The 72,089-nt window shown below is 38.3% G+C and overlaps 1 pseudogene; it reads left to right on the forward strand.

Annotated features, from left to right (window-relative positions):
* Window positions 1–9,154: 9,154 nt before the first annotated feature.
* LOC129517977 (pantothenate kinase 1-like) lies at window positions 9,155–42,823 on the forward strand (annotated as a pseudogene).
* The last annotated feature ends 29,266 nt before the right edge of the window (window positions 42,824–72,089 follow it).

Here is a 72,089-nt window from a genome sequence, read left to right on the forward strand (position 1 = left end):
AGAGGTCTGTTTTCCCTACTGAGAATGACATTTTCCATGGGTTTTTCAAATATGGCTTATATGATATTGCGGTATGTTCCCTCTATCCCTACGCTGCGGACAGTTTTCATCAAGAAAGGATTCTGTACTTTGCAAAAAATGCTTTTTCTATATCAATTGAGAGGATCATATGGTTCTTGTCCTTTCTTTTAGTAAAGTGATGTATCATATTAATTGAGTTGTGAATGTTGAACTACCCTTGCCGCCCAGGAATAAATCCCATATGGTCATGGTGATTAATCCTTTTAATATACTGTTGGAACCTATTGGCTATTATCTTAGTGAGAATTTTGGTGTTCAAGTTCATCAGGGATACTTGTGTGTAATTTTCCTTTTTGGTAGGGTCTTTGTCTAGTTTTGGTCAAGGTAATGCTGGCCTCATAGGGTGAGTTTGGAAGTTTTCCTTCCATTTCTATTTTTTGAAACAGCTTCAGATGAAAAGGTAATAGTTCTTCTTAAATATTTTGTAGAATTCGAGGGAGGGGCAAGATGGCGGAAGAGCAGGGTCCCCAAATCGCCTGTCCCCACCAAGTTACCTAGATAACCTTCAAACCATCCTGAAAATCTACGAATTCAGCCTGAGATGTAAAGAGAGACCAGCTGGAATGCTACAGTGAGAAGAGTTCGCGCTTCTATCAAGGTAGGAAGACGGGGAAAAAGAAATAAAGGAACAAAAGGCCTCCGAGGGGGAGGGGCCCCGCGAGGAGCCGGGCTGAGGCCGGGGCGAGTGTCCCCAGGACAGGAGAGCCCCGTCCCGGAGGAGCAGGAGCTGCACCAACCTTCCCGGGGGAAAGGGGCCCGCAGGGAGTTGGAGCAGGACCCAGGAGAGCGGGGATGCCCTCGGGCTCCCGGGGACACTAACAGACACCTGCGAGCGCAGGAGAGTGCACCGAGCTCCGTAAGGGCTGCAGCGCGCACGGCGGGGCCGAAGCAGCTGAGGGGCTCGGGAGCGGCTCCGGGGAGGGAGCTGCAGGGCGGGAGCGCGAATCCAACAGCGCAGGCCCCGGAGCACAGGGCGCCGGGACACAGCCCAGGATCCGGCCTCCCCCGGGACAGGCAGAGGCCGGGAGGGCCCAGGACAGCAAGGACGCTCCTGCCCCGAGCTGAGCACATCAGCGGCCCCGCCCCGGAGCCTCCAGGCCCTGCGGACGGAGAGCCGAGAGCCCCGAGCCCCGTAGTTCCTGCGGGGGCTGAATCCAGGCTTCCAGAGTTGCCACAGCAACTGCGGCTGTTCCTCCCTGGGTCCCACGGGGTAAACAACCCCCGCTGAGCCCTGCAGCAGGCAGGGGCAGAGCAGCTCCCCCAAGTGCTGACACCTGAAAATCAGCACAGCAGGCCCCTCCCCCAGAAGACCAGCTGGACGGACCAGTGATACTCCCCCGTGTTCCAATACAACTTGTTTTGGCCACTCTGCACTGAGCAAAATGACTAGAAGGAAAACCTCACTTCAAAAGAAAGAATCAGAAACAGCCCTCTTTCCCACAGAGTTACAAAATCTGGATTACACTTCAATGTCAGAAAGCCAATTCAGAAGCACCATTATACAGCTACTGGTGGCTCTAGAAAAAAGCATTAAGGCCTCACGAGACTTCATGACTGCAGAATTTAGATCCAATCAGGCAGAAATTAAAAATCAATTGAATGAGATGCAATCCAAACTAGAAGTCCTAACGACGAGGGTTAACGAGGTGGAAGAACGAGTGAGTGACATAGAAGACAAGTTAATGGCAAAGAGGGAAACTGAGGAAAAAAGAGATAAACAATTAAAGAACCATGAAGACAGATTAAGGGAAATGAACGACACTCTAAGGAAGAAAAACCTACGTTTAATTGGGGTTCCCGAGGGCGCCGAAAGGGACAGAGGGCCAGAATATGTATTTGAACAAATCCTAGCTGAAAACTTTCCCAATCTGGGAAGGGAAACAGGCATTCAGATCCAGGAAATAGAGAGATTCCCCCCCTAAAATCAATAAAAACCGTTCAACACCTCGACATCTAATAGTGAAGCTTGCAAATTCCAAAGATAAAGAGAAGATCCTTAAAGCAGCAAGAGACAAGAAGTCCCTGACTTTCATGGGGAGGAATATTAGGGTAACAGCAGACCTCTCCACAGAGACCTGGCAGGCCAGAAAGGGCTGGCAGGATATATTCAGGGTCCTAAATGAGAAGAACATGCAACCAAGAATACTTTATCCAGCAAGGCTCTCATTCAAAATGGAAGGAGAGATAAAGAGCTTCCAAGACAGGCAGGAACTGAAAGAATATGTGACCTCCAAACCAGCCCTGCAAGAAATTTTAAGGGGGACTCTTAAAACTCCCCTTTAAGAAGAAGTTCAAGTAACTCTGAACGTGAATGGGCTTAATGACCCCATCAAAAGGCGCAGAGTTTCAGACTGGATAAAAAAACAAGACCCATCTATTTGCTGTCTACAAGAGACTCATTTTAGACAGAAGGACACCTACAACCTGAAAATAAAAGGTTGGAGAACCATTTACCATTCAAATGGTTCTCAAAATATACCCTAAAAACTACAGAACACTTCTGAAAGAAATTGAGGAAGACACAAAGAGATGGAAAAATATTCCATGCTCATGGATTGGCAGAATTAATATTGTGAAAATGTCAATGTTACCCAGGGCAATTTACACGTATAATGCAATCCCTATCAAAATACCATGGACTTTCTTCAGAGACTTAGAACAAATTATTTTAAGATTTGTGTGGAATCAGAAAAGACCCCAAACAGCCAGGGGAATTTTAAAAAAAGAAAACCATATCTGGGGGCATCACAATGCCAGATTTCAGGTTATACCTCAAAGCTGTGTTCATCAAGACAGTGTGGTACTGGCACAAAAACAGACACATAGATCAATGGAACAGAACAGAGAACCCAGAAGTGGACCCTGAACTTTATGCTCAACTAATATACGATAAAGGAGGAAAGATGATCCACTGGAAACAAGGTTAGCTTTTGTATTTGAGTTCTTTCCAATTTTTGGATGGATGCTTGTATTGCGATGTATTTCCCCCTCAGGACTGCTTTTGCTGTATCCCAAAGATTTGGAACAGTTGTGTTCATTCTCATTAGTTTCCATTAATCTTTTTAATTCTTCCCTAATTTCCTGGTTGACCCTTTCATCTTTTAGCAGGATGGTCCTTAACCTCCACGTCGTTGAAATCCTTCCAAACTTCTTCTGATTTAGTTCTAGTTTCAAAGCATTACCATCTGAAAATATGCAGGGGACAATCCCAGTCTTTTGGTACTGGTTAAGACCTGCTTTGTGACCCAGTATGTGGTCTATTCTGGAGAAAGTTCCATGTGTACTTGAGAAGAATGTGTATTCAGTTGCGTTTGGATGCAAGTTTCTGTAAATATCTGTGAAATCCATCTGGTCCAGTGTATCATTTAAAGCTCTTGTTTCTTTGGAGATGTTGTGCTTAGAAGACCTGTCGATTGTAGAAAGTGCTACATTGAAGTCACCAAGTATAAGTGTATTATTATCTTAGTATGTCTTAACTTTGGTTGTTAATTGATAAATTTGGCAGCTCCCACATTAGGGGCATAAATATTTATGATTGTTAGGTCCTCTTGGTGGATAGATCCTTTAAGGATGATATAGTGTCCCTCTTCATCTCTTACTACAGTCTTTAGGATAAACTTTAATTTATCTGATATGAGGATGGCTACTCCTGAGTTCTTTTGAGGACCATTTGAATGGTACATGGTTGTCAAAACTTTTATTTTCAGGCTGGAGTGGTCCTTACATCTAAAATGAGTCTCTTGTAGACGGCAAGTAGATGGGTCTTGCTTTTTTATCCCGTCTGAAACCTTATGTCTTTTGATGGGATCATTAAGCCCATTCACATTCAGAGTTACTATTGAAAGATATGAATTTAGTGTCATCATGATACCTATTCAGTCTCTGTTTTTGTGGATTATTTCCTTGGACTTCCTCTTTATTTTACAGTCTCCCTTAATATTTCTTGGAGAACTGGTTTGGTGGTCACAAATTCTTTCATTTTCTGCCTATCTTGGATGCTCTTTATCTCTCCTTCTCTTCTGAATGAAAGCCTTGCTGGATAAACTATTCTTGGCTGCAGGTTCTTCTCATTTAAGACCCTCAATATATCCTGCCAGCCCTTTTTAGCTTGCCACATCTCTGTGGAGAGGTCCACTGGTAACCTAATACTTCTCCCCATAAAGGTTAGAGATCTCTTTTCTCTTGCTGCTTTAAGGATCTTCTCTTTATCTTTGGAATTTGCAAGTTTCACTATTAAATGTCGAGGTGTTGAATGGTTTTTATTGATTTTTAGTGTGGGGATCTCTCTATCTCCTGGATCTGAATGTCTGTTTCCCTCCCCAAGTTAGGGAAGTTCTCAGCTATGATTTGTTCAAATACATATTCTGGACCTCTGTCCCTTTCAGCGCCCTCGGGAACCCCAATTAAATGTAGATTTTTTTCCTTCTGAGGCTGTCATTTATTTCCCTTAACCTATCCTCATGATCTTTTAATTGGTTTTCTCTTTTTTTCTCAGTTTCCTTCCTTGTGATCAACTTGTCTTCTATGTCACTATTTCTTCTACCTCCTTACCCCTTGTCGTGAGGACCTCCAGTTTGGATTGCATCTCATTTAATTGATTTTTAATTTCTGCCTGATTAGATCTAAATTCTGCAGACATGAAGTCTCTTGAATCCTTTATGCTTTTTTTCTAGAGCCTCCCTTAGATTTATAACTGTGTTTCTGAATTGGCTTTCTGACTTTGAATTATAATCCAAATTTTGTAACTCTGTGGGAGAGAGGACTGTTTCTGATTCTTTCTTTTGTGGTATTTCCTTCTTGTCATTTTGCTCAGTGTAGAGTGGCTAAAAACAAGTTGTACTTGAAAAAGGAGAAAAAGAGAAAAAAGGGGGGGGACAAACAGAAAAGAAAAATAATGAGGTGTATCCTCTGATTCTATATACTGTTAAGTCCCTATACTTCCACTGGAACTTTCCAGTGCTGCCTTGTCAATAACTTGCTTTTCCCCTGTTCTTCCAGCTGGTCTTCTGGGGAAGAGGCCTGTTGTGCTGATTCTCAGGTGTGTGTACCTGTGGTAGCTGCCCGGCCCCCTGCCAGGTGCAGTGCTCAGTGGGAGCTGTTTATCCTGTGAGGCCCCTCCTCCCTGGCGGCCCTGCTCAGTCCCAGGTACAGGGTGACACCAGTAGAAACAACAACATTGGCGGGGGCAGCTCTCCAGCTCTGGAGTCAGCTCCCGCAGTAACTATTGCAGCTCCCAGTCCTCAGGGGCCTGGATCCTCCAGAGCCCAGGGGTGCCAATCTGCACTGTTCAGGGCCGCCCAGCAGCAGGAGCATCCTTGCTGCCCTGTGTCCTCCCAGCCTCCACCTGTCCCAGTAGGTAGTGCCAGATCTTGGGCTGTGTCCCCTGCGCCTTGGGCGATGCTGGAATCGTGCTCCTGGGGCTGCACAGCCCCCTCAGCGTGGAGCTGCCACCTGAGCTGCCTCCTGGGCTGCTCCTGGGGCCCCACCGGTGCACTCCACCCCCTTAGGGAGTTCGGCTGCTCTCCCCTGGGGCGTGCTTCCTCTGTTAGTGCCCCTGGAGCCTGAGGGCATCCCCGCTCCTCCTGGGATCCTGCTGGAGTTCTCTGAGAGCACCTTTTCATCTGGGAAGATTGGTAAAGTTCCTGCTTCTCTTCTCCGGGACTGGGCTTTCCTGTCCTGGGGGCCTCGCGGCCTGGCCTTAGCCCGGCTCCTCCCGGTGGCCCCTCCCCTTTGGATGCTTTTTTATTTCTTTATTTTATTTTCCGTTTTCCTACCTTCATAGAAGCATGAAGTCTTCTCACTGTGGCATTCCAGCTGTTCCCTATTTAAATCTCAGGCTGCATTCGTAGGTTTTCAGGATGATTTGAAAGTTATCTAGGTAAGTTGGTGGGAACAGGTGACTTGGGGACCCTACTCTTCCGCCATCTTGCCTCATTCAAGAAATGTAATTTAAATTAAAATCTCCTGGGGCACCTGGATGGCTCAATAGTTGCACATGTGCCTTCAGCTCAGGTGGTGATACCAGGTCCTGGGATCGAGTCTCCTTAGGGAGCCTGCTTCTCTCTCTGCCTATGTCTCTGCCTCTCTTTCTGTGTCTCTCATGAATAAATAAATAACATCTTAAAAAATAATATTTCATAGTTAGATTTTCATTTGACATCACAGAAGTATATTTTAAAATGATTTTTTGTATATTTTATTGGAGCTCGATTTGCCAACATATAGAATAATACCCAGTGCTCATTCCATCAAGTGCTCCCCTCAGTGCCTGTCACCCAGTAATCCCATCCCCTCACCCACCTCCTCTCCCACTACCCCTTGTTCGTTTCCCAGAGTTAGGAGTCTCTCATGTTCTGTCACCCTCTATGATTTTTCCCACTCCTTTTCTCTCCTTTCCCCTATAATTCCTTTCACTATGTTTCATATTCCCCATATGAGTGAAACCATATAATGTTTGTCCATCTCTGATTGACCTACTTTGCTCAGCATAATACCCTCCAGTTCCATCCATGTTGAAGCCATTGGTGGGTATTCGTCATTTCTAATGTCTGAGTAAAATGATATTAAATCAATATTCTGTACCACTATTTGTTTAGCAAGCATTTAGCACTGACTCATTCTCACCAGGGGTTCTATCTCTCAATCATCATAAATGTTCATTATCCCATTGTATAAGGTGAGTTTTTGCATAATAATTATGTTTAGTGTTCTCTTTCTTCCTCCTCCTTTTTAAGTCTATTACTTTTGTTACATGTGACTTTTAGTTTTGCATAAAGCAAACCGTTAGAGTAAAGTTTCATAATGTGCAAAGAGAACTCCCTCTTCTATTTTTTTAAAGATTTTATTTATTTATTCATGAGAGACAGAGAGAGATGGAGACATAGACAGAGGTAGAAGCAGGTTCCCCTCTGGAAGCCTGATGTGGGACTCAATCCCAAGACTCCAGGATCACAACCTGAGACAAAGGTAAATACTCAATCACTGAGCTGCCCAGGTGCCCGACTTCCAATTTTTTTTAATAAAAATATTGTAATGTTGTTTATTGGCTTGTTTCTTTTAGAATTATTCTTGGGCTGCCTAGACTTCCTATCAACTTTTAAAAAGTTAGATAAATGTGGAGTCTATAGTGACCTCTTCTATCCCAATACAGTTTAATTTAACTCCAAGGGACAAAGAAATGGTTTGTCAGTAATAAATAAGAAAAAAAACTACAAGGAAAACTCAAATTAAAACAACCAGGAAGAAATAGCTAGATATGCATTTGCTCTGTAGGAGGCCAAGGTGTAAGAACTGTTGGGGAAATAGCCCAAAACATCTAGAGGCACTATGAAAAGAAAGAGAAAACAATGGCTGCCCTAAAAATAGCTTAGGATATGATATGCTAATTTTGAAATTAATTGTTGTATGTCTAGCCTTTAAGGCACTATACTAGGATAATTTTAAGCCATTGGTCACAGAGCCTGCCCTAAGGGAATGTGAAGTCTACTTGAAAAGCTAGAGCAAAAATACAAATAACCACAGTCTAAGGCAGAATATAAGAATAAAAAGAGAAGGACAAATGAAATGTATTGGGGTTCAAAGATGAAAGACATAAATTCAAATTAAAGAAATCAGGAAAGAATCCCTGAATGAAATAGCTCCTGGGTTGAACTTCAAGTAATGAGTAAGATCTTGACAGGCAGATACAAATACAAAGGGAGGGTATTCCAGTCAGAAAGCATGAGCAAAGGTGTTCCTTAAGGGCACAATAGAGAGATACTCAGATCAGCTAGAGGGAGGGGAAAGAGGCAAAAGGAGGGAAAGAATGTGTATATTTTGCAGAACAAGCAGCTCACATTAAGGAGATGTATGGCTGGGTGTTCCACTGGATACCCCCAACATAAATCAGTTTGACCCAGATTGGAGCTGAAGACCTGAGCAGAAGCCCCCTGAGTTACACTAAAGTTACATTTAGCTCATTATAATCCTAAAATCTCCTACTATGGCACAGTTTTCCATCATTTTTTTTTCTGAACATACAATGTATGCATTAGCATGCTGACATGCTAGGCATGCTGAGTTTAACTGAAGTACCTAAGTAATAGAAAATGTATAAGTTTCTTACTGTATTAAGCTCCTTGCACCTGTCTCCCTAAGCACACTGAATTACAGATTCATGGACTAACCCAAAGAGAAGACTGTGTTTTGAGAGCTCTCTCCCTCTCTCCTTACTTGTAGCAAGTAATACAAATTCTTTGCTTTCAACGCTTTTTTTTGGGTTGTGTTCAATTTAATGCACCTCAATTGGCAAGTCACTCGGTTCAGTTACAAAGGCATGCAGGTGATATTGTTCAAATAATAAAATGTTCAGATCACATTCCAGTTTTATCTAAATGTGGAGTATTGACTGGAGAGAAAAGGTAGGTTGAGACTATGTTGTTTGAGACTATCTTGGTCAAAATAAAATTATATTTTATTTGATAGTCAATAATAAACCATTAATCTTTTAAAGGATGGAAGTGATGCAATGGAGTCGTACTTTGGGAAGATTAGTCTAGAATAACTTTCAGTCTAAGTCACTGTTTCTCTGTCCATATGATTTGCTAATCAACAGTGGACTGCAACTACATGGATAATATATTCACTTTGCAGGGATAGGAGCAGTTGTTCATTGGTTCATGACACTACTGCTATCAGATAATTTGAATAAAACACAGACGTCAATATTTTCTTTCTAAAAATGTTTACATTTAAATTATTTTATTCAATATATAGTATATCATTAATCTCAGATGTAGTGTTCAATAATTTATCAGCTGCATATAACACTCTTATATAACACTGAGTGCTCATCAAATCACATGCCCTTCTTGATGCTTATCACCCAGTTACCCCATTACTCACCCACCTCCACTCCAGCAACCCTCTATTTGTTTCCTATACTTAAGAATCTCTCATGATTTTTCTTCCTCACTGATGACTTCCCATTCAGTTTTCCTCCCTTCCCCTATGATTCCCCATGCTGTTTCCTATATTCTGCTTAAGTGAAACCATATGATACTTGTCTTCCTCTGACTGATTTATTCCACTCAACATGATACCCTCCAGTTCCATCCACATCAATGCAAATGGTAAGTATTTATCGTATTTATCATTTCTGATGGCTGATTTATATATATATATATATATATATATATATATATATATCTGCCATATCTTCTTCATCTATTTATCTGTCGATGGACAACTTGGCTCTTTCCACAGTTTGGCTATTGTGGACATTGTTGCTATGAACATGGGGGTGTAGGTGCCCCTTTGGATCACTACATTTGTGTCTTCGGGGTAAATACCTAGTAGTGCAATTGCTGAGTCATAAAGTAGCTCTACTTTTAACATCTTGAGGGAACCTCCATACTGTTTTTCAGAGTAGCTATACCAGCTTGCATTCCTATCAACAGTGTTGAGAGTTCCCCTTCCTCCACATCCTTGCCAACATTCATTGTTTCCTGTGTTGTTAACTTTAGACACTCTGAATGGTGTAAGGGGGCATCTCATTGTGGTCTTGATTTGTATTTCCTTTTTTAAATAATAAATTTATTTTTTATTGGTGTTCAATTTGCCAACATACAGAATAACCCCCAGTGCTCATCCCGTCAAGTGCCCCCCTCAGTGCCTGTCCTAATGCCAAGTCATGTGGAGCTTTTTTTAATGTGTCTGCTATACATGTCTTCTTTGGAGAAATGTCTGTTCCTGACTACTGCCCATTTCTTGACTGGATTGCTTGTTTTTAGGTGTTGAGCTTCATAAGTTCAGCACAGATCTTGGATACTAGGTCTTTATCTGATATGTCATTTGCTAATATCTTCTCCCATTACATCGGTTGCCTTTTAGTTTTGTTGACTGCTTCCTTTGCTATGCAGAAGCTTTTCATTCTGATGAAGTCCCAATAGTTCATTTTTGCTTCTGTTTCCCTTGCCATTGGAGACCTCACAAGAAGTTGCTATGGCCAAGGTTGAAGAGGTCGCTGCCTGTTCTGGAGGATTTTGATGGATTTTTGTCTCACAGTTAGGTCTTTCATCCATTTTGGAGTTTATCTTTGAATATGATGTAACAAAATGGACAAGTTTCACTCTTCTACATGTAGCTGTCCAATTTTCCCAGCACCATTCATTGAGGAAACCATCCTCTTTCCACTGGACATTCTTTTCTTTCCTGCTTTGTCAGTTGAACACAGAATTTAGGGTCTATTTCTAGGTTCTCTATTCTGTTCCATTTATCTACATGTCTGTTTTTGTGACAGTACCATACTCTCTATGTTATATAGCTTGAAGTCAGACACTGGTGAGCCCAGCTTTGATTTTATTCTTCAACATTACTCTAGCGATTCAGGGTTTTATCTGGTTTCATAAAATTTTAGGATTATTTGTTTGAGCTTTGTGACAAATATTGATGGTATTTTGACAGGGATTGAATTGAATGTGTAGATTACTCTGGCTAGCATAGCCATTTTCACAATATTCATCCTTCCAATCCATAAGCATTGAATGTTTTTCCATTTTGTTGTGTCTTCCTCAATTTCTTTCATGAGTGTTCTGTAGTTTTAAGAGTGCAGATCCTTTACCTCATTTGTTCGGTTTATTGCTATGTATCTTATGCTTTTTGGTACAATCATAAATGGGAATGACCCTTTAATTTATCTTTCTTCAGTCTCCTTGTTAGTGTATAGAAATGCAACATAATCTGTGCATTGATTTTATATCTTGTCATGTTGCTGAAATCCTGTTTGATTTCTAGCAATTTTGTGGGGGAGTCTTTTGGGTTTCCTACATAAAGTTTGTCATCTACAAAGAGTGAAGTTTGACTTTTTTCAATTGAATGCCTTTTATTTCTTCTTGTCTGACTTCTAAGGCTAGGCCTTCTAGTACTATGTTGAACAACAGTGGTGAGAATAGACATCTCTTTCAATTTCCTGATCTTAGGGAAAAAGCTCTTAGTTTTTGCCCATTGACAATGACATTCACTGTGGGCTTTTAATAGATGGCTTATATGATATTGAGGTATATTCCCTCAATCTTTACACTGTGGAGAGTTTTAATCAAGAAAGGATGCCGTATGGGGGTATCACAATGCAATATTTCAGGTTATACTACAAAACTGTGGTCATAAAGACAGTGTGGTACTGGCACAAAAACAGACACATAGACCAATGGAACAGAATAGAGAACCCAGAAGTGGACCCTGAACTTTATGGTCAACTAATACTCGACAATGGAGGAAAGACTATCCACTGGAAAAAAGACAGTCTCTTCAATAAATGGTGCTGGGAAAATTGGACATCCACATGCAGAAGAATGAAACTAGACCACTCTCTTGCACCATACACAAAGATAAACTCAAAATGGATGAAAGATCTAAATGTGAGGCAAGATTCCATCAAAATCCTAGAGGAGAACACAGGCAACACCCTTTTTGAACTCAGCCACAGTAACTTCTTGCAAGATACATCCAGGAAGGCAAGAGAAACAAAAGCAAAAATGAACTATTGGGACTTCATCAAGGTAAGAAGCTTTTGCACAGCAAAAGACACCGTCAACAAAACTAAAAGACAACCTACAGAATGGGAGAAGATATTTGCAAATGATGTATCTGATAAAGGGCTAGTATCCAAGATCTATAAAGTACTTCTTAAACTCAACACCAAAGAAACAAACAATCCAATCATGAAATGGGCAAAAGACATGAAGAGAAATCTCACAGAGGAAGCACAGACATGGCCAACATGCACATGAGAAAATGCTCTGCATCACTTGCCATTAGGTAAATACAAATCAAAACCACAATGAGATACCACCTCACACCAGTGAGAATGAGGAAAATTAACAAGGCAGGAAACCACAAATGTTGGAGAGGATGCGGAGATAAGGGAACCCTCTTGCACTGTTGGTGGGAATGTGACCTGGTGCAGCCACTCTGGAAAACTGTGTGAAGGTTCCTCAAAGAGTTCAAAATAGAGCTGCCCTACAACCCAGCAATTGCACTGCTTGGGATTTACCTCAAAGATACAGATTCAATAAAACGCCGGGACACCTGCACCCCGATGTTTCTAGCAGCAATGTCCACAATAGCCAAACTGTGGAAGGAGCCTCTGTGTCCATTGAAAGATGAATGGAGGGATCCCTGGGTGGCGCAGCGGTTTGGCGCCTGCCTTTGGCCCAGGGCGCGATCCTGGAGACCCGGGATCGAATCCCACGTCGGGCTCCCGGTGCATAGAGCCTGCTTCTCCCTCTGCCTGTGTCTCTGCCTCTCTCTCTCTCTCTCTCTCTCTCTCTGTGTGACTATCATAAATAAATAAAAAAAAGAAAGATGAATGGATAAAGAGGATGTGGTCTATGTATACAATGGAATATTACTCAGCCATTAGAAACGACAAATATCCACCATTTGCTTCGACGTGGATGGAACTGGAGTGTATTATGTTGAGTGAAATTAGTCAATCGGAGAAGGACAAACATTATATGGTCTCATTCATTTGGGGAATATAAAAAATAGTGAAAGGGAATGAAGGGAAAGGGAGAAAAAATGAGTGGGAAATATCAGAAAGGGAGACAGAACATGAGAGACTCCTAACTCTGGGGAACGAACTAGGGGTGGTAGAAAGGGAGGTGGTCGGGGGGTGGGGGTGACTGGGTGTTGGGCACTGAGGGGAGCACTTGATGGGATGAGCACTGGGTGTTATTCTATATGTTGGCAATTTGAGCACCAATAAAAAATAAATTTATTAAAAAAAGAAAGGATGCCGTATTTTGTCAAATGTTTTTCTTCATCAATTAAGACAATCATATGGTTCTTGTCCTTTTATTAATGTGATGTATCACATTGATTTGTGAATGTTGAATCACCCCTGCAACTGAGGAATAAATCCCACTTGGTCGTGGTGAGCAATCCTTTTAATGTACTATTGGATCCCATTGGCTAGTATTTGGTGACAATTTTGGCATTCGTGTTCATCAGGGATATTGGTCTATAATTCTACTTTTTGGTGGGATCTTTATCTGGTTTGGGGGTCAAGGTAAGGCTGGCCTCATAAAATGAGTTTGGAATTTTTCCTTCTATTTCTATTTTTGAAACAGCTTCAGAATAGTTATTAGTTCTTTTTTAAATGTTTAGTAGAATTCCCCCTGGTAAGTCATCTAGCCCCAGATTCTTGTTTCTTGGGAGATTTTTTATTACTGTTTCAATTTCCTTTCTGGTTATGGGCCTATTCAGGTTTTCTATTTCTTCCTGCTTCAGTTATGGTAGTTTATAAGTTCCCAGTAATGCGTCTTTCTTCCCAATTGCCTAATTTTTTGACATATAATTGCTCATAATATGTTCTTAAAATTGTATTTCTTTTGTGTTGGTCATGATCTCTCCTCTTTCATTAATGATTTTATTAATATGAGTCATTTTTCCTTTCTTTTTGGTAAGTCTGGCTAGGGTTTTATTGATCTTATTGTTTCTCAAAGAAGCAGTTTCTAGTTTCATTGATCTATTTTAGTGTTCTTTAGATTTCTATTTCATTGAGTTCTCTTCTAATCTTTATTTCTCTTCTCCTGGTTGGTTTAGGCTTTACTTGCTATTCTTCCTCTAGCTCTGTTAGTGTTATGTAAGCTCGTGCATTTGAGACTTTTCTAATTTTTTGAGAAAGGCTTATATTGCTATCTACCTCCCTCTTAGGACTGCCTTTGCTGTATCCCAAATATTTTGAACAGTTGTGTTTTCATTTTCATTTGTTTCCATGAATTTTTAAAAATTCTTTTTAATTTTCTGTTTGACCATTCATTATATAGTAGGATGCTCTTTATCCTCCAAGTGCTTGAGTTCCTTTCAAATTTTCTATTATGATTGAGTTTAAGTTTCAAGCATTGTGACCTGAAAATGTACAGGGATTAATCCCCATTCTTTGGTATCAGTTGAGACCTGATTATCGACCCAGCATGCAATCTATTATGTAAAATGTTCTCTGTGCAGTTAAGAATAATGTGTATTCTGTTGCTTTAGTGTGGAATGCTCTGTATATATCTGTGAATTCCTTCTGGTTCAGTGTGTCATTCAAAACTCAGTTTCCTTGTTGATCTTCTGTTTAGATGACTCTCCCATTGTTGTGATTGCAGTTTTAAGGTCACCCACTAAATATTTTATTATTATCAATGCGTTTATTGGGTAATTATTTGGTTTACATAATTGGATGCTCCCAAGTTAGGAGCATAAATATTTATAATTATTAGATCTTCTTGTTGTATAGATGTTTTAAGTGTGGTATTGTATTCCTCTTCATCCCTTACTACACTCTTTGGTTTAACATCTAACTTGTCTGATATGGGGATTTCTACTCTTGCTTTCTTTTGAGGTCCACTTGCATGGTAAATTTTTCTCCACCCCTTCATTTTCAATCGGGAAGTGTCTTTATGTCTAAAAGGAGTCTCTTGTAGACAGCATATAAGTTGGTCTTCCTTTTTTATCCAATCTGATACCCTGTGTGTTTTGATTGGAGCACTTAGCTCATTTACATTCAGAGTACCTACTGAAAGATATGGATTTAGTGCCATTGTATTACCTGCAAAGTCTCTGTTCCTGTAGACTATCTCTATTTCTTTATGTTCTGTGTCCTTTTGGGGCTCTCTTTTTGCTTACAGGTTCTCCTTAATATTTCTTTTTTTAAAGGTTTTATTTATTTAAGAGACAGAGCATGAGAGAGAGAGAGAGAGAGAGAGAGAGAGAGAGAGCAGGAAGGAATTGTGGAGGAAAAAGCAGACTCCCCACTGAGCAGGGAGCCTGATGCGGGGCTCGATCAGGTCTCCTGCCAGTCTAATATTTCTACCATTGTAGGTTAAGAACCTATTGTCTCAAGCTGCTTTCAGGTTCTTCTTTTTATCTCTAAATTTTGCAAGCTTCACTATTATATGTCAGGGTCTTGATCTATTTTTACTGATTTTAGGAGGGATCCTCTCAACCTCTTGGGCTTGAATGCCTAGTTCCTTCCCCAGATTAGGGAAGTCCTCAGCTATGATTTGCTCAAATATACCTTCTGTCCTTCCCTTTCTTCTTCCTCAGGGACCCCAAGAATTCTAATATTGTTTCATTTTATGGCATCACTGATTTTTCAAAGCCTCCCCTGATGGTCTATTAGTTGTTTTTCTCAGCTTTCTTCCTTCTCATCAACTTATCTTCTATGTCACATACTCTCTCTTCTGCCCTCTTTACCCTAGTAGTTAGAGCATCCAGTTTGGACTGCACCTCAGTTAGAGCATTTTTAATTTTTGCCTGAATAGATTTTATTTATGCACTAAGAGATTCTCCAGTGCCTTTTATGCTTTTTTCAGGCCCAGCTAATAACTTTATAATTATTATCCCAAATTCCAGTTCTAATATCTTACTTATATTCATATTGATTAAGTCTGTGGCAGAGAGTATTACCTCTGTTTTTTTTTCTTTTGTTTTGAATTTCTTCTCCTAGTCGTTTTGCCCAGAGAATAATGGATGAAAAAGTGAACAAAATAAAAAAATTTAACCACTACTCTAGCAGAATAAACACTAGACAAATCTGAAGAATTAAAAAAACAAACAAAAAAGGAGCAGAAGGGAGAGAGAATATAATCTCACAGGTGGACAAAACAAGGTGATTCCCTTGGTCCTGGATGTATTTTGGTTTGCTGGAAGACACTAAATCCCAAAATTGTAAAGCAGGCAAAACCTATATACATTTTAAAAGCCCTAAATACAGTGAAAGGAAGCCAAAAATGAAGATCTATCTATAAAATATAAATGTCAAAAAATGAAAGTTAAAAAAAGACTCAAAAACAAAAAGTTAGTAAACTAAGAAACTAGTTGAAAAGGGAAAAAATGAAAAGGAAATAAAAAATTTTAAACTGAAAAATAAATCATGAGAAAGAAATATCAAATTCTTTATATTATTTTCCCCTAGCCCTGAAGTTTTGCAGTTCTGCGTGCCCCATAAACTTGCTTTTCACTTATTGTTTCAGCTGCTTTTCTGGGAGAGGGGCCTGCTGTGCTGATTCTCAGGTGTCTTTGCCTGGGTCAAGTTTCACCACCCCTTGCCAGAGGTCCAGGCTCACTGTGAGCTGCTACTGGTTGCTGTATATGGCTTTTGTTCCCTAAAGGCTTTCTGCACTTCTTTAGAGGATGAAAATAAAAATGGCGTGCCCAGATCTCCAGCCCTAGAGGTGGAAAATCACTGTCCTCTCTCTTAATAAACCCTCAGGGATAAGCGGTCTTCACTTTTGTGTTTGTCAAACTCTGCAGACTCCTATGGTGGGCGCTGCACATTTCCTCCCAGGGGAAGGGCAAGGGTCCTACATTTCTGTGCTTTGCAGGGCCTCTGCACCAAGAGCAATTGCTAGGTCATGCATGCCCCTGCACTTCCTCTCCTAGGGGAAGGCAGAGGACCACCAGTTTTCTGTCCTTTGCAGGGAACAGTTGCGTAGTAGTGCACACTCCTGTGCTGCCCCTCTGGGGGGGAATTAAGAGGTCCCAGTTTTCTGTTCTTTGCAGTGCCCCCCCCAAGAAAGCTGTTACTGAATCATGCTGTGTTTCACAATTTATGGTGAACCGAGTGGAAAGCCCCCCTCCCAGACTCGCTGATCCTCACTGCTTTACCTGTTCCAATGCTTGCTTGGGAACTCCGCTTGCTCAGGATTCCCCATTCTTTCTGTGACCCCAAGAATCCTGAAACCATACCCTTCCACCTAGGATTCTGCCCCACTTCACTATCTGAGCATCTTTCAGGCAGGGACATCTCTCATCTCTCATTGGAGCAGATTTCTAAAGGTTCTGATGCTTTGCTTCAGGGCTATATCACTTTCCCACAGGCAGCTTATGGAGGCTCCCTCCCCTGACATTTATCTTCCAATATATCACCTCAGATTAACCTCTCTGCACTTCCTACCTTGCAAAAAGTGGTTGTTTTTTTATTAGAATTCCAACCATTCTTTTCTTACATCTCATGTTGAATTGCCAGGTGTTCAGAATGATTTGATAGTTATCTATCTAAATTCAGGGGCGCAGATGATACGTGGCCCCCTGCTCTTTCACCATCTTGCCTCCCTCCTAGGCAGTGTTATCAGACTTCAGGATTTTCTGTCCTACTCTCCCACTGAAGAGAGTAACAAACGCATCTCTAAAGTTTCACTGGGAAGAGACAGGTTAGAAAGAAGTGCTTTAAAAGATACAGGTGAGCCAATTAGCTGACCCCAGGTCTATGAGAGAGTCCCCAACGCTGGAAAAGTGAATTTTTCTGGTTCCCAGATAGCTGGGAAACATGCTTTTTAAGCCCTGAGAGTCACTGGGGGAAGAAATGGAACCTCAGGTGACTTCCATCTAGAGATCAAATATGCTAGACCTTCTGTCCAACCTCAAACCCTGTGCCCAGGCCAGTCAAAAAAGTGGGAACACCACCCCTACCCAATGGAAAATGAAGGTTTGTCTAATAAGCACATCAGCAGGGACCTTTGTAAACCAAGTCACTGAGGGAGTTTTTCAAATTTTGGATTGAATAAAACCTCACTAACACCCACAGCACTGGGGAATTAGAAGAGAGACCCAATAATGAATGATACTAAATCATTTATAGGATCTCCATAAAACAGCCTTCAGGTCAGATTTAATTTGGTTTAGAAAATAATGGGTTATTTTGTATACCCAGGGTTTGTGAGCGAGTGAAATTAATATCTGAAACACTAGCTAGAAAGAGTCTTTGGCTTTGATCTAGAAAACCTGAGTTTTAACAGGTGTTATTAAACTCCTTAAGAAGTACTTTGTTATATGGCTATGATAGTAAGTTACACTGATATTTGCATGCTTCACAGAGTATATTGAGCCCACTTTGTATAACAGCAGGATTTCATAATTCCATTCTCATAATGACAGATATCTATAACAAATATCTTTCTCTTTTTATTGAAGTATAAATGACATACAATATTACATTAGTTTCAAGTGTACAACATAGAAATTCAACAGTTGTATAGATTGTGGAATGACCTAGCTCTCTGACAGAAGAAATAGAGGATTATACCTAGTTGATCAGTTTTATTTTGCTGAATACAACAGAAGAAACTCTACAAAATTATCCTTGACTCATCCCACATAGGAAAAAAAAAGTATATTTCCAGTGAATTTGCACATATCCCCACTCCTTGTATACTTGCATTCACTGACCACCACTAAGGGAAACATACACACACACACACTACAGACACACACTCATTTTAGAGGATTCTCATCTCTTATACTTGATTTACTGGGAGAAACTGCTTCCTTATCATTTAGGCATTAGCAAGAAGCCAATCATTAGCTTAGCTCTGCAGCACCCCTAGGTTCCTTGGTTAATGAAAATAATTATCAAGTCTGTAACTAGGGGCAAAAATTGAAAAGCCTTGGATCAACAATTTTAGCACAGTTTAAAAACTACTTTCCAGTGCCAAATAAATAGATTAGCCTAAGAACCATCTACAGGTCTTCAGTATTCTCTTATGTATAGAAAATAATACCTTGCTTATATAGAGAATAAACTCTCTTTTTACATTTCTCTCTCTTCTCCCTCTATATGCCTTTTTAAAATATCTCCCTTTTTATCTCCCTATGTATTCTACCAAAGCTCCAAGTCCCAAATGAAAACTCCTGTACGAGATTATATATTCATCACAGCCAGTGCTCTCCATAGCCTAATACAATAAAATCAAGGCAAAAATATCACTTGTCTCTTTGCACATAATAAAATGATGCCATCTGTGAGACAAAGTAATGTGGGGTAATGAGTCATCTCCAGCTTCTATAAAATAGCCTAGTCAGCCTGGGCCTGCAGAGAAAATGATGAAGAGAGGAAAATCAGAGAATTTGTACACTAGTGATTCATTTCTTAATTTGTACAAATGTGAAGTTCTTTTAAGTTGATATGAGCATATCAACTGACAAACCTATTTGCACGTATGCACTTTTATTATACCTGCGAAGTACACCTTCATTTTTTATGATATAGTTTGCCTGAGGCCATCAGAGCAGCAGGGCCAGGAATACATTAGAAAAATTAGAAGAAATATCATCAGGCACCTTCAGCCTACAGGTAAACAACAGCTCACTAAGAAGAATTTGAGTTCTATGGGAGCCTATCTTTTCCTTTTCCTTGACCAATTTTAAACTGGCAGGGAATTGAGGCCTCCCCCATGAAGATCAAGACAGTGTTGAAGACCATGTCACTATCTGACTCAGAGTTATCTTTTAGCATTCTTATTGTACTATAATCATCTACTGAGTTATCCACATTTATTGTGGCAAGACAACCAGAAACATATTTACCTTTCTAAATTCTTTTCACAGTCTTGCTTCTGTAATATTCCTATCTCATTCTGGGGTGTAACTTAAATATACCAGATATATGCAGAAATATTTTAGCCTCTGGAAAGAGTTTTAGCAGAATCAGTGTCAGTTGTAAAACTGAAAAGCAAAGGACTTAGAAAGAAGTAAACTGCTTATTAAACGCAATTAGCTGCCTCATCCCCCTAAAAAGATAATAACGGTGGAAATTTTTTGAACACATCACCACAGTCACAATCAAGTTTGGATTTAGCAGCATTACTATCTGCCCAATATATTCACTGAAGCTGCATGGGATTTATTTTGAATTTTAAAGCTTTGCTCCCAAATCAATAGAGTCAATGCAAAGTTTGATTATTTCCTAAATTAGATCTTTTAAAAAGTCACTTTGATTTACACACCTCTAACTGAACTTCAAATGCATATTTTGAAATTGACTATAGAGTTTAAAAGAATGGAATTAGAACATAATTAAAGTGGTCTTGTGGTTCTGCACTATTGATGAAAAATCTTGGTTCAGAATATATTTTTAACCTATACTAAATTACAGCTGGATTAATTTAGTCATCCAGCTAGCACTTACTGACCTCATACTATATGCCAAACACTGGGATAGAGATATAGGGCTGGGTCAAATGAGTTTCTGCTCTCCAGGAGCTCACATTCTACTTGGGGAGATAGATGTATAAGTGGCTAATTTCACTCACATCCATTACCTGTTATAAATTAGGTAAGACTTGAATTTTCTAGGAACCCAAATGAATAATCAGCCTTTTGAGAATCATACCACTGGGACCTGTAGCAGCAACCAGCTGGTGTCTGTAGGTATAGTAGAAAACATATGGAACACATAAAAGAACACACACCATGGTATTCTCTTATAGTATCCTGTTCTTTTTCCTTGGAACACTTAGGTCAACAAATAGCTATGCATATGATTATTACATTAATGCCCGTCTCTCTGACTAAACTATGACAATCTCAAAGGGAAAGACTTGTCTGTTTTTGCTTATCATCTCCAGAGCCTATTACAGTGCTGATATACAATAGATGGTCAGTTATTATTTGGTGAATAATGAATACATGAATACATGTTTTCAAGCTGCCAGAAGAGATTTATTATAAGAACTTTCACACAATATTAGTACCTACAACCTGGCCTTTTGAGAAGCTACTTCTAAGTTTTTCATTCAAATAGTTCACCCATCCCAATATCATCAGCCATTCTCTGAATTAAGTAGATAAAAGTAACCTAAGCACTACCACATATATATCTTTACCAAAAATGTTATACAACATGTATCATAAGCATACTATACCATGTCACTACATGCAACACAGCTTATCTTTTGAACACAACATATGTTAGCACAATACACATATCCTACCCACAGCTTATTCCATAAGTACATGAATACATCCTTACTCAGTCTATCCCCATGTTCTTCTTTCTTTCCTTAGTTCTTTTCACTCCCAGTTTATGATAGTCAGTGAAAGTGTCATAGGAATGTTACATTTGTTTTGGTCTTGGATTAACTGGACTCCGCTAAAATCAAAACTTAGATAATTTGATATCTTCATCTGAAGAACTTCGACCTTTAAAGGCATCTAATTTATGGCAGGAGAGGTCTCTCCCTGGAAAACTACAGCACAGTAAAATCATTCCACTCTAAATAATATATCTAAGACTTTCATGGGATAGTCTTTTTTTAATTTAAATTCAATTAATTAACATACAATGTATTATTATTTCAGAGGTAGAGGTCAGTGATTTATCAGTCTTATATAACACCCAATGCTCATCACATTGTATGCCCTCCTTAATGTCCATCACCCAGTTATCCCACACCCCCATCCCCCTCCCCACTAGCAACCTTCAGTTTGTTTCCTATGATTAAGAATCTCTTATAGTTTGTCTCCCTCTCTGATTTTGTCTTGTTTTATTTTTCCCTCTCTTCCTCTATGATCTCTGTTTTGTTTCTTAAATTCCACATATGAATGAGATCATATAATAATTGTCTTTCTCTGGTTGACTTATTTTGCTTAGCATTATATCCTCTAGTTCCATCCACATCATTGCAAATGTTTTGTGAGATATTCTTAAAACTGAAGCAGTCACTGAAATGCAAATACATGTGTCACTCGCTTTATAAGGAAATGTATTAAAATGGGCCATTGTTTCTTAGGGAGAATATAGGACAACAATCAAAGTTTGGTACAGCTATTTTTTTAATTATTTATTTTTGAGAGAGAGAGAGAGAAAGCAGGGGGAGGGGCAGAGGAGGAAGGGGAAGAGCCTTAAGCAGACTCTTTGCTGAGTGTGGAGCCTAAAGTGAGGCTCAATCTCACAACCCTGAGATCACGACCTGAGCTGAAAACAGGCACCCCTGGTACAGATATTTTTTTAATGGATTTCAGTGAAGTAATTCAATGCCTATACCTGCCATGCAGTTGAACTAAACTAATCTGAACATAGCTCCTGAAAAAGCCACATACAGCGCAATTTGGGGGGCTTTTTTTCACATTACCCTCTCTCATCTTCCTGTGTTAAGACCCTGTGCAAGTATGACTTCAACCACTAAACCCTGTCTAATCGCTTGGACTTCAGTTAATATTCCCTTCTCTGAACTCCTTTAACTGCCATTGCTTACTTTACTTATTTAGTACTTAATGTGTGCAATATTGTTTTATTTAACATTTTATGCATGTAGGAAGGCCAGGATCCAAGAGAATAAAAAGATTATACAGGATAAATTTCTGAGGAGACTAGAGATGAATTTATCTTGGAGAAATTTTGGGGATGGGCAAGATGTAATATGCTAATTATCTTTAGCTACTCTAGGCATTCCTATATAGGGAGTAAACAGAATGATTCTATAGGGCTCCAAATGATAGAGCCAGGGCCAATGGTTAAACACTATTGAGAGATTACTTTCAACTAAATTTTATTCATTTATTTATGTTTCAAAGATTTATTTTAGAGAGAGAGAGAGAAAGAGAGAGCACATGTGAATAAGTCGGGGAGGGGCAGAGGAAACTGGAGAGAGGATCTCAAGCAGACTCCCAGCTGAATGCAGAGCCCCAGGCAGGACTCAATCCCAGGACTCTGAGATCATGACCTGAGCCTAAATCAAGAGTCAGATGCTCAACCAACTGAGCCACCCAGGTGCCTCTCAACTAAATTTTTAAAAAGAACTTTCTAGTAATCAGTATGAATTCAACACAGAGGGAGCTGCTGCCTCAGGAAATGAAGTTCTCATTATTGGAAATAATAAGAGACAGTGTGACTATTTTATGGAGTGTAAGAGGACTTAAGGATCAAGTTAAATTAACTTTAAGGACTTTTATGAGCTGTACACTTGTGTTCCCTGAAAATTCATATATTTAATCTCTAACACAAATGTAATGGTATTAAGTAGGTGGGGCCTTTGAGAAATAGAGTTAAATTAGATTAGGTCAGGAGGGTGGGAGGCTTGTGATGGGATAAATGCCCTTAGAAGAAGAAGACAAAGAGATGTCTCCATAAGCACATACCTTGGAAAGGCCACGTGTGTACCCAGTTAAAAAAGGGCTATCTACAAGCCAAGAAGCAGGTCCTCGCCAGATACAAAATCTGCTAGCGCCTTGATCTTGGTGCAAAAGAATAAATGTCCGTTGTTTAAGTCACCCAATCTATGTTATTTTGTTAAAGGAACCTGAGCAAACTAAGAAAGGGAAGTTTTGCACCCAGAGATTCTGTGATTTATGGTGTATTTTGTATTCCCAATAAGACTACAAGTTCCTCAAAGGCCTAAACTCTCATATGAGTATATACCCTTGGTATCTATCTCTGTATCTTAAAGATAATAGGTACTCGCTATTTAATCAAGATAGTCCATAAGATCTACACTGGAATAAAACTGTTAATGTTTGAGATATTTTTTTTTGAAAAAAGTAACTACATTAACTATATGATTAAAATCCATGCACTCTGAATATTTCACAACATGAGGTATCATGCATTACTATTAATAACAGTATATTAACAATAGTGTTCACAATTAGCAATAAGGCAATAGCAATTACATTTGTATTGATAATACTGGTTATATTTACAATTGTGATTATTAAACCTTGATAAGTTTATATAGATACATTATAATAATCATACATTAAATGATAACTTTATGTCAGTAAATCTATAAGAAATAAAATGAGACTGAGTGAAATATATGTGTGACTATGGAAGATTAAAAAAGTGACTTAGAGTTTTCAAGAAAATAGGACCAGTATAAGAGGTTTTAACAGAACCTAAGAGGAATAAGTTTAAAAACAGTTAAGAAAAATATGTCCAACTAGTCATTCTTGACCTAATGAACACCCAACTGATGAGATTTCAGAACCATCTACTGAGGGTGAGATGTCAAAACATCAATATAGAAATCAGACATTCAACTTTTACTAAGAAAAAAGTACAATTTTAACTTAGAAAGACTTCAACACATAAAAGGTATCTGTAAACTAACCCTGTATCATATAAGATATACCCGGGGAGAGGGGGCAAGATGGTTGAAGAGTAGGGTCCCCAAGTCACCTGTCCCCACCAACTTACCTAGATAACTTTCAAATCATTCTGAAAACCTACGAATTCGATCTCAGATTTAAAGAGAGAACAGCTGGAATGCTACAGTGAGAAGAGTTTGTGCTTCTTTCAAGGTAGGAAGATGGAAAAAAAATAAAGAAATAAAAAAGCATCCAAGGGGGAGTGGCCCCCCCAAGGAGCCGGGCTAAGGCCACAAGGCGAGTGCCCCCAGGACAGGAAAGCCCAGTGCCAGAGAAGTGGGAGTTTTACCAATCTTCCCTGACAGAAAGGCGCTCTGGGGAGCTCAGGCAGGATCCCCGGAGAGGCAGTGAAGTCCTCATGCTCCCAGGGGCACTAACAGGGAGTGTGTCTCGGGGAGAGTGCATCACACACCGTGGGCCGAGCTCCATAAAGGGGTGGAGCGCACGCACAGCAGGGACCCGGGAGCAGCTCAGGCAGCAGCTACGCACAGAGCGCACAGAGCGGGCTGCAGGGCCCAGGAGCGGCAATTCCAGCAGTGCAGACCCGGAGCCAAGGTTGCGGGGGGACACAGCCCAAGATCTGGCAATCCCCCCGAGACAGGCAGAGACCGGGAGGACACAGGACAACAGGAATGCTCCTGCCGCTGGGCGGCCCTGAGCTGTGCAAATAGGTGTACCCTACCCCAGAGCATCCAAGCCCCTGCAGGCTGGAGCTGCGGGAGTTACTGCAGGAGCTGACTCAAGGATTGGAGAGCTGGCCACCACCATCCTTGTTCCCTCTCCTGGTGTCGCCTTGTACCTGGGACTGAGCAGGGGCATCACAGGATAAACAGCTAACACTGAGCCTTGCACCTGACAGTAGGCGGGGCAGCTCCTCTAGGTGCACACACCTGAGAATCAGCACAGCAGGAGCCTCCACCAGAAGATCAGCTGGAAGGACAGGGGAAAAGCAAGTTATTGACCAAGCAGCACTGGAAATATCCAGGGGAAGTCGAAGGATTTACAGTATATAGAATCAGAGGATACTCCCAATTGTTTTTTGTTTTCTGTTTGTTTCCCCCCACACACACTTTGTTTTTCTCTTTTTCTCCTTTTTCCAGTATAACTTGTTTTTGCCCACTCTGCACTGAGCAAAATGAATAAATCACCACAAAAGAAAGAATCAGAAACAGTATACTCTCCTACTCTCCTACAGATTTACAAAATTTGGATTATAATTCAATGTCAGAAAGTCAATTCAGATCACAATTATAAAGAAACTGATGGCTCTAGAAAAAAAGCATAAATGATTCAAGATACTCCATGACTGCAGAATTTAGATCTAATCAGGGCAAAATTAAAAATCAATTAATGAGATGCAATCCAAACTGGAGGTGCTAATGACGAAGGTTAACGAAGCAGAAGAACAAGTGAGTAACATAGAAGACAAGTTGATGGCAAAGAGGGAAAGAGAGGAAAAAAGAAAAAACAATTAAAAGATCATGAGGAACACTCGTAAAACAATCAATGTGATGCATCATATCAGCAAGAGAAAACCAAGAACCATAGGATCCTCTCATTAGATGCAGAGAAAGCATTTGACAAAATACAGCATCCATTCCTGATCAAAACTCTTCAGAGTGTAGGGATAGAGGGAACTTTCCTCGACATCTTAAAAGCCATCTACGAAAAGCCCACAGCAAATATCATTCTCAATGGGGAAGCACTGGGAGCCTTTCCCCTAAGATCAGGAACAAGACAGGGATGTCCACTCTCACCACTGCTATTAAACATAGTACTAGATGTCCTACCCTCAGCAATCAGACAACAAAAAGACATTAAAGGCATTCAAATTGACAAAGAAGAAGTCAAAGTCTCCCTCTTCGCTGATGACATGATACTCTACATAGAAAACCCAAAAGCGGGGATCCCTGGGTGGCGCAGCGGTTTAGCGCCTGCCTTTGGCCCAGGGCGCGATCCTGGAGACCCGGGGTCGAATCCCACGTCAGGCTCCCGGTGCATGGAGCCTGCTTCTCCCTCTGCCTGTGTCTCTGCCTCTCTCTCTCTATGTGTGTGTGTGACTATCATAAATAAATAAAAAAATTAAAAAAAAAAGAAAACCCAAAAGCCTCCACCCCAAGATTGCTAGAACTCATACAGCAATTTGGTAGCATGGCAGGATATAAAATCAATGCCCAGAAATCAATGGCATTTCTATACACTAACAATGAGACTAAAGAAAGAGAAATTAAGGAGTCAATCCCATTTACAATTGCACCCAAAATCATAAGATACCTAGGAATAAACCTAACCAAAGAGGTAAAGGATCTATACCCTAAAAACTATAGAACACTTCTGAAAGAAATTGAGGAAGACACAAAGAGATGGAAAAATATTCCATGCCCATGGATTGGCAGAATTAATATTGTGAAAATGTCAATGTTACCCAGGGCAATTTACACGTTTAATGCAATCCCTATCAAAATACCATGGACCTTCTTCAGAGAGTTAGAACAAATTATTTTAAGATTTGTGTGGAATCAGAAAAGACCCCGAATAGTCAGAGGAATATTAAAAAATAAAACCATATCTGGGGGCATCACAATGCCAGATTTCAGGTGGTACTACAAAGCTGTGATGATCAAGACAGTGTGGTACTGGCACAAAAACAGACACATAGATCAATGGAACAGAATAGAGAACCCAGGAGTGGACCCTGAACTTTATGGTCAACTACTATTCAATAAAGGAGGAAAGACTATCCATTGGAAGAAAGACAGTCTCTTCAATAAATGGTGCTGGGAAAATTGGACATCCACATGCAGAAGAATGAAACTAGACCACTCTCTTGCACCATACACAAAGATAAACTCAAAATGGATGAAAGATCTAAATGTGAGACAAGATTCCATCAAAATCCTAGAGGACAACATAGGCAACACCCTTTTTGAACTCGGCCACAGTAACTTCTTGCAAGATACATCCACGAAGGCAAAAGAAACAATAGCAAAAATGAACTATTGGGACTTCATCAAGATAAGAAGCTTTTGCACAGCAAAGGATACAGTCAACAAAACTAAAAGACAACCTACAGAATGGGAGAAGATATTTGCAAATGACCTATCAGATAAAGGGCTAGTTTCCAAGATCCTTAAAGAACTTCTTAAACTCAACACCAAAGAAACAAACAATCCAATCATGAAATGGGCAAAAAACATGAAGAGAAATCTCACAGAGGAAGACATAGACATGGCCAACATGCACATGAGAAAATGCTCTGCATCACTTGCCATCAGGGAAATACGATTCAAAACCACAATGAGATACCACCTCCCACCAGTGAGAATGGAGAAAATTAGCAAGGCAGGAAACCACAAATGTTGGATGCGGAGAAAAGGGAACCCGCTTACACTGTTGGTGGGAATGTAAACTGGTGCAGCCACTCTGGAAAACTGTGTGGAGGTTCCTCAAAGAGTTAAAAAGAGACCTGCCCTAAGACCCAGCAATTGCACTGTTGGAGATTTACCCCAAAGATACAGATGCAATGAAACGCCGGGACACCTGCACCCCGATGTTTATAGCAGCCATGTCCACAATAGCCAGACTGTGGAAGGAGCCTCGGTGTCGATCAAAAGATGAATGGAGAAAGAAGATGTGGTTTATGTATACAATGGAATATTACTCAGCCATTAGAAACGACAAAAACCCACCATTTGCTTCAAGGTGGATGGAACTGGAGGGTATTATGCTGAGTGAAGTAAGTCAATCGGAGAAGGACAAACATTATATGTTCTCATTCATTTGGGGAATATAAATAATAGTGAAAGGGAATATAAGGGAAGGGAGAAGAAATGTGTGGGAAATATCAGAAAGGGAGACAGAACATAAAGACTCCTAACTCTGGGAAACGAACTAGGGGTGGTGGAAGGGGAGGAGGGTGGGGTGTGGGGGTGAATGGATGACGGGCACTGAGGGGGGGCAGTTGATGGGATGAGCACTGGGTGTTATTCTGTATGTTCTTAAATTGAACACCAATAAAAAATAAATTTATTAAAAAATAAAAAATAAAAAGAATAAATCATAAGAAGAAGTTTGGAAGGATTTCAACCAGGTGGAGGTTAAGGACCATCTTGCTAAAAGATGAAAGGGTCAACCAGGAAATTAGAGAAGAATCAAAAAGATTCATGGAAAGTAATGAGAATGAAGATGCAACCGTTCAAAATCTTTGGTATACAGCAAAAGCAGTCCCGAGGGGGAAATACAACCCAATACAAGCATCCATCCAAAAACTGGAAAGAACTCAAATACAAAAGCTAACCTTGCACCTAAAGGAGCTAGAGAAAAAAGAGCAAATATATCCTACACCCAGCAGAAGAAGAGAGTTAATAAAGATTCGAGCAGAACTCAATGAAATAGAGACCAGAAGAACTGTGGAATAGATCAACAAAACCGGGAGTTGGTTCTTTGAAAGAATTAATAAGATAGATAAACCATTAGCCAGCCTTATTAAAAAGAATAGAGAAATGACTCAAATTAATAAAATCACGACTGAAAAAAAAATAAAAAATAAATAAAATCACGACTGAGAAAGGAGAGATCATGACTAACACCAAGGACACAAAGGATTTTAAAAATATTGTATGAGCAGCTATATGCCAATAAATTAGGCAATCTAGAGGAAACGGGTGCATTTCTGGAAAGCCACAAACTACCAAAACTGGAACTGGAAGAAATAGAAAACTGAACAGGCCAATAACCAGGGAGGAAATTGAAGCAGTCGTCAAAAACCTCCCAAGACACAAAAGTCCAGGGCCATATCACTTCCCTGGGAAATTCTATCAAATGTTTAATGAAGAAACCATACCTATTCTACTAAAGCTGTTTGGAAAGATAGAAAGAGATGGAATACTTCCAAACTCTTTCTATGAGGCCAGCATCACCGTAATTCCAAAACCAGACAAAGACCCCACCAAAAAGGAGAATTATAGACCAATATAATGAACATGGATGCAAAAATTCTCAACAAGATACTAGCCAATAGGATCCAACAACACATTAAGAAAATTATTCACCATGACCAAGTGGGATTTATCTCCAGGATGCAAGGCTGGTTCAACACTCGTAAAGCAATCAACGTGATAGATCATATCCACAAGAGAAAATACAAGAACTATATGATCCTCTCCATAGATGCAGAAAAAACATTTGACAAAATACAGCATCCGTTCTTAATTAAAACTCTTCAGAGCGTAGGGATAGAGGGAACATTCCTCAGCATCTTAAAAGCCATCTACGAAAAGCCCACAGCAAATATCATTCTCAATGTGGAGACACTGGGAGCCTTTCCCCTAAGATCAGGAACAAGACAGGGATGTCCACTCTCACCACTGCTATTCAACATAGTACTAGAAGTCCTAGCCTCAGCAATCAGGCAACAAAAAGAAATAAAAGGCATTCAAAGTGGCAAAGAAGTCAAACTCTCCCTCTTTGCAGATGACCTGAATCTTTACATAGAAAACCCAAAAGACTCCACCCCAAGATTACTAGAACTCATACAGCAATTTGGCAGTGTGGCAGGATACAAAATCAATGCCCAGAAGTCAGTGGCATTTCTCTATACTAACAATGAGACTGAAGAAAGAGAAATTAAGGAGTCAATCCCATTTACAATTGCATCCAAAACCAAAAGACACCTAGGAATAAACCTAACCAAAGAGATAAAGGATCTATACCCTAAAAACTATAGAACACTTCTGAAAGAGATTAAAGAAGACACAAAGAGATGGAAAAATTTTCCATGCCCATGGATTGGCAGAATTAATATTGTGAAAATGTCGATGTCACCCAGGGCAATTTACACATTTAATGCAATCCCTATCAAAATACCATGGACTTTCTTCAGAGAGTTAGAACAAATTATTTTAAGATTTGTGTGGAATCAGAAAAGACCCTGAATAGCCAGGGGAATATTAAAAAAGAAAACCATAGCTGGGGGCATCACAATGCCAGATTTCAGGTTGTACTACAAAGCTGTGGTCATCAAGATAGTGTGATACTGGCAAAAAAACAGACACATAGATCAATGGAACAGAATAGAGAATCCAGAAGTAGACCCTGAACTTTATGGTCCACTAATATTTGACAAAGGAGCAAAGACTATCCACTCGAAAAAAGATAGTCTCTTCAATAAATGGTGCTGGGAAAATTGCACATCCACATGCAGAAGAATGAAACTAGACCATTCTCTTACACCATACACAAATATAAACTCAAAATGGATGAAAGATCTAAATGTGAGACAAGACTCCATCAAAATCCTAGAGGAGAACACAGGCAACACCCTTCTTGAACTTGGCCACAGCAACTTCTTGCAAGATACATCCATGAAGGAAAGAGAAGAAGGACAAACATTATATGGTCTCATTTATTTGGGGAATATAAAAAATAGTGAAAGGGAATAGGGGGAAAGGAGACAAAATGAGTTGGAAATATCAGAAAGGGAGACAAAACATGAAAGTCTCCTAACTCTGTGAAACGAACTAGGGGTGGTGGAAGGGGAGGTGGGCGGGGGTGGGGGTGACTGGGTGACGGGCACTGAGGGGGGCACTTGATGGGATGAGCACTTGATGTTGTTCTATATGTTGGCAAATTGAACACCAATAAAAAATAAAAAAGAAAGAAAGAAAGAAAAATAATTATGCAAAATTAGAATAGACTTATGGAGTCAATGACTTCATCACATGCATTAAAATTTACATTATAGGAATGCCACAAGAAGTGAGAGAAAAAGGAGGCAGAAAATGTATTTGAAGAAATAATAGCTGAAAACTTTCCTAATCTGGGGAAGAAAACAGATATCTAGATCCAGGAGGCACAGAGAGAATCCCCAAGCAAAATCAGCAAAAGTAGATCCACACCAAGACATGTAATTTAAATGGGGGTGCCTGGGTGGCTCAGTCAGTTGAGTAATTGACTCTTGGTTTTGGCTCAGGTCATGATCTCAGGGTCATGAGATGAAGACCTGCATTGGGCTTCATGCTTAAAATAGAGTCTGCTTGAGATTCTCTCCCTCTCTCTCCTCCCATCCCCATACTAGTGCTCAATCTCTCTAAAATAAAATAAGTAAATAAAATCATTAACAATAAAATAATAAAATAAAATAAATGTCAAAGGAGTGATAAAAAAAATTTACAAAGCAGCAAGACAAGAAGACAGTGACATACAAGGGGACTCTCATAAATCTATTAGTAGATTTTTCATCAGAAACTTGGAAAACCAGAAATATGTGGCATGATATAATTAACATGCTGAGTGGGAAAAATCTGTAGCCAAGATTTTTCTATCTAGCAAGGCTATCGTTCAGAATAGAAGGAGAGATAAAGAGCTTCCCAGATAAGCAAAAACTAAAGGAGTTTATAACCACTAAACTAGTCCTGCAAGAGATATGAAAGGGGACTCTTTGAGTGAAAAGAAGAGACCAGAGTGACAGTATGAACGTAAAACAGAAAAACAGTAAAAATAAATACTTCTATTAAAAAATCAGTCAAGGAAATCACAAAATAAAAGGATAAAAAATATCTCCTCGAATATCTGCCAAATTGAAGCAGGAAGAAATAGAAAATTTGAATGAACCAAATACCAGCAAGGAGATTGAATCAGTAATCAAAAAACTTCCAATGAACAAAAGTCCAGGACTAGATGCCTTCACAGTTGAATTCTACCAACCATTTATTTTTTTAAGTGAAGTGGAATTTTTTATTGCTTTTTTTGTATACTTTTTTATTGGAGTTCGATATGCTAACATATAGCATAACACCCAGTGCTCATCCCATCAAGTGCCCCCCTCAGTACCCATCACTCAGTCAACCCATCCCCCCGCTCACCTCCCCTTCCACTACCCCTTGTTTGTTTCCCAGAGTTAGGTGTGTCTCATGTTCTGTCACCCTCACTGATATTTCCCACCCATTTTCTCTCCTTTCCCCTTTAATCCCTTTCACTATTTTTTATATTACCTGAATGAATGAGACCATATAATGTCTGTCCTTCTCCGATTGACTTACTTCACTCAGCATAAACCTTACAGTTTTATCCATGTCGAAGCAAATGGTGGGTACTTGTCGTTTCTAATGGCTGAGTAATGTTCCATTGTATATATATATACAACATCTTCTTTCCAAACATTTAAAGAAGAGTTAATACCTATTCTCAAACTATTCCAAAAAATTAAAATGGAAGGAAAACTTCCAAATTCATTCCGCAAGGATAGCATTACCCTGATACCAAAATCTGATAAAGATACCAGAAAAAGAGAGAGAGCTAAAGGCCAATATCTTTGATGGACCTACATGCCAAAATCCTCAAAAAATACTAGCAAACAGAAACCAAAAATATATTTTAAAAAATCATTCACCACAGTCAAGTAGGCTTTATTCCCAGTATCTAAGTGTGGTGGAATAGTCGCAATTCGATTGATGTGTTACATCACATCAATAAGAGTAAGGATAAAAACCTTATGAGCATTTCAATAGACACAGGAAAAGCATTTGACAAAGTACAACATCCATTCATCATAAAAGCCCTCAACAAAGTAGGTTTAGAGGAAACACCACAACATAATAAAGGCCATAGGAAAACACACAGCAAACATTATACCTAATGGGGAAAAACTGACAGCTTTCCCCTAAAATCAGGAATAAGGCAAGGATGTCCGCTCTCAACACTTTTAGTCAACATAGTACTGGAAGTCCTAGCCGCAGCAATTAAACAACAAAAAGCAATAAAAGGTATCCAAATTGGTAAGGAAGAAGTAAAACATTCACTATTTACAGATGACAAAATACTCTATATGGAAAACCCTAAAGATTTCACACACACACAAACCTGCTAAAAGTAATACACAAATTCAGCAAAGTCACAAGATAAAAAAAATCAATGTGCAGAAATATGTTGCATTTCTATACACTAATGAACAAGCAGAAAGAGAAATTAAGAAAACAGTCCCATTTAAAATTGCACCAAAAAGAATAAAATATCTAAGAATAAACTGAACCAAATAGATTAAAAATATGTACTCTGAAAGCTATAACACTGATGAAAGCAACTGAACATGACACAAAGTAATGGAAAGACACTCCATGCTCATAGATTGGAAGAACAAATATTGTTAAAACTTCTGTAATACCCAAAGCATTCTAAAGATTTAATTCAATTCTTATCAAGATACCAACAGCATTTTTCACAGAACTGGAACAAAGAATCCTAAAATGTATATGGAAACACAAAAGGTCCCAAATTGCCATAGCAAATTTAAAAGGAAAACCAAAGCTGGAGTTATCACTGTTCTAGACTTCAATTGATATTACTCAGATGTAGTAATCAAAACAGTATGGTACTGGCACAAAAATAGACATATAGATCAATAGAATAGAATAGAGAACACAGAAATTAACCCAAAATTATATGGTCAATCATCTGGCAATGTAGGAAAGAATATCCACTGGGGGATAAAACAGTCTCTTCAACAAACAATATTGGGAAAACTGGATAATTACATTCAAAAGAATGAAACTGGACCACCTTCTTTCACTATACCCCAAAATAAATTCCAAATAGATTAAAGACTTAAATGAAAGATCTGAAGCCATAAAAATCTTAGCAGATAGCACAGGCAGTAACTTCTTTGACATCAGCTGTAGCAATATTTTTCTAGATATGTCTCCTGAGGCATGGGAAATAAAAGCAAAAATAAACTATTGGGATTCCATTAAAATAAAAAGCTTCTGCACAGTAAATGATCAACAAAACTAAAAAGCAGCCTACTGCTTTTTATGGAATGGAAAAGATATTTGCAAATGACATATCCAATAAAAGATTAGTATCCAAAACTTATAAAGAACTTATACAACTCAACACCCAAAAAACAAATACTCTAATTAAAAATAGGCAGAAGACATGAAGGGACATTTCTCCAAAGAAAACATCCAGATGGCCAACAATTGAAAAGATTCTCAACATCACTCATCAACAGGAAAATGTAAATAAAAACTATAATGAGGTATCATTTCATACTTGTCAGAATGGCTGAAATCAAATACACAAGAAACAATAAATGCTGGTGAGGATGTGAAGAAAAAGAAAACCACGTGCTCTGCTTGTAGGAATGCAAACTGGTGTTGCCACTATGGAAAATTGTGTGGAGGTTCCTCAATATTAAAAAATAGCACTGCCCTATTATCCAGTAATCATACTACTGAGTATTTACCTAAAAATTACAGAAACATTAATTCAAAGGGATACATGCAACCCTATGCTTATAGCAGGGTTATATACAATAACCAAGTAGTGAAGCACCCCCAAATGTCCATCCATAGATAATGGATATATATATATATATAATTTTGCTGTAAAAAAGAATAAAATCTTATCATTTGCAATGACATTGATGGAGCTAGAGAATATAATGCTATGTGAAATAAGTCAGATAAAGACAAATATGATTTCTTCCATACATAGCATTTAAGAAACAAAAAGAAAATGAGCAAAGGAAAAAGGAACAAATCAAGAAACATACTCTGAACTATAGAAAGCAAACTGATGGTTACCAGAGGGGAGGTGGGTAGGGGAATGGGTGAAATTGGTGATGGGGATTAAGGAATGCACCTGTTGTGATGAGCACTGGGTAATGTACAGATTATTAAATCACTATACTATATACCTAAAACTAATATAATACTGTGTGTTAGCTATGCTGGAATTTAAAATAAAAAAATAGGGGCACCTGGGTGGCACAGTCAGTTAAGCATCCAATTCTTGGTCTCAGCTCAGGTAGTGATGTCAGGGTCATGAAATTGAATCCCATGTCAGGGTTTGAGCTCAGCCAAGAGTCTGTTTAAGATTCTCTCTCCCTCCCTCTCCCACTGCTTCTCCCCTATCTCTAAAATAAATAAATCTTTAATTTTTTAAAAATAATAAAATGGTTAAGATGGTAAATTTTATGTTATTTTTTACAATAAAAAATTGTAAAAATGCACTCATGGGATGTAAAAATATCATCTCCAGGGCATTAGGTATTTCTGTGGATGATGGGACATGCATGAGATGAGAGAGAAGTAAAACTGTATTTATTATAAATAAATCTGCATCAAATATCAAAAATATATTTGGTATTTTTCAAACATGGATGGAGAGAACATAGGTGTTTGCTATAGTCTTTACTTTTATATTTGAAATACTTCATGATTTTGGAATCTTTTTTTTAAATCTCAAGATTTATAAAATGTATTATCTGAGATTTCACAAATAACGAAGGCAAAAAAGGGATCTGAATCCAGGTCTACTTAATTCTAAATATCTTAAGAGAAACCCCTGTTCTAAACTCTTGGTTACACAAATTTAGATTTAAATGGCTGAGAGCATGTAAAATGGTAGCCTGATATCTCTTATCTTCTCATCTAGTGGAATCAGCCCTTTCCATAGTGCCTCTGACCTAAATGGTTGATATCTAGCTAAATAAATTGTATTAGTTGTATTTCTTAAGTATTTCCAAAGTAATTTGTTTCTAGTTCCCACTTACATACATTATATCACTTTTATCCTTGCTCATTAGCTATCATTAATGAAACCCTAATTGCCTAGAAGTTTCCCCCTATATTCTTCATTCCTTAAGTCTATCCTTGGAAATCTCAAACTTAATTGAAAATCTACACAGAATAGTCATGCTAGAAAATAATGTTGGTATAAGGACATGTGAAAGCCATTTTCTATCTTCTGTGCATTATGTAAGAAAGTGCCAACAAACATAGCCACTGGGTGCAATAGAGGACACAACAAACTTTTGTTCCAATGGTCCAATGGTCAGAATTGTTCAGTAGTCCTTATCCAAGGGGATTTTTTTTGTCATATGTAAATGATATGTATGTGTAATAAAAAGGAAGAGAGTCACTATAAGCAACATACATTCTGCTGGGCACATGACCAACTAACTCAAATGTTAGTTAACTTCTCTGGCCCTCAATTTTCTTGTCTCTAAAATCAGTTGTTCAAATATCCACTAAGGTCTCCCACCATTTATGAAACTTTATGGCTTTTTTGACTATGGATGAATATTTTAAATAAGCCAGCTATTCCAGGGACGCCAGGGTGGCTCAGTGGTTGTCTACTTTGGTTCAGGGCGTGATCCCAATCCCACATCAGGCTTCCTGCATGGAGCCTGCTTCTCCCTCTGCCTGTGTCTCTGGCTCTCTCTCTGTGTTTCTCAAGAATAAATAAATAAAATATTTTTTTAAAAAAACCAGCTATTCCAATTTATCCTTTGTATACCTATTTTGAAATTCTTGAACAAAATATTGTGAACTTCAGAAAACATTGGAAACATTTAATATAAGACATTAGTTTAAGTTTCCATGGATTAAATGGCATAAAGAAATCCTATTTCATACAGTTTTAGCAAGTCCCAAATTTTATCTAGAGATTGTCTGCAAATAAATACTTTCTTCAAAATATTTAAAAAGGTTGTAGAATAGCTCACACTTCAGAGAGAGCTTTGATTTCAGTCAATGGTGGTCACTTAAGCGCTGATTTTAGGGGTGCCTCATTCTTAGATTTTATTCCTTATTACTTACCATTGGCCACACTACTAAGGTTTTTAAAGATTTGATATAGTAGTGCGGCCAATGAACAAGGGGTAGTGAAAAGGGAGGTCGGCGGGGGGATGGGGTGACTGAGGGGGGGCACTTGATGGGATAAGCACTGGGTGTTATGTTATATGTTGGCAAATCAAACTCCAAAAAAAATATACAAAAAATAAAAAATAAATAAAAATAAAAAGACATTTTCACTCAGAATTTTATCTATATATTTTGTTCTGTTAATAAAATCAATATATTATATATCTTGGTAATAAAAAACACATTAAGATCATTAACTACACAGTTTAATCTTGGCTTAATTATTTTACTAAGTACTTGATAAATTATTTTTATACACAAAAATATTCAATTCTTCAAAGTAATTTCTGTTTCATGAAAATTTATTCACTCAGTGAATAAAGGATGAATTATACATTAAGTGATGTTATGACAACTAGTCATAACAACTTTGTCTATGAAAAAATTAGATCCCTCCTTCAGTGATGTGACAAGGAATGTTTAGCAACACATTCTCTAAAACATGGAGATTTGGAGCCTAATTTTGATTACTTGCCAATTTCTGTAGTATAAATACTCCCACCATGGGGTAAACCATGATGTTAAGGAATGGAAAATTGGGAAGAGATGCACCCAGTCATCTTTGGCAAACTGATTTCAGCATAACACTGATACCCAACAGGACACACAAATATTAATACCAGATAGAGTGTAGATCTAAATGTGAAAAATAAAACTTTAAAACTTATAGAAAAAATAGATAAGGCTATATGACAAGGGGATACAAAAGAAATGCATAGCAATACCAAAATAAGTAGAAACTTCTTCCACATTATTTTTTTAAAAGATTTTATTTATTTATTCAGGAGTGACAGAGAGAGAGGCAGACACAGGCAGAGGGAGAAGCAGGCTCCATGGGACTCGATCCCCAGTCTCTAGGATCACGCCCTGGGCCAAAGGTGGCATTAAACCGCTGAGCCACCCGGGCTGAGCCAGCTGGACTGCCCCTTCTTCCACATTATTAAGGCACATTGATAATAGTGAAAATATACTTGTGTTTTCTAACTCTCAGTGTTCAATATTATTTTAGATCACCAAGAGAAAACCCTAGCACTTAAAATTGTATAAAGGGGGAGGCAAGGAAGCAGCGTTTTTAGTCGCGCGGCCCGGGATCAGGGGGAGGCAGGCTGTGGGGGCCCCGGCTGGGGGTCCGCGGGGATCCCCGGTTCCGTGCCAGGAGCCCGCATGCTCCCGGCGGCGGGCGCGGCGAGGCGGGCGCGCGGAGCAGAAAGCGGAGGAGCCCGTGGGAGAAGGGGAGGAGCGCCGGGCTCGCGATTCCCCGGCGCCGGCTCTGCGGCTGCTGAATCAGAAACCGCAGGGAGGATCCGGGGAAGTAAAGACGCCCGAGAACGACCTCCAGAGAGGCCGCCTGAGCCGGGGCCCGCGCGCCGCCGCACCAGCCCCCCGCTTGGGTGACCCGCGCGGGCGGTCGGAGCACTCAGCCACGCACGCCCTGGGGGCCCCCGCCGACACCCGCGCTGCAGCCATGAACGCGCTGCTGCACAACGGCTTCCACCCGCCGCCAGTCCAGCCCCCGCGCCTCCCGCTCTTGCCAGAGCTCCAGCCGCAGCCACTGCCCCCTCAGCACGACTTCCCGGCCAAGAAATGCCGGCTGCGGAGGAGAAGGAGGAAACACAGGCTGCCATTCCCATGGTTCAGCATGGATATCGGCGGAACGCTGATTAAATTGGTCTACTTCGAACCGAAGGATATTACAGCTGAAGAGGAACAAGAGGAGGTGGAGAACCTGAAGAGCATCATGAAGTATTTCACTTCTAATATGGCTTATGGGAAAACCGGGATCCGAGACGTCCATCTAGAACTGAAGAATTTGACCGGGTGTGGGCGCAAAGGGAACCTGCACTTCATCCGCTTCCCCAGCTGTGCCACGCACAGGTTTATTCAGATGGGCAGCGAGAACTTCTCCAGCCTTCGCACCACCCTCTGCGCCACCGGAGGCGGGGCTTTCAGGTTGAAAAGGACTTCAGAATGATTGCTGACCTGCAGCTCCATAAACTGGATGAACTGGACTGTCTGATTCAGGGCCTGTTTTATGTTGACTCCGTCGGCTTCAACGGCAAGCCGGAATGTTACTATTTTGAAAATCCTACAAATCCTGAATTGTGTAAAAAAAATATATATATATGCCTTATTGCCTTGATAACCCATACCCTATTTCGCCGGCGAACATGGGCTCAGGTGTCAGCATTCTAGCAGTATACTCCAAGGACAACTATAAAAGAGTTACAGGGACCAGGTAAACATGGTTTCTGCTGGGAGAACCTTTCTGTACTTAAACCCAGGCCTCTATATTGAATACCAGTTTATAAAAAGATTATTTGTGTTGAGCACATTTTTAAAAGAAATAGCTTAAAAAGGATTTATTGCATGATATGTTAACATAGCAAGAGGATAATTTATATGAAGATTCATAAAACATAGTCCTTAGCCTGCTGAAAACTGGTCAGGTTGAGGGAAGAAGGCCACACCCACCAAAAACAAAAAGCAGTATGTGTTAAGTGCCAAATGAATGGCAGGAACCGTAGGATCCACAAGAAAGGGTGCTTGGGATGGTCAGAGAGGGCTTCAGAAGAAGCCTTCTTTTAGAATTTCCTTGGTGCCTAGCACAGGATGAATTGCTTAAAAGCATGTCATTCCAACCAGTAAACCAAACTGGGTTTACCAAAAAAAAAAAAAGTTTTTTACCCTCGGTTAAATGTCCCACCTGAAAACTGGAATAGTTGGCATGCCTCATAAGGAATTTCGGAGTACCACAGACAGGTTTAAAACAGCCCTCCAAGAGGGGGAGAGTACCTGGTAGTTAGTGCATTCGCGCCCTAAGGGCAGAGGCGCTCAGCTTCCTGTTAGTAGGGATCAGACAGGAGAAGAGGATCCAGGATCAGAAATCTTTGAGACGTCCTTGTATAAATGAAATTTTTTAAAGTTTTTCTTACTTGCAAGTGAATGATTTGGTATGAAGTGTTTCTCCCACTTAGGAGACCCCAGAACCTGTTTTTAGAGAAATGACTTAAGGAACTAGTGCCATGTGGAATGTGCTTTGGAACATGATGTTGAAACCATCGGGGTTTTTTGTTTGTTTGTTTGTTTGTTTTTGCTTTTTAAAAGATTTTATTTATTCATGAGAGACCCACAGAGAGGGGCAGAGACATAGGCAGGGGGTGATGTAGGCTCCCGGCGGGGAACCCAATGTGGGACTCTATTTGGGGACCCCAGGATCACGCCCTGAGCCGAAGGCAGACGCTCAACTGCTGAGCCACCCAGGCGTCCCAGAAAACATTGGTTTTTAAAGATGAAGATATCATGTCACTCCTCTGGGCCTCCACATCTTTGTTTGTGCCATGAAGGGAGTCGTTTCTTAGATAGTGTCTGTGGACATTTCCAGCCCTGAAATTCTGCTGCACTCCTCCCTCATCCATTAGGAGAAACTGCACTGTTTTGCTACTGTATATCCATGATCTGTAAGGGGTCTGCATCAGTGACTCACCACTCGGGAAGGGAAGATTTAGCCCGCCCCACCCCCGGGGGGGAATTTTGGCAATTTTTGGCCTTCCCTATTGGAGGTGGGTGCTACTGGCATTTAGTACTTCGAGGTCATGGGTACTGATAAATATCTGCAATGCACAAATAACAGCAAACAACAAAAAAAAAGTATTGAGCCTCAGAAGTCAATATAGTACTTCTATTGATGCACAAGTGTGTGCACACACACACCCTCACTGAATCCTGCTTATGTTCAGAATATAGGAAGTTAATTACCCCAGGTATACCTTTTCTCATTGAGCATACAGAACTAAGCTTTCTTGCACACAGAAAAATCACAACTGCCCCAGGGCTTCACTAGGACTGTCAGGAGCATCAAAGATAAATGAATATTTCAACCAAGCTTGTTTTACCTTAGATGGCGATCTCATGAGAGTACAATTTTGAAGTAACTCCAGACTTCCCCCCAGAAGGAGTCATTGAATTGATAGAGCTAGGCCCAAGGTAACAACAAGTTAAACACTATCCTCAATGAGAGGTATTTATCATTTCATTGATTAACACTTAGAGAAATCATGAATCACAATCACATTTTGTATTTTCTCATACTTGGAAGTTCCATGAATCTGGATCATCTTTAACAGCAGCTAATGAACTCACTGTGGTGTTTGGCTTCTATTACATGTGTAATCATGCTCATCATATATTCCAGCTATTTGGTAAATGCCCATTAATGACCAATGTTTTGCAATCCTCAACAAATCCTGTCTGGATGTCCAAGTTACCCTGCAAGTGCTTTTCAACTAGTAATTTTGGAAATGTGCTACAGCGGACTGAAGGTTAATAGAGAGCTCTTTCGGGGGCTGCCACAGGCAGGGGAAGGGAAGGAAATGTCCATTCTGTGGGCTGCAGCTCCTCTCAGTCCAACCAGAGTTGTTCTGTCACAGGCTTCGTTTGATCTAAGTTACAAAACCACTAATATGAACCGTTAACGGGGAGCAGCGAACATCAGTGTGTGGAACACACTTTGGGAATCACTGATCAGAGCAAATGGCTTCAGCTTTACATTTATTACTGCTATTGTGACCTGATAGGTATAACTCCAGGGTTTTTGTTATATTATGCCCTATTCTCTCCTCCAACATTTTTATTTTTAGGAAGACATATCATTCCAGAAGATCAGTTTTCTTTCAAACATCTGATTTTAAATGGTTTGTTTTGTGTTATGTGTGATTTTATTGCATCCCAGATTAGGGAGCAACACTTTTTTTTTCTATTGACAGTACTCTAATTTTATTGTAGCAGCCAGAGAAAAAAAGAGAACTTTACAGCCAACACTGTTGCAGTGTGCAGATTATTAAAAGAGAAATGTAAAGAATTTTGAAACTTTGGTTGAAAGAAGTAGTACACCTCGTCTCATTGTTATGGAATCTAGTTTAAGAGCACAAGCACCTGTCAGTAATTGAAGGTTTCTTCTACTTTTCCCTAAAATCCCTCACTGCAAGGTTGTTGGGATTTTCAAAAAATAATGATGCTATTCAACAGCTGTCTCTAAGCTGTATGTTTTTGTCTCCGATATGCTGAGGGTCTTACTGTGTCTGCTGAAACAAACAGAGATATCTGATTATGAGCAAGAGAACCACATTGGTTAAACACTGGTTAGCAGGTTGAGGATATGAATAAAATGCTCTTCTGTGACTGTGATTAAATAAATAAACAAACAAACAACTAACTAAAATTGTATAAAGACATGAATAAATGAAGCAGATGTATTTACTTTTTTAGTGCACAGCTTTAGCTTCACACTTAAACAGGTAGATACAGGCTAGTGTTTAGAAGATAATCTTCAAAACCAAAGAAAAACACCTCATTATAGAAGCCTTATTCTTGCTGGATATCATTAAATACATATTTATTTCCTCAAGCTCACTTCTTATTACATTGTCAAGAACTGCAATTCATACCCATCCTACAATCAGCAATATAGTTCTTAAATTTCAAATAGGAGGAAACTCATTGAATGAATGAATTGCAAAAACAAGACAAAAACAATTTTTGTAAAATTAACAGAATGAGAACGCTAATAATAATTATTTCAACAATTAGCAAATTTTATTTATTTAAAAAGAAGTGTTACTTGCTAAATAAATTTTAGTGACTTTAATAACTAAAGCAAAGGATGAGATGTATTAATAATCAATTATGAATATTGATTACAACAAAAACACATAACCAAGGTAACTGATAATAATCCTTATGAACAAAATAATTGGATTCCAAACTTCCTCAAAAGAGCTCCTTTTTTTGCTTAAATTACTATAACCAATTATACATTATTTAATTATACAACTATTATCATACATAAAACTTCATGGTAAGTTAGTAGTATTGAAAGTAAGTATTGAAAGAATGAAGGAAAGAATTGGGGTTGCTGTAAGAGGGAATGGAAAATTATAAATCAGGCCAAAATGTTAAATGTATTTTCTTTTTTTGGCTCTTTTTGATTCTCCTCTCACAGGTATATAAAGCAGAGCCATAAGTGGAAGATAACAGTATCCATTTTCTTCATTCTTGATCAGAGAAGAAAACCATTGAAATTGAAGCAACAATCTGCAAGTTCACCAGCTAGGGCCCTTTTTTGCCTTCCTTTTGCAGTCATACATTAAATGGACATCAGAAATCCAGAGTCAATATAAAGTTCGCTACCATGGGTCACAAACCTGTATGTGCATAAATATCTGGGGTATTTGATCAAAATATAGGTCCCTGGGCCTCACACAAGTGATGTTAATTTAGTATATAGCATCCAGAAATCTGTATTTCAGTACATGACTCCCTCCAAAATTACTATTCGGATTCAACCCATCTGTAGATAGACTAGCATTTGGAAACCACTTATAAAGCTTCCTGGGAAATATTGTGTGTTTTGGGTAGGGGAGTGAGGGCAGTATGTGTTCATATATTCATGTCAGGAAGTGGGAAAAGAATATACGGCAGGTATCCTTTGTTTTCTTGTGTGGTTTGGTACTTTGTTTTTTTATATGATAGATATCCTTTTTTTTTGTATGGCATATATCCTTTGTTTCCTTGTTGTAATTAGTTTTATGGGCCAAAGAATAAAATCAAAATAAATATGCTTTGATGCTTATAATATTCCATCTAACATTGTCCAAGTGAATGCCTTGTGCATTCTATTCATTCAACCATCTAATTAGTCCAAAGTATTATCTATTTTATCTTTTAAAAAATATTTTATTATTTATTTATTTATTTATTTATTTATTTATTTATTTATGAGAGATACACAGAGAGAGGCAGAGACACTGGTAGAGAGAGAAGCAGACTCCATGCAGGGAGCCCAGTGTGGGACTCGATCCTGGGACTCCAGGATCATGCCCTGGGCTGAAGGCAGTGCTTAACCCCTGAGCCACCCAGGCCTCACCTATTTTATCTTTTAAATTAACTCTTAAATCTGTCCATTTTTCTGAATTTCCACTCCCAATATCTTAGTACAGGCCATTCTCAACCCCTGTCTGGACTCCTGTAAGTACCTCTTAACTGCTCTCCCTTCCCCCAGGCTTTTTTCCCACTAATACATTCTCCATGCTCCTGCCACAGCACAAATTCCCTATTTTTTACAAGGTCCTTAAGAGCTGGTCCAATGTACCTCTCCAACATCTTTTCTTCTCTGTTATCTTCTCTTATTCTCCACCCATACTAAGATTCCTTTAATTCTTTTAGTGTTACAGTTTTCCCATGAATACCCTCCTGAATTCAGATCTTTATATGTTTATTCGCCTGGTGAATTCTACTTATCCTTCATGTAAATTTTTCAAGTATGTACTAACATATGCATATTTTGTATTTTAAAACTTCTTGTCGAAAGTTTTAGCTTTTAACACTTTTATGTAGATGAGTAGTTAATAAATAAATAGTTCAGAGAAAAAGGAGACTATTCAGAAACAGCAAGCTTATTGCTAATGTCTATTCATGTCCCAAATCCTCCTATAGGCCTAGTCCCAATAATAATTAAGTTAGATAAAAAATATTATTCTGAATAACTTCTCATCTTGCATCCTTCTCGTCTTGTATAACAAACTTATGTCAAAAACACATCTTGAGGGGTGCATGGATGGCACAGTTGGTTGAGCATCCAACTCTTGTTTTCAGCTCAGGTCATGATCTCAGGTCCATGCTCAGCATGGAGTCTGCTTGAGATTCTCTCTCTCCCTCTCCCTCTGCCTTTCCCACTCTTGTCTCTCTCTCTCAAATAAATAAATAAAATCTTAAAAAGAAACCACATCTTGAAAGACCAAATTTTCTTCCTGCAGACCACTTCATGTTGGTTGATCTACAAAATATCTTCTCTATCATATAGAGTTCTACACAAAGAAGTAAATGCTCAACTCTATGGTACTTTCTTAACTCTCAAGAATAATTTTTTGTGAGCAGAAAAAAAGTATGCTGTATTAGCAAGTGATTTTTTTCCCTTACTACACATCTATCTTAGTTTGAAATTCACTAACCCATCTGTTTAAGTAGAGAATTTCAAAATAGCCTATTTTTAAATAGAGGCAATCTATAAAATTACATACACCTGTATCAAAATACAGAATATCAATATGGATATACTGGCATCATGTAACCTCAGAATGAATATAAAAAATAAAATACAAGTGCTATGATCATCATTGTTGAAAATTACCATCACCATATTGAAATATTGTGCTGGCCAAAGTGATCAATGTGAAAAAGAGTTTTTCCCCCTCAAAACAGAGATGCCTGGAAGCCAGAGGATTTTAGAGTGCCGCTTAGTACTTCCATACACAGTGGTATAAATTAATGGACTATAACCAAAAAAAAAAAAAAAACCATTGCAAACAGCACCACTAAGAGCTGTGACTTTTCAGGAATGTTGTGTTAGCTCATTACACCAAGTAACCATGGCCAGCAAAAGATTTCATTGACAGCAAATTAACATGAAATGGGTGATAAAGGAAGAAAGTTCTAAATTCCAACTCTGAGTTGCAGAAATGAAGACTGCAGTAAACATATTCTCATTCTTGTTTTCTTTGTATTTATTTGTATAACTGGTAAATGTCTTTTATTTTGTCTCTGTCCTTCTTCTGTTATATGAAAATCCATTAGTGGTTGTTAACCTTATAGTTTAGTCTTTAGGCTACATGATATCAAACCTGGCAGGTGGGTACACTAGAAAAGATACTACATTCTCCAGAGATGGACACAGTGACTGATAGGATTTTGATCTCCCTTTGTTTGTATGAGGGAAACTGCAATAGTTTAGGAGAATAAATGTTTGCTATTGTTGATGATTAGGAGTTTAAACAGAGTATGTATATAGGTGCTATTTGCCAAAGGGAAGGATTGTAACAAATATTGTATGCTGACTTGGCAACCTTTATATTACCTTTTATGCTATCCCCTCCATTGAAAGATCTTGAAACACTGGAATATTTCCCAGATTCCCAGGTGTCTATTTCTTTCTATTTATATTTTATAACTGATACCTTTAACATGATATTTGGAAGAATAGAAGCAAAAGCCATCTTCTTCCACGGACAGTAGTGGCAGGCAGATGTTTGGACTTCTCAGATTTGACATGTTTGAAGTCATTTATGTGTTCTACTATTCACTCTTTTCTAGCTTGAAGAGGATATGTAAAGTCTTGAGAGGATTCTTAATTCCCCATGGTATCAATACTCTGATTTTCTGAGGCAGTGAACATAAAAGCTAGAGATACCACCCCTGACACTCAGTCCTCCATCTTTCCCATGATTTTACAAGTACCTAATTTGCTTGTGTTAACTCTTTTTATGCTTGCTCTAAATAGTATGACTTCTTGTTTTCCAGATCAAATACAGACTACTTTTAAGTTCTCTATTGTCTTGAACCAAAGAACATCTTAATGGGTTACAGTTAAGGGCTCATCAGTAAGAATGCACAAAATAATAGGCAGTGTTTGACATTATTAATGTCACCAATCTAATGAAAAGTGAATGATGAAAATAGCAAAACACTGATTAAAACATATCTTTTGTGGAAACAGTCAACTAAACTATGTCAAAATATTCTGGTTTCATAATGATCTCATAAGAAAATTTATTCTATCCACAATGGATTTTTAATACTCATATAATGACCAGACACAACCACTGTCTCTAATTTATGAGTTTCTCCTTTCCTTCCAGCAAATTTGAATAAATATTATGATCCTCTACATAGTCCTCTTGAGTCCCAAGTTCTTTCTTATCCTATGTTAAGAAAACTCCTAAAAAAAAGAAAATAAAGAAAGAAAGAATGAATGAAGAAAGAAAGAAAGAAAGAAGAAAGAAAGAAAGAAAGAAAGAAGAAAGAAAGAAAGAAAGAAAGAAAGAAAGAAAGAAAGAAAGAAAGAAAGAAAGAAAGAAGAAAGAAAACTCCTAAACCTTCCGGATGCTACAGGAATCCTGGATAAATAGTAGTGTAGTAGTGGCATTTAAAATAAGTTGAAAATAATTCAGGAACACCACATTGAGCATAATATTCTTTATTTCTCATTCAAGTTGTTTTCAAATGCTCAGGTAAGAGGTGAAAAGTTCGGTAGCATAATATTTCTTTTGTCTAGCACTACATTTCTATTTAATCATTTAATTTTGTAATTAAGGTTCTCTAGGGTATAATTATATGGTGAAAAATAGTTGCAACATACTATACAACAGATTAGAATAAATTTAACTGTATAACTTTACTTGTAATCTTTAAATGCCTATATTACTGATACACTGTTATTTAATTGACTGTTCCCATGTTCACGGTCCTATTACCTCATCAAGTGTGAGTAATGTGTCTTGTCAACAACATACACATAATGCACAACTATGACCTTTTCTCTTATTTTCTTTGTCACATAATTTCTGTTTCTCAAAACACATAAAACATACCAGGCAATAGATTTTTAAAGATCCTTATGATACCTTCAGGAGGTTTAAGGCACCGAGCCTTTAGCTTTCCTTTCACCAACAACCTAGCTGGGGCTCAAAGAACTAAATGAATTGGCCTATCATTGCTTTGCCAGGGCTTTCAAACTGGTAATTTTCCATAACTGTCCTAAAGCAAATGAATACTAGGTTCAATTTTTAAATTTATACCTATAAAAATTAAATATGGAATTCAACTAACAATAGCTACAATTTATTAGCTTCTAGTTTGTACAAAATTCTGCGGTAGGTGTTTTGTATACCTTCATTATCTTAGTTATTTCTCACAAAAATCCACTGAAGAAAACATAATGGTTTACGCTTTGTAAATGAGAAAACTGAGGAGGAGGGGCAAGATGGCGGAGGAGTAGGGTCCCCAAATCACCTGTCCCCAACAAATTACCTAGATAACCTTCAAACCATCCTGAAAATCTACGAATTCGGCCTGAGATTTAAAGAGAGACCAGCTGGAATGCTACAGTGAGAGGAGTTCACGCTTCTATCAAGGTAGGAAGACGGGGAAAAAGAAATAAAGAAACAAAAGGCCTCCGAGGGGGAGGGGCCCCGGAGGAGCCGGGCTGAGGCCGGGGCGAGTGTCCCCAGGACAGGAAAGCCCCGTCCCGGAGGAGCAGGAGCTGCACCAACCTTCCCGGCGGGCGGAAAGGGGCTCGCAGGGAGTTGGAGCAGGACCCAGGAGGGCGGGGATGCCCTCGGGCTCCCGGGGACACTAACAGGCACCTGCAAGCGCAGGAGAGTGCTCCGAGCTCCCTAAGGGCTGCAGCACGCACCGGAGCAGTTCGGAGGGGCTCGGGAGCGGCTCCAGGGAGGGAGCTGCGGGCGGGAGCGCAAATCCAACAACACAGGCCCGGAGCACAGGGCGCCGGGACACAGCCCAGGATCCGGCCTCCCCCCGGGACAGGCAGAGGCCGGGAGGGCCCAGGACAGCAAGGACGCTCCTGCCCCGAGCTGAGCAGATCAGCGGCCCCGCCCCGGAGCCTCCAGGCCCTGCGGACGGACGGAGAGCCGAGAGCCCCGAGCCCCGTAGTTCCTGCGGAGACTGAATCCAGGCTTCCAGAGTTGCCATAGCAACTGCCGCTGATCCTCCTGAGACCTCACGGGGTAAACAACCCCCGCTGAGCCCTGCAGCAGGCAGGGGCAGAGCAGCTCCCCCAAGTGCTAACACCTGAAAATCAGCGCAACAGGCCCCTCCCCCAGAAGACCAGCTGGACGGACCAGTTCCAGGGGAAGTCAAGGGACTTAAACTCTACAGAAATACTCCCCCGTGTTTTTTTTTTTCTTTTCTTTTTTCTTTTCTTTTTGATTTCTGATTGCTTCCCCCACCCCCTTTTTTTTTCACCTTTCTTTCTTTTTCTTTCCCTTTTTCTTCTCTTCTTTCCTTTTTCTTTTCTTTTTCTTTTTTCTTTTTCTCTTTTCTTTCCTTCTCTCTCTTTCTCTCATTCTCCCAATACAACTTGTTTTTGGCCACTCCGCACTGAGCAAAATGACTAGAAGGAAAACCTCACCTCAAAAGAAAGAATCAGAAACAGCCCTCTCTCCCACAGAGCTACAAAATCTGGATTACAATTCAATGTCAGAAAGCCAATTCAGAAGCACTATTATACAGCTACTGGTGGCTCTAGAAAAAAGCATTAAGGACTCACGAGACTTCATGACTGCAGAATTTAGATCCAATCAGGCAGAAATTAAAAATCAACTGAATGAGATGCAATCCAAACTAGAAGTCCTAACGACGAGGGTTAACGAGGTGGAAGAACGAGTGAGTGACATAGAAGACAAGTTAATGGCAAAGAGGGAAACTGAGGAAAAAAGAGATAAACAATTAAAGAACCATGAAGACAGATTAAGGGAAATAAATGACACTCTAAGGAAGAAAAATCTACGTTTAATTGGGGTTCCCGAGGGCGCCGAAAGGGACAGAGGGCCAGAATATGTATTTGAACAAATCCTAGCTGAAAACTTTCCCAATCTGGGAAGGGAAACAGGCATTCAGATCCAGGAAATAGAGAGATCCCCCCCTAAAATCAATAAAAACCGTTCAACACCTCGACATCTAATAGTGAAGCTTGCAAATTCCAAAGATAAAGAGAAGATCCTTAAAGCAGCAAGAGACAAGAAGTCCCTGACTTTCATGGGGAGGAATATTAGGGTAACAGCAGACCTCTCCACAGAGACCTGGCAGGCCAGAAAGGGCTGGCAGGATATATTCAGGGTCCTAAATGAGAAGAACATGCAACCAAGAATACTTTATCCAGCAAGGCTCTCATTCAAAATGGAAGGAGAGATAAAGAGCTTCCAAGACAGGCAGGAACTGAAAGAATATGTGACCTCCAAACCAGCTCTGCAAGAAATTTTAAGGGGGACTCTTAAAATTCCCCTTTAAGAAGAAGTTCAGTGGAACAATCCACAAAAACAAGGACTAAATAGATATCATGATGACACTAAACTCATATCTGTCAATAGTAACTCTGAACGTGAACGGGCTTAATGACCCCATCAAAAGGCGCAGGGTTTCAGACTGGATAAAAAAGCAGGACCCATCTATTTGCTGTCTACAAGAGACTCATTTTAGACAGAAGGACACCTACAACCTGAAAATAAAAGGTTGGAGAACCATTTACCATTCAAATGGTTCTCAAAAGAAAGCAGGGGTAGCCATCCTTGTATCAGATAAACTAAAATTCACTCCGAAGACAGTAGTGAGAGACGAAGAGGGACACTATATCATACTTAAAGGATCTATCCAACAAGAGGACTTAACAATCCTCAATATATATGCCCCGAATGTGGGAGCTGCCAAATACTTAAACGAATTATTAACCAAAGTAAAGAAATACTTAGATAATAATACACTTATACTTGGTGACTTCAATCTAGCTCTCTCTACCCTTGATAGGTCTTCTAAACACAACATCTCCAAAGAAACGAGAGCTTTAAATGATACACTGGACCAGATAGATTTCACAGATATCTACAGAACTTTACATCCAAACTCAACTGAATACACATTCTTCTCAAGTGCACATGGAACTTTTTCCAGAATAGACCACATACTGGGTCACAAATCGGGTCTGAACCGATACCAAAAGATTGGGATCGTCCCCTGCATATTCTCAGACCATAACGCCTTGAAATTAGAACTCAATCACAAGAAGAAGTTTGGAAGGACCTCAAACACATGGAGGTTAAGGACCATCCTGCTAAAAGATAAAAGGGTCAACCAGGAAATTAAGGAAGAATTAAAAAGATTCATGGAAACTAATGACAATGAAGATACAACTGTTCAAAATCTTTGGGATGCAGCAAAAGCAGTCCTGAGGGGGAAATACATCGCAATACAAGCATCCATTCAAAAACTGGAAAGAACTCAAATACAAAAGCTAACCTTACACATAAAGGAGCTAGAGAAGAAGCAGCAAATCGACCCGACGCCCAGCAGAAGAAGAGAGTTAATTAAAATTCGAGCAGAACTCAACGAAATTGAGACCAGAAGAACTGTGGAACAGATCAATAGAACCAGGAGTTGGTTCTTTGAAAGAATTAATAAGATAGATAAACCATTAGCCAACCTTATTAAAAAGAAGAGAGAGAAGACTCAAATTAATAAAATCATGAATGAGAAAGGAGAGATCACTACCAACAACAAGGAAATACAAACGGTTTTAAAAACATATTATGAACAGCTCTACGCCAATAAATTAGGCAATCTAGAAGAAATGGACGCATTCCTGGAAAGCCACAAACTACCAAAACTGGAGCAGGAAGAAATAGAAAACCTGAACAGGCCAATAACCAGGGAGGAAATTGAAGAAGTCATCAAAAACCTCCCAAGACACAAGAGTCCAGGGCCAGATGGCTTCCCAGGGGAATTCTATCAAACGTTTAAAGAAGAAATCATACCTATTCTACTAAAGCTGTTTGGAAAGATAGAAAGAGATGGAGTACTTCCAAATTCATTCTATGAGGCCAGCATCACCTTAATTCCAAAACCAGACAAAGACCCCACCAAAAAGGAGAATTACAGACCAATATCCCTGATGAACATGGATGCAAAAATTCTCAACAAGATACTAGCCAATAGGATCCAACAACACATTAAGAAAATTATTCACCATGACCAAGTACGATTTATCCCCGGGATGCAAGGCTGGTTCAACACTCATAAAACAATCAATGTGATTCATCATATCAGCAAGAGAAAAACCAAGAACCATATGATCCTCTCATTAGATGCAGAGAAAGCATTTGACAAAATACAGCATCCATTCCTGATCAAAACTCTTCAGAGTGTAGGGATAGAGGGAACTTTCCTCGATATCTTAAAAGCCATCTACGAAAAGCCCACAGCAAATATCATTCTCAATGGGGAAGCACTGGGAGCCTTTCCCCTAAGATCAGGAACCAGACAGGGATGTCCACTCTCACCACTGCTATTCAACATAGTATTGGAAGTCCTAGCCTCAGCAATCAGACAACAAAAAGACATTAAAGGCATTCAAATTGGCAAAGAAGAAGTCAAACTCTCCCTCTTCGCCGATGACATGATACTCTACATAGAAAACCCAAAAGCCTCCACCCCAAGATTGCTAGAACTCATACAGCAATTTGGTAGCGTGGCAGGATACAAAATCAATGCCCAGAAATCAATGGCATTCCTATACACTCACAATGAGACTGAAGAAAGAGAAATTAAGGAGTCAATCCCATTTACAATTGCACCCAAAAGCATAAGATACCTAGGAATAAACCTAACCAAAGAGGTAAAGGATCTATACCCTAAAAACTATAGAACACTTCTGAAAGAAATTGAGGAAGACACAAAGAGATGGAAAAATATTCCATGCTCATGGATTGGCAGAATTAATATTGTGAAAATGTCAATGCTACCCAGGGCAATTTACACGTTCAATGCAATCCCTATCAAAATACCATGGACTTTTTTCAGAGACTTAGAACAAATTATTGTAAGATTTGTGTGGAATCAGAAAAGACCCCGAATAGCCAGGGGAATTTTAAAAAAGAAAACCATAGCTGGGGGCAACACAATGCCAGATTTCAGGTTGTACTACAAAGCTGTGGTCATCAAGACAGTGTGGTACTGGCACAAAAACAGACACATAGACCAATGGAACAGAATAGAGAATCCAGAAATGAATCCTGAACTTTATGGCCATTTCTTTTTTTAAAAAAGGATTTTATTTATTTATTTATTTATTTATTTATTTATTTATTTATTTATTTATGAGAGAGGGGAAGATATAGCTACAGAAATAGTGAGAGAGAGAGAGAGAGTACAAGTGGAGAAGAGAGGGAGAAATATGCTCCCTGCAGAGCAGTGAGCAAGATTCTGACTTGATCCCAGGGCCCCAGGATCATGACCTGAGCTGAAGGCAGAGGCTCAACTAACTGAGCCACCTAGGCACCCCTATATGCCACTTCTAAGTGTTTTAAGTTATTTGTTTAAAATAAAATCTTATAACAATTTGTTGCTTTTAGAGGCACCTGGGTGGCTCAGTGGTTGAGTGTCTGCCTTTAGCTCGGGTCATGATCCTGAGGTCCTGGGATCGAGTCCTGCATCAGGCTCCCCATGGGGAGCCTGCTTCTCCCTCTGCCTATGCCTCTCTGGGTCTCTCATGAATAAATAGATAAAATATTTTTTAAAAATTGTTGCTTTTAATTTCATAAAAAGATAGAACTGAAAGCAAAATCCAGCAAGAGGATGTAACTGTGACAACTCCTGATAGTGTCACAAAAAGGGTGATACTCTTTATCAAACGGAAGGGAAAGATTCTCACTTTAAAATCTGATTTCATGATTCAAAAGACTTTCTATTCCTTTCTTACTCTTTTTACTTCTAATTTATTCCTTTGATAATTTCTGGTAATAGTGATGATGCTTTCATGATCTTCTTTATGAAGATGATGCATTTTTCCCTGAAAACTGGACTTTCTTTTTTCAAAAATTTTATTTATTTATGAGAGAGAGAGAGAGAGAGAGAGAGAGAACAAGCATAAGAAGGAAAAGTGACAGAGAGAGAGGGAGAAGCAGACTCCCCACTAAGCAGGGAGCCTGATGCAGGTTTCAAACCCAAGATCCTGGGATCATGACCTGAGCCAAAGGCAGCTTAACAGACTGAGTCACCCAGGCACCCAAAACTGGACTTTCTTTAACTTCAGTGCTTACCATATCCGATCACTAAGAAAACAATTATTCACTAACCTTATGAGGTTTACGCCTTCTGAAGCTGTTAGAATTCTTTATGATGTAAGCAATATAAAATGTAATCTGCAGTCTTTAAATAAATAAGGGGATTTATTGGCTCATGTGACTAAAAGTCCAAAGTAGGATAGGTTTCTGGTATGATTTAATCAGCATTTCTCCCAGCTCTGCCCTTTTTAGTGTGCTTACCCTGTCCTAAGGATGCTTTACTTCATGGTAGTGAAATAGCTACTGTAATTCTAGGCTTTAAAATGCAAACCAAATTTTCTAGACACACACAAAAATTCTGTCACAGCATTTTCCTTTGCTTGAGCCAGCTTTGGTTACATGCTCTGACCCAAGGATTCTGGACATAGGATAGAAAATGTATAATTGGCATAAACTGAAAATGGAGGAGGAGTTTTGTGCCAGAAATTGGCAAATCTGGATTCTAACTTGCCTCACTGATTCAAATCAGGTGTTTCTGTGTTTCCTAGTAATGTGTTCAACCATATGTTTGAGCTGTCAGGCATCAAAATCAGGCTCACATAGGATGGAACTTTTACACACATTTCTCTTCTTGATTCCATTCATATTTGGTTCCTTGATCAATGATAATAACCTACTAAGTCTGTACTAGGAACTATCTTCTCTTGTAGTCTTGACAATCAAAAATTCTCCTATCTTCAACTGAGAAATAAATCAAAATCTCAATTTTAGTTTCAAGAAACAATTGTTTTCTGGATCCTTTCTGCAGTACCAATGTCAAATAAACAAAGTTTCAATTGCAAGGTAATTATTGCATTTGTTGTATTTGTTTTTAAAATGGTGTGAAAGTTTTTTTTTTGAGAGTACTTTTTAAAACCTGCCCTATTTATTTTTAAATAACATTTGTTTTTTTTTCTTTTATTTATTTTTGGTATATTTTTTAATGGAGTTTGATTTGCCAACATATAGTATAACACCCAGCACTCATCCCGTCAAGTGCCCTCCTCAGTGCCCATCACCCAGTCACCCCATCCCCCTAACCCACCTCCTCTTCCACCACCCCTTGTTCATTTCCCGGAGTTAGGAGTCTCTCATGTTCTGTCACCCTCTCTGATTTTTCACACTCGTTTTCTCTCCTTTCTCCTATGATCCCTTTCACTATTTTTTATATTCCCCATATGAGTAAAACCATATAACATTTGTCCTTTTCCTATTGACTTACTTCACTCATCAAAATACTCTCCAGTTCCATCCAAGTTGAAGTAATTGGGTATTCGTCATTTCTAATGGCTGAGTAATATTCCATTGTTTACATATACCACATCTTCTTTATCCATTCATCTTTCGATGGACACCGAGGCTCCTTCTACAGTTTGACTATTGTGGACATTGCTGCTATAAACATTGGGTTGCAGGTGTCTTAGTTTTTCACTGTATCTATATCTTTGGGGTAAATAACCCAGTACTGCAGTTGCTGGGTCATAGGGCAGGTCTATTTTTAACTCTTTGAGGAACCTCCACACAGTTTTCCAGACTGGCTGTACCAGTTCACATTACCACCAACAGAGCCAGAAGGTTCCCCTTTCTCCATATCCTCTCCAACATTTGTTGTTTCCTGTCTTGTTGATTTTCACATTTCTCACTGGTGAGAGGGAGTATCTCATTGTGGTTTTGATTTGTATTTCCCTGATGGCAAGTGATGCGGAACATTTTCTCATGTCCTTCTTGGCCATGTCTATGTCTTCTTTGGTGACATTTCTGTTCATGTCTTTTGCCCATTTCATGATTAGATTGTTTTTTTTGCTGTTGAGTTTCATAAGTTCTTTATAGATCTTGGATACTAGCCCTTTATCTGATACGTCATTTGCAAATATCTTCTCCCATTCTGTAGGTTGTCTCTTAGTTTTGTTGACTGTTTCTTTTGCTGTGCAGAAGCTTTTTATCTTGATGAATTCCCAATAATTCATTTTTTCCAATAATTCATTTTTGCTTCTGTTTCCCTTGCCTTCATAGATGTATCTTTCAAGAAGTTGCTGTGGCCAAGTTCACAAGGGGTGTTGCCTGTGTTCTTCTCTAGGATTTTGATGGATTCTTGTTTCGCATTTAGACCTTTCATCCATTTTGAGTTTATCTTTGTGTATGGTGTAAGAGAATGGTCTAGTTTCATTCTTCTGCACATGGCTGTCCAATTGTTTTTTTTTACTTATTTTTAACAATATATTTACTTTTCATTATCAAAACAATGTAGGTAAGATATATGTATCTACATCTTTCTATTAACTGCAACATTAGAAATCTTTTGAAAATTGGGCCACTTTATATTTTAAAGTATATGAAAAGTGGTTATAGTATAGGTAGCAAGATAATTTAATGCAAATTCAACACTCCAATTTAGGGTTATAAAATAATTTGCATTATATAAAAGGCTTTAGAAATAACTAATAGGGGGGGTACCTGGGTGGTTCAGTGGTTGAGAGTCTGCCTTTGGCTCAGGTCATGACCCTGAGGTCCTGGGATCCAGTCCTGTACCGGGCTCCCTGCAGGGAGCCTGCTTTTCCCTCTGCCTATGTCTCTGCCTTTTCTGTCATGAATAAATAAATAAAATCTTAAAAAAAGAATAACTAGTAGGAATGAAAATAAACAAGGAGGATAAGCAAAGAAGAGAATTATTATGCAGACATCTATGAACCATTAAGCATAATAATAGCTAGGGAAATAGCTTTCTGTTTGCTAGAAATAACCACCCTAAACTTTGATACATAATATTTTCAATGACAAATACAAGAATGTTTATAATACAAGCAGAATGAAATACAATATCTAGGCATATTATGATATAAGAAGCAAACAAATAACAATGTCCAATGCTAATGTAATTCTGATCAAAGGAAACATGATTGAGTAATAACATTGTTATAAGGATGTGTAAGGTAAAATGTATTTTCAAAATGAAGTTTTTCATTGAAAAATTTTCTCAGATATTGCTCCTGCTATACACTTCAAAAGATAAAGTTGAAGTTTCCAGTTGAATCAGAATACCAAAGTTATAGATTATTATCATTTCATTCACCGAACACCCCCTGACTTTAATTAGAAACATCATGGTCAAAATCACAGCAGGATATGACCCTCATTCTTCTTTTTTCTTTTCCCAGACACTAAATTTAATAACTATCAACTCAAAAGTAATAAATAATTATACTTTTATGTAGCTATATTTTATATGCAATTTATAAAGGTATGCCAATTTTATTTTTTTTTAATTTTTTTTAATTTATTTATTTATGATAGTCACAGAGAGAGAGAGAGGGGCAGAGACACAGGCAGAGGGAGAAGCAGGCTCCATGCACCGGGAGCCCGATATGGGATTCGATCCTGGGTCTCCAGGATCGCGCCCTGAGCCAAAGGCAGGCGCCAAACCGCTGCGCCACCCAGGGATCCCTGGTATGCCAATTTTAAAATGAATTTATATCCTTTCTTTTCATCTCTACATATTACAATGTGCAAATATATATATTTTTTAAATTCAGCATAAAATATAGCAGTGAGTGGATTTATTTTCTAGAGATACATGGGCATCAATAGCACTATCCTTTAAAGAATAACTTCCTAAAAGAACCACATTCAGATAAAGTTGAATTAGTATAAATAAATGTACATTTTAAAAATTTTCCCAGCAAGAGCATCCTAAGTAATATACAGAAAACATTTCTTTGCTTAATTGGAATTTAACTAAGTAAATGACAAATTGTAACCCATTGCACAGCAATGGAACTGTTATCTAACTTCACAAAAAGTATATATAATGATTATTTCCACACTTAGCTCCCAGCCAACCATACAAATTAAAATATATTAAAAAACAGTCACAAACAGTTGTTTTGATGCCAGAGAAAATTCTGCCATTCTTCATATATAAATGACGTCTGCTTTGAACAGAAGGGTTTTCATTGACACAAATAAAGGATTTGAATTGATTAGCCTGTCTATGTTTCAGTGCAGGGGGCCCCTTAGCCAGAAGACCAGCAGAAACCCCTGCCCACATCATGTCTCCCAAACAGAGAGTTCTTCAGGTCTTCATTTCTACTGGAAGTAGTATGAGGTCTCATTTAACAAGCAGACTAGAGCACACCTACTTAAAGCTCACTGCATTCCAGCCAAAGATAAAAAATGCCCACTGCAAGCAAGGACAGCCTTTGCAGATGTCTGGCCTGAAGGACAGAGCAGCCCAAATGCACCAGCAGAATGCATGCAGCACACATTAAATACTCCCTGAAGACACAGGCCCTGGACACTATATGATCTCTTCTTTAAAAAGCCATTACTTTCAGGAGCAGGAAACATAACAGCCTTCTCTAGCACACAAAAAGACAGAGATGTAGACAAAATGCTAAGATGGAGGAACTCATCCTAAATAAAAGGACAAAATAAGGTCACAGCCAGAGATCAAAGTGAGACAGATATAAGTAATATGCCTGATGGGGAATTTAAAGCAATAATCATAAGAATACTTTACTTGGCTTGAGAAAAGAGTGGAAGACTTCAGGGAGACCTTCACCAAAGAGATTAAAGACTTAAAAAAGAATCAGTCAGAAATGAAGAATGTAAAAACTGAGATTGGAAACAGGTTTGATGCAATGAAGAATCCTGGAAGAAGTGGAGGAATGAATAAGTAATATAGCAGGCAAAATTATGGAAGATAATGAAGCTCAACAAACAGAGAAAGAAGAATTATGGAACATGAGAATAGACTGAGGAAATCAATGATTCTATCAAGCATAATAACATTAGTTTTATAGGAGTCCAAGAAGGAGACAAGAGAGAAAAGAGGGCAGAAGGTTTATTTTAGGAAATTATAGCTGACAACCTCCCTAATCTGGGGGAAGGAAACAGACATTCAGATCAAGGAAGCAAAGAAGTCCCATTAAAAGCAACAAAAATCAGGTCAACACCAAGACATATTATAATTAAATTTGCAAAAAATAGTGGTAAAAAATGTTTAAAATAGCAAGACAAATGAAGTCTTACAAGGGAAGACTGATTAGGCTAGCTGAAGATCCCTCAAGAGTTGGCAAGCCAGAAGGACTGGGATGATATATCCAAACTGTTTAATGGGAAAAATCTACTGCCAAGATTTTTTCTATCCAGCAAGGCTATAAGTCAGAACTGAGGTAGACATAGAGTTTCCCAGACACACAAAAACTAAAGGAGCTCATAACCACTAAACTAGCCTTGCATGAAATATTAAAGGGGACTCTTTGAGTGGGAAAAAAGATGAAAAGTAACAAAGAATATAAAGGAGCAGAGAAAATCTCAAGTAACAACGACAAAGCAGGGCAGCTCAGCGGTTTAGCGCCACTGTGATGGTTGTTTAGCACTGTTTACTTAGAAAACAGTACAAGCAGAGGGCAGGGTGGCAGGACTTCATGTAAGCAGATTAGGCAGATAGTGTTGGTACTATGCTGTTTACTAAAGGTGGTTTTTGCTGAGAGGCAGAGGAGGTAAATGACACCAGCCTGCTCTTTGTCTCTGGAGATGGCTATATGTATTTGTTACTTTCAAAGAGTAAATAATTTCCCCTTAGGCATCACAGGCATTATTCAAATCACTGATTTCACATGCCTGTCTCTGCATCACTTGCCTGAAGTTTGGAATTTTGAAGATCAGCATGGTTTTTTCCTTGACTCTGCTCTAGGAGTAGGGCAGTGTACTCAAATCCCTATCACAATCACCCCTGGAGATCTCTGAAAATCCAGTCTTTGAGCACCACTGGTTGTAAAAACTCATGGAATTCATCCCCTCTCCTTTTCCTAGCCAATGCTTTTAGGGAAGTGTTCTCATTTTGGCTATTCTTGTGCACTCTACTCTCTCTTTCTTTCCTCTATCACCAAAGATTCTTTCCCTTCTACAGCACCTGCCATCTGTTTCTTCCCTAAACCACATCTCTGCCCTTCCTACCTTTCTCAATGTGGCCTCTTCTCTCACTATGTTTGTCCAGTTTGTTCTACCAGTCTTCAGGTCAATTTCTTGAATATTCAGAAGGATTTGATAGTTATATAGCTGTGTTGGAGAAATGAGGCAAGCCTAGGGTCTACCTTCTATTCCATCTGAAAACATCAGAATACACAATCTTTTCAAGTGTACATGGGATATTCTCCAGAATAGATCACAAACTAGACTATAAATCAGGCCTCAATAATTTTTTAAATGAGATCATACAATGCAGATTTTCTGACCATAATGTTATGAAACTTTAAGTCAACTACAAGAAAAAAATTTGAAAGACCACTACTACACAGAGGTTAAACTACATGCTATTAATCAATGAATGGGTCAACCAGGAAATCAAAGAAGATATAAAAAATACATGGAAACACATGAAAATGAAATCACAACAGTTCAAACCTCTGTGATGCAGCAAAAATGTTCCTAAGAATGAAGTGTATACTGATATATTTTGGCACAATCTTGCTGCTTTATTTGACTACATCACTGCCTTCTCATTAACCATCTCTACTTTGTCTCTTAAAAGGTGGAATATAAAATGGTAACTCTGACAGTTCACCTCTTCTAGAATTAAAATATACATTTTGGCAATATTTGAAGACATTCATTATCAAAGCCACTAATTATTTATTTTTGAAATAATAAGAGTAATTCATTCCTAGTTCTCTTATCAACAATAAGATTTTTCAGGGAATAGGTCAGTATTGATGTAATGCAATTTTTTATTAGTTTAATGTGAATCTTTATAAGAGAAAATTAGATGTAATTCTTTAAGCTCACATAAAATTAAAATTATAATTATTCATGGAATATCAATTGTGTTTCCTTTAAACTTTCAAGGATTGGATTTGGTAATCCAAGGGCCCTAGCTGATTCTTTTGTATATTTTTTATTGGGGTTAGATTTGCCAACATATAGCATAACACCCAGTGCTCATCCCAACAAGTGCCCCCCTCAGTGCCTGTCACCCAGTCACCCCATCCCCCTGCCTACCTCCCTTTCCACCATCCCTTGTTCATCTCCCAGGAGTCTCTCATGTTCTGTCACCCTCACTGATATTTCCCACTCATGTTCTCTCCTTTCCCTTTTATTCCCTTTCACTATTTTTTATATATTTCCCAAATGAATAGAACCATATAATGTTTGTCCTTCTGATACTTTTAAAAACAAAATTTGCAAATTAAATAATTATAGATTCCCATTTAAATAATTTCAAATCACACTGTCTCAATATGTATATAACTCAATAGCTGATAAAGAATTACCACAGAAATACAAATACAAACAACTATAAAAGAATATTCTGAAAAACTATATGCCAACAAATTGGATAATTTGGAAGAACTGATAAATTCCTAGAAATATATAAACTATGAAAACTGAAATAGGAAGCAATAGAAAACTTGAACAGACCAATAACCATCAAAGAAATGGAATCAGTAATTAAATAATTCGCAACAAAGAAATTGAATCAGTAATCAAAGAATTGGCTTCACAGGTGAATTCTACTAACCATTGAAAGAAGAATTTATACGTATTTTCTCAAATTTTTCCAAAAATAGAAAAGGAAGAAAAAAACTTCCTAATTCAGTCTATGAAGCCAGCATTACCCTGATTCCAAAACCAGATAAAGATTCCAGTGAAAAAGAGAACTACAGGTCAATATCCTGATGAACATGGATGCAAAAATTCTCAATAAAATTTTAAAAAATGGAATCCAATTGTACATTAAAAGTATCATTCACCAAGATTAATTGGAATTTATTCCCAGGTTGCAAGGGTGGTTCAATATTCACAAATCAATCAACATGATATTCCATATTAACAAAATAAAGTGTAAGAACCATATGATCATCTCAATAGATTCAGAATAAGCTTTTAACAAAGTACAGTATACATTAATGATAAAAACCCTTAACAAAGTAGGTTTAGAAGGAAAATATTTCAACATAATAAAGGCCATATTTGAAAAATCCACAGCTAATATCCTCACTGGGGAAAACAGAGCTTTTCTTCTATGGTCAGGAACAAGACAGGGATGTCCACTCTCACTACTGTGATTTAAAATAGTACTGGAAGTCATAGCTACAGAAATCAGTTAAAAAGTCGCTATTTCTGAATGTGCCCTATTCAGAAACATTAGGAATGACACAACAGAATGTTATCAATTGTATCAATTATTGTATTAGAATCATGAAAACATGTACTTCTATATTTCTGTAACAAAATGTCCAGTGAGTTTGAATCATAAATATCTGGAAAGAAAAGATAATAACTAAAACAAAAATATAAAAATGCAGCTTTTATATGCATGAGATCATTCACCGGCATTCATCACACTTAAACATATTTTCATCTAATATAGGAATGGCCCCTGACTTAGGATGGTTCAATTTATGACTTTTCAACTTTATGATAATGCAAAAGTGATATATATTCAGTAGAAGCTGTTTTTCAAATTTTGAATATTGATCTTTTTCCAAGCTAGCAACATATAGTACAATACTCTCATGTTGCTGAACAGCAACAGTGAGCCAACCCTCCCACTTAGCCATAATATTATGAGGAGTAAAACCAAAATACTTACAATAACTTTGTTTTTCACATTCAGTAGAGTACTCAATAAATTACTTAAGATATTCAACACTTTATTATGAAATAGACTTTGTGTGAGATGATTTTGCCCAACTGCAGGCTAGCATAAGTGTTCTGAGCACATTTAAGGTAGGCTAAACTAAACTATGATATGCAGTAGGTTAGACGTATTAAATTCATTTTTCACTTACAGTATTTTTAACTTGTAATGGGTTTATTAGGACATAATCCCATCGTAAGTCAAGGAGGATCTGCAATTACAAACACCAGAAAAAATAGTAAGAATACAGTGTGACTATGGTTGCCTTGATTCCTAAATTGTAATTTTATGGTAAAAATGAAGATCATTTTTTGATGATTATTTTTTATACTTTGAGCTTATCTTAAAATAGATAAAATAGCTAACCTCTACTGAATATTTACATTGTGCCAGGGACTCTTAAGTACCTTTTATGGGTTACATTATTGAATCATCACAACAATCCCTATAAGTATATAGTAAAAATACTGATTTTAATAATCAGTTATTATTATCTCCATATTAGTGATGCAAAAATGAATGTCTAATTAAGAAATTTAAGATTTCTTAGGTTACTGAGAGGTAACCTAGCTAGGAATACAACACAGGCAGGCTGTTTTGACCTTATTCTTAAGCACACAAAATACTGCCTTACATTCTTGGTATGTTTATTAAAGTGTTTTTTTAACTCATTCTAAATTCTTGAATAAAGAAGATAAATCTTCCATTTTGTGCCAGGAGGTTGCTAAATTATTAATTTTTTCAAACTATAAGAAAGTGAGAAATACCATAGGCCCAAATATAACTTATAAATATCTGAAAAAATATTTTTCCTCTGTATCTAAATGCTATTTTATCTAGGTATAGAATTCCAAGCTCAAAAACATTTCCCTTCAGAACTTCAATGCATTGTTTTATTTTCTTCTACCTTCCAGTGTAACTAATGAGAACTCTGACACCAATTTGATTTACATTCTTTTGTATTTTTTTAACCGGCATACATTTAGGATATCCTCTTCATTCTTGATGTTTGAATTTCATCCTTTCTGTGTAGTCCACTTCGATCTGCGAATTTAGGTCTTGCTTTAATTCTAGGACCACTTCTTTTAGAAATTTTTCTTCCATTATTTATTTGGTTTACTCCCTGTTTGTTTTAGCTATTCTCCCTAGAATATCAAACAAATGTTGGAACCGTTGCACTGATTTCTTATCTTTTCTCTCATATTTTCTATTTATGATATTTGGTTTTGATAGAATAGGTAGCTAATTAATCATGAGTTGGAGGCAAGTGCAATGATAAAGAAGTTAAACATTGGAAGCATGGGGACACAGGGATCCCTGGGTGGCGCAGTGGTTTGGCGCCTGCCTTTGGCCCAGGGCGTGATCCTGGAGACCCGGGATCGAATCCCACGTCGGGCTCCCTGCATGGAGCCTGCTTCTCCCTCTGCCTATGTCTCTACCTCTCTCTCTCTCTATCATAAATAAATAAAAATTAGAAAAAAAAGAAGAAGAAGCATGGGGGCACAACATCTTGACTTTGTGGTTCTCAACATCAAGGCCTTGTGGCTTGCAAGACCCTGAGACTGACAGAACAAAAGCCACAGGTACAGAACATGTGCTCTCCTCTTCTACTTCTGCCCCTAGACTCATTATAATATATTAGCATTGTGGTTTTGGCCTAATGGGGAAGGGCAGTCATGATGGTTATTTTTTTTAATAATAAATTTATTTTTTATTGGTGTTCAATTTACCAACATACAGAATAACACCCAGTACTCATCCCGTCACGTGCCCCCGTCAGTGCCCGTCACCCCCACCCCCCGCCCTCCTCCCCTTCCACCACCCCTAGTTTGTTTCCCAGAGTTAGGAGTCTTTATGTTCTGTCTCCCTTTCTGATATTTCCCACACATTTCTTCTCCCTTCCCTTATATTCCCTTTCACTATTATTTATATTCCCCAAATGAATGAGAACTTATAATGTTTGTCCTTCCCCGATTGACTTACTTCACTCAGCATAATACCCTCCAGTTCCATCCACATTGAAGCAAATGGTGGGTATTTGTCGTTTCTAATGGCTGAGTAATATTCCATTGTATACATAAACCACATCTTCTTTATCCATTCATCTTTCGATGGACACTGAGGCTCCTTCCACAGTTTGGCTATTGTGGACATTGCTGCTAGAAACATCGGGGTGCAGGTGTCCCGGCGTTTCACTGCATCTGTATCTTTGGGGTAAATCCCCAGCAGTGCAATTGCTGGGTCATAGGGCAGATCTATTTTTAACTCTTTGAGGAACCTCCACACAGTTTTCCAGAGTGGCTGCACCAGTTCACATGATGGTTATAATACAAACCTTATAGGGTCAAAAACTTCCCATCCTGACCAGTGGAAGGAGTCCAAAATGATTAGAAGCAGTCACCATTAGAGTTCACCCTGTTCATGACACAAAACCTTCATTTACATAAAAAGAAAATACCCCTGTAGTCTCAGGGTGATTGCCATCTCTGGGTCCGCCTGCTCTCCCATCTTCAGAGTGTATTGATCTTAATAAACTGCTTTGTGCTTTGCTACATACCTTCTGGCTGTCTTTATTTGAGTGAGGATACTCATGCAAACCTTTCATGGGGAATCCAAAAACTGAGATGTCCATTCACACAACACAGAATCTCCCACCAGTAACATCTTTTTAATCCTCCTGCTTTTTGGGCCATGTCTTCTTAAACTTATAACTAAGTTCAACTCCTCTCATCTTGGACAGGTCCAGCTTCGCTCTTACTAAAACAAGGATATCAATCCTTATCAAGAGGACACCCAGACTATCATAGCCCCCTGGACCAAAGTTCTCAAGGCTTCCAGGACCAAGATACAAGCCCCACTTCACCTAAACCCTATATCATCTCCTCATGCCCCAGGCAGATAGCAAGGAATAGAACTCTGATGAAAACTTTGCTCCTGTTTAGCAGGAAGCAGCTTTGGAGCCTGACTTTGCCCCTTGACCTGAAATATTTCAGAGTCCCAAGTCCTTGAGGAGGGAATGATACAGTTGATAGTGGGTTAGACATGAGCTAGAGGCAAGGGAAATGATAAATACTTCACAGATAAAAAACCTAAGGGCACAAAACCTTGACTTTGTAGCTTTTAACACCCTGGGGCTGATAGACAAGAGCCACAGATGCAGAACATGCACTCTCCTCTTCAACCTCTACCCCTGAGTAATCTATAGTTTCATTATAATGTATTTACATTGTGGTTCCAAGCCATCATCCCATGGGGGAAGATGGCCATGACAGTTCTGGTAAGATTTGTAGGGCCAAACACTCTCCCTCCTAACTGATAGGAGGATTCCCTTAGATGATTAGGAACAACCCCAGCCAGATATCACCCTAGCTATGCCCCATAACTTATGCAGGCATAAAAAGAAAACAAGACCTCTAATGCCAGGGCCTACCCACGCTACCACCTTGAGAGTGTACTATCCTTAATAAACTGTTTTATATTTGTTACCTAACTTCTGGCTCTTTATTTGAGCAAGGATCCTCACACAAATCTTTCATGAGGAATCCAAGAACTGAGACTTCCATACACACAATGCAGAATCTCCCACCAGTAACAATTTAAGTTCTTCTTTTCTTCTAGTTCTTTTATTGATTTTTTTTAGTTTGGCATTTACATATTTTAATTTCTAAGACATCTTTATGTTTTTTATTTGCTCCTTTTTCTTAGCAGCCTGCTTTGATTTTATGAACTATATTATTTCTTAAATATTCACAAGGCCAGAAATATGTGTCTCTTAGATTTTATGTGATTCTTGTAAGATCAATTATTTCATATATTTGTTAGTGCTATCAAAAGGGGGAAATGGTATTCCTCAAAAACATACTGATTCTTAGTTGTTCACTTATATATGTTAACGGATGACCATATGTGTTTACATATGTCTGTTTCCCCAACAGTTTTCTCCTCTGAGTGGTAGAGGCCCTATCCAATCTATGTATGCAGGGAGAGTATATAATGGGAAAACTGCCTTTTATTTACTATTTGTGCCTGAAAAGGAATAAACACTCCCACTCCACATTATAAAATTAGGAAGGTTTTACTCTGTGAGATTCCAGTATCCATGTTAAGAGAGGTAGATATTTTCAGGCAGATTGTTTCATTCTTTGTCATTTACATCTCTGATTTGAACCCAAGATTAAATTTCCTAACTTCACATATGGAGGGTATGACTACTTTAAGTGTACCAAAACAATCATTTTAACAATCACGTGAGTTACCACTACTTTTACCTGCTTATCCTGAATTTGTAGCCTTTTTATTGGACAACTACCTATTCTATAGTTTTTGCCTCTGTCTATCCTGGGCACTAGCTCTTGATGTAGTTTGTCAACAATAGGTATCTGTCTTCACTAATCAGAAATGTTCATACACTTAAAATGTGTTAATGCCTACTCCTCTCATACAGCTGCTGTTATCAATTTATTTCATTTTGTACTCCTTTCCAATCAATCATTTGGATGAACAGGAGGAAAACACATCTGCTTCATAAAAAACAATCAGCTTTAAAAAATAAATTCTTAGCTATCTACTCATTTTATTGAAATACCTATATTATTTTAGGGACGGCCAAGTACTGATTATGACTGCTAATAAGTTCACTGAAAGCTAACTAATATCTCAAAGATAAAGAAAAAGGCAGCTAAGTTGATAGATATGTTATTATGCTACCTTGTACATGCATGTATAATTTTATTGTCCTGTAAAGAAGCAAAAATAAATGACTTTATATTTGGACTACATGTTTTATTAAATGTGAACCAAATGTACCCATTTGTCTATATTTATAGGCTAGCTACACTGCCACCATATACAATCTTACTTTTGAAAAGCATCTTGTCTCTTTTGCTCATTGGAGCTTATATCCACGCATTCATTCATTCAACAAATACTTATTCAGTGCCTGTAATGTGTCATCATTGTATTAGGTGCTAAGGATACGGCAATGAACATGAGAGATCTCTGATCTTATGTAATGTGCTGGCTATGATACAGACATACGATAAATATGTAAGCAAGCAAATAACTAAATAATGATAAATTTTATGAATGTGTATGAATGAAGGAAATTATGTATGAAAAAAGCAAATAGTTTCCTGGGATAGTAAATACAGACTGTTGTAAGGATAAAAATGACTCAATTTTCTACCACCCATGGTAGGAGGAATTGAGAAGTTAAGAACTACCAACATGACTTTTTCCACTGTTGAGAAGTTGGTGGCCAAGCTTTATGTACCAGGCTTTTTGTATCAGATTGCAACTCAATATATGCAATTCAAAAAGATGCTACTAGTATATCTAGTTATTTACACTGAAGGTAGTACTAAATCTATATATCTCTCATCAAAATAAATATATGAACTGTAGTGAATAGAATAATTTTCACTCACCAAAAATAAGCCAGATTAAATGATGGAGGGAAGGAGAGAAACTACAAAAACATATTAACATAAAGATACTAATGAACTTTAAAATGATGCATTGTGAACTTACCCTATGAGACTATCTGCTAGTCATAGTAATAATATTCTGTGTGCCAAATGGCATATATGAGGGTCAGAACAAAGTTTACATTAAAGCAGTCAATATTTCATTATTACTTTTACTTTTATCCCTTAATTTTTCAAATTTTTTTTGAAAAGTCTCATCAATCAGACTTAAGGTATCTTGCTAGAATGCATAAAAGTAGCAGACCGAGCATAAATTACAATTCTATAACACTAACTCTTTGGCTTTAAAATATTCTCTACTTAAATGAAAATTTGGTACTAATTCATTTCTACTTCCCCCTCTTACTCTCCTCTCACCACTCTCTTTGGAATTAACTCTTTAGCTTTCAAAATATAGACATTTTATAGAGTTTAAAGGGAATCTTATGTATTTTAAAATTATGAAGTAAAAAAGATTTTTATTCTCTCTTCAACTATATTTTCTCTTATGATTTTTACATAAACCTTCACTGCAAAAAAAGGGGTGAATTTGTTTCTTCATAAATGTATCTAATCAAGAGAAAAATCCCTGGGAATGTAAAAATTTTAAGTACCTTTGTGATCATCACTTCAAAATACTCAAACTTTTACCATGGAAGAAATAAGGAAAGCTGAAAAGATACCTGTAAAATTGAATTTGTCATTTAAAAAAAATTGATCTGGAGACAAACTATTGAACTGAATTAGAGTTTATACTTATATTTATCTGGTTATCTTCTGAATCTAACATTATTAAAATGTCTTAAAATGGTTGCACTAAAAATTCACTCTAGTACATTATTTTTTATTGTAAACCAGCTATTTGTTTTATAATTTGTTTCCAGTTGGCATGACATACTAATTTGTTAAAATTAAAATATATGTTTATCCAACATAAGTACTAAATATTATCCAGGCAAGGCACACTAAAAATTCTATTCATAATTATATTTTGTCTAATACACATAGAATTTACATTGTTTAAACAGAAAAGATGTGCAATGTGCATATCTAATAGACAACATCAAGCCTAATGGCAAAAATTCTCTTTGCTGTGGATTCATTTGATGTGGTTTGCATTTCCTGTGTATACTGATTTTTAAAAAATTATAAGAATAACTAGCTTAAACTAATCAATAAGCCAAAGTGTCATATTTTAGGGTGGCAAAAATCTGCTCATTTTCAATTCTTAGGGATTACCAATGCAATTGTATATTTGTTATTTTATGAAAATTTGCAAGAAATATTTATTCATAAACTGGATCTTCTTTTCACACCATTGGTATAAATTTAGGATTACTTGATTTATTATCCTTGGTTATATAATTTTAGTATATTTCTGGTGTGAGACTACAAAGTGCTAAAATTATTTCTGTGAATGACCCCTATTTGTTTCATCAAGACTAGACTTGAGGGTTTTCACAGATCAGTGCCTACAATTATTATATCATAACACAATTAACAGGAGTCTGGCAAGCCTAGACTTCCTAAAAGGTAGGATCTAGTGATGGTAATATTGGTACCTGTACTTTCTACTCCAGTGTTCCTCAGATACTGGTTTATTTATGTTTTTAATTCCCATAGGAAAATGTTGTATTATACATTATGCACCACTAGAAATTATGTTAAGTCAATCAAAATAGAACATGAAGCAATGAATACAAGTACTTAAGGATCCTACTATTAAAATGTAATTCATCTGGAGGGCACCTGGCTGGCTCAGTCAGTGGAGCATACAACTCTTGATCTTGGGGTCATGAGTTCAAGCCCCACATTGGGCCTAGAGTTTAAAATAAATATTTTTGTAAAGAAGAAAAAAATGAGATTGATCTGGGTTTTAATTCTATTCAAGTGCTCACTTAGGCAGTACATATAATAATTCTATTCAAGAACTCATTACCTCTAACTTAAGTAAATTGCTTACATTCTGATTTTTCACTTGCCTCATCTCTAAAATGGGTATTATGATCTCTGTGTCACCACTTTGTGTGAGAATTAAATAAAATAATGGATGCAAAGTGCTTAAAATAATACCTGCTAAGTAGTAAATTCTTAATAAATAATACATATTGTTATTGATTGAATATTACTAGCTAACTAATGAAAGTGTTGGTGAAGAATAATTTTTTTCTACCCCTCAAGATCCTTCTACTTCGACTAAGAATCAAATTGACATGAGACAGACTAACAGGAGAAAATATAATTTAATAGCCTACATACTGGCAATACACAAAGACATGGAAATTCCAAAAATATTGAAGAAACATGATACTTATAAGAACTAAGAAGAGGGGAGAAATCTGATGATACAATTGGGAGAAAGACCATTAGCAGGATGGTGAAAAAAAATGTTTGGAAAACAAAGGTTCCTTTATTTATGTAGATAAGTTTCTTAGCTAAAGAATCTCTGTTATTAGCTCTCTTCCTGGTATAATCAGGCAGTTGAAAGGAAGGTAAAGAGATTTTCTTGAATCTTCTGGGTTTTTATTGCTTTTAACTCAAAATAATGTTCATGCCAAAGTGGCCCATCTTGGGGCTGCCTGCCCTTGGCCCTTATAAAAGCATATCAGTGGCAGTAGTTTAATATGTGGATTATTGGAACACTGGGGTGGCAAGGGAGAGGTAGCTCAATCAGTTAAGCATCTGCTTCAGCTCAGGTCATGATGCCAGGGTTCTAGAATCAAACCCAGAATTTTTGAATCAGAAAGATTTTGCTTTGCCAGTTTTCAGCTCTATAATCCTGGGCAACTCACTGCAATTTTCTGTACCTCAGTTTTTTTCATGTAAGAAATGAAAATAATAATATTAATTATATCATAGGGTATTGAGCAGATTTAAATGAGATAATTTATGTAAATTTTTAAAGTAGCAGCTGAGACATGTTAAACACTAAATAACTTGTTTTTCTGTAATTTTATTTTTTTACTTTATTTTTTATTTTATTTTTTATTAGAGTTCAATTTGCCAACATATACCATGTCACCCAGTGCTCATCCCGTCAAGTGTCCCCCTCAGTCCCCATCACCCAGTCACCCCAACACCACACAAACCTCCCCTATCACTACCCCTTGTTCATTTCCCAGAGTTACGAGTCTCTCATGTTCTGTAATCCTCACTGATGTTATTACTCATTTTCTCTCCTTTCACCTTTATTCCCTTTCACTATTTTTTATATTCCCCAAATGAATGAGACAATACAAAGTTTGTCCTTCAATTGACTTATTTCACTCCACATAATACCATCCAGCTCCATCCATGTCAAAGCAAATAGTGGGTATTTCTCATTTCTAATGGCTGAGTAATATTTCATTTCTATACATATACCACATCTTCTTTATTCATTCATCTTTCGATGGACACCGAGGCTCCTTCCTCTGTTTGACTATTGTGTATATGGCTGCGATAAACATTGGAGTGCAGGTGTTCCAGAGTTTCACTGCATCTGTATCTTTGGGGTAAACCCAGTGCAATTGCTGGGTCATAGGGCAGTTCAATTTTTAACTCATTGAGGAACCTCCACACAGTTTTCCAGAGGGGCTGTACCAGTTCACATACCCACCAACAGTGCAAGAGGGTTCCCCCTTCTCCATATCATCTTCTAACATTTGTTGTTTCATGTCATGTTAATGTTTGTATTTCCCTGATGGCAGGTAATGCAGAGCATTTTCTCATGTCCTTGGCCATGTCTATGTCTTCCTTGGTGAAATTTCTGTTCATGTCTTTTCCCATTTCTTTTTTTTTTTATTTTTTTAATTGGAGTTCAATTTGCCAACATATACCATAACACCCAGAGCTCATCCCGACAAGTGCCCCCCTCAGTGCCCATCACCCAGTCACCTCAACCTCCTGCCCACTTCCCCTTCCACTACACCTTGATCATTTCTTAGAGTTAGATGTCTCATGTTTTGTCACCCTCACTGATATTTTCACTCATTTTCTCTCCTTTCCTTTTATTCCCTTTCACTAATATTTATATTCCCCAAATGAATGAGACCATATAATGTTTGTCCTTCTCCAATTGACTTATTTCACTCATCATGACACCCTCCAGGTCCCTCCACATCAAAGCAAAGAGTGGGTATTTGTCATTTCTAATGGTTGAGTAATATTCCATTGTATACATAGACCACATCTTCTTTATCCATTCATCTTTCGATGGACACTGAGGTTCCTTCCACAGTTCGGCTATTGTGGACATTGCTGCTATAAACATTGGGGTGCAGGTGTCCCGGCGTTTCACTGCATCCATATCTTTGGGGTAAATCCCCAGCAGTGCAACTGCTGGGTCGTAGGGCACATCTATTTTTAACTCTTTGAGGAACTTCCAGTTTTCCAGAGTGGCTGTACCAGTTCACATTCCCACCAAAAGTACAAAAGGGTTCCCCTTTCTCCACATCCTCTCCAGCATTTGTTGTTTCCTCTCTTGTTAATTTTACCCATTCTCAAATGTGTGAGGTGGTATCTCATTGTGCTTTTGATTTGTATTTCCCTGATAGCCAGTGATGCAGAGCATTTTCTCAAGTCCTTCTTGGCCATGTCTATGTCTTCTTTGGTGACATTTCTGTTCAGGTCTTTTGCCCATTTCATGATTAGATTATTTGTTTCT

The sequence above is a fragment of the Nyctereutes procyonoides genome, unplaced genomic scaffold (assembly GCF_905146905.1).
Source record: "Nyctereutes procyonoides isolate TBG_1078 unplaced genomic scaffold, NYPRO_anot_genome, whole genome shotgun sequence".
NCBI lineage: Eukaryota > Metazoa > Chordata > Mammalia > Carnivora > Canidae > Nyctereutes > Nyctereutes procyonoides.